Source organism: Patagioenas fasciata, chromosome 22 (genome assembly GCF_037038585.1).
Source record: "Patagioenas fasciata isolate bPatFas1 chromosome 22, bPatFas1.hap1, whole genome shotgun sequence".
NCBI lineage: Eukaryota > Metazoa > Chordata > Aves > Columbiformes > Columbidae > Patagioenas > Patagioenas fasciata.
In genome coordinates this window covers 5,608,135-5,678,605 of record NC_092541.1, presented here as the reverse complement: position 1 = coordinate 5,678,605, position 70,471 = coordinate 5,608,135, and the positions used below count along the sequence as shown (strand labels likewise).

Below are 70,471 nucleotides of genomic sequence, written 5' to 3'. Positions count from 1 at the left end.
GGTGCTCCCCTCCCTTAATCATCTTTGTGGCTCTGCGCTGGACTCTCTCCAGCAGTTCCCTGTCTTTCTTGAACTGAGGGGCCCAGGAATGGAGACAATATTCCAGATGTGGTGTCACCAGGGCAGAGTAGAGGGGAAGGAGAACCTCTCTCAACCTACTAACCATCCCCTTCTAATCCACCCCAGGATGCCATTGGCCTTCTTGACCAAAAGGGCACAGTTCTGCCTCATGGTCATCCTGCTGTCCATCAGGACCCCCAGGTCCCTTTCCCCTACACTGCTCTCTAATAGCTCATTCCCCAACTTATACTGGAACCTGGGGTTGTTCCTACCCAGATGCAAGACTCTACACTTTCCCTTGTTAGATTTCATTAAACTTTTCCCCGCCCAACTCTCCAACCTGTCCAGGTCTCTGGATGGCAGCACAGCCTTCTGGCATGTCAGCCACTCCTCCCAGCCTGGTGTCATTAGCAGACTTGCTGATAGTACACTCTATTCCCTCATCCAAATCATTGATGAATATATTGAATAATACCGACCCCAGTACTGACCCTTGAGGCACTCCACTAGATACTGTCCTCCAACTGGACTCTACCCCTCAGCCTTCCTCCTTGCCCATAAAGCAAACCCCTCCTGTTGAACTCTCTAGTGCTGGGGAGAACAGCTGTTTCCTGTCCTGGAGATGCAGGGAAGGGAGACTGCCAGCCATGCTGAGACAAATCCAATGTTGTTACACGGAGTGAAACCAAGGATTCAAACTGGACTGAAATCATTCTTGTTATGAGCTGGAAACAACAGCAGGGAAGCGAGAGGTTTGGACAGGCAGGAGAAGGAGGGCTCAGGAGACAGGGGCTGCATTTCTCTTCCCTGGGCAGATCTCTGGCAGGCTGCTGCAAACATCACTCAGCTGCACTGGGGCTCCTTCGGGCCCTGGGAACCTCCTGCTCTGTGGTGCTCATGGACAGAGCAGTAGAGAGTGTCTCTGCAGTGAACCGCACATTTTGTTGTGATGACTGACAGACAAGGACATCCATACTTAGACTCATGCACACCAGTGCGCAATTATACAAAAAGTAGTGCTCTCATGTCTATCTGCACAAACTTGGTTGCTTCCAAGCTCACACAGGAAAAGAACACACATAGCAGCACCATGAACCATCATGTTAAGATAATTTCATGGACTCTGCTGATGATTCCTGAGGACTGGGCAGTGTTAGGCAGGATGGTGTCAAATTCAAGCAACACAACACTCACAAAAACCATCAGGGTGAGCTGAGAAGTTAAGGAAAGATGAGGACTTGTGACATCCTCATGCGTGGGAGCCCATGGGCATGCAGTCGATTATGGTTGCAGCTTCTTCCTGAGACTGGTACATCAAAGAACAGAGTGTGACCCAGAATGACATCATTTGCCTTCTCTTAGACCCATGCAGCACCTGAACTGAGTCTTCTGTCTGCACTGCTGCATTCCTGCCTGAGAAATCCTGGGACCTTTAATCCCAGAGATCAAACAAAGCCTTCATTGGAGGATGAGCATGGCACAAACCTGGAAATGAAAAGGCAGCAGTGTTGGAAGCTAAAGCACAGCCCACATGTTTGCATTCAAGATGAGCTTGTCTGAAAATTGTTACCTCTGCCAAGGGTGCCTCTGGTCCTGTGGCAACGAAGGGCAGGTATAAAAGGCAGCCCAAGTCCCTGCTCTCTCATCCACTTCTCTTGCCTTCTTCCTCCTGGGAACCAGGTAAGTCTGAAGTTCCTTCCGATTCTCTTCCAACTTGACATCTGTTACTGATGGACATCTCTGCTCATATTGACTATGTGCTTTCCTCAGCTTTACATCTCCTTATCGTAGGAGGTGGAAGGGGTGAGAAGTTCTGCTTAGAGAGAGGCTAGGAGGTGGCAGAGGGGCGTTTTGGTTTTTCACTAATAGAGAGACACCCTGTGCTGTGAGGATCCTTGTAGGATAGTGAAGTTTGTGCACCGCCTGGCATGTCTTCCAGCTCCCCACTCAGTAGTGGCCTTGGCTGCTTTTTGAGAGGGTAACCAGGCTACTTCTTCTCTGCTTTTATGCCCTGCTTTCTCCCTGCTCTCTCTTCCAGGTGAACCTCCGGTCTCAAGACATGTCCTGCTATGACCAGTGCCTGCCCTGCCAGCCCTGTGGCCCGACCCCGCTGGCCAACAGCTGCAATGAGCCCTGTGTCAGGCAGTGCCAGGACTCCAGAGTTGTCATCGAGCCCTCGCCTGTGGTGGTGACCCTGCCCGGCCCCATCCTCAGCTCCTTCCCACAGAACACCGTTGTGGGCTCCTCCACCTCTGCTGCTGTTGGCAGAATCCTCAGCTGTGATGGAGTGCCCATCAACTCTGGCTGCTGTGACCTCTCTGGAATTTCTGGCCGCTACTTTGGCAGAAGGTACCTGCGCTGATAAAGACTTTGGGAAAGGCCCAGGGAGACACCTTGAGAAACTCAAAACATGATGTTGAACAAAGGATAAAGATGTTGGAAATGTTTTCAATAGAGCTGAATGGCTTTGCGTTTCTTTCCTTTTTCTTTGTTTGCTTTGTTCCCCTTGGCCACAATGTTCCCTCAGGTCCAGCCTGGTGGGGATCAGCTGTCTTTTCTCCCTCTATGGGGTGGGCAGATGAACATCATGCACAAACTTCTTCATGACCATGGACAGCAGACTTTGGGATTCCTCTGTGGATTCCTGCACTGCTGTCCTCCACTTGCAGTGACTTTGTTTCCCTCTTTTGACTCATTAAAGTTCTACTGCATTCAAACCTGGCCTCCATGTGGTCCTTCCCTCTGTGGAAAATCTCTAATTTACCAAAGCAGAAGGGTGTTACTCTGGGGTTGAAGGGGGTGAGGGCACAAGAGGATCCTTCTCCATTGACAGGGGAATGGGAGGGTTTGACACTGTCCAGTGGCTCCTCTTTTGGGCACCATCCCTTACAGCTGAGGAAGTCATTCCTGGCTGCTCTGCTACCAGTGACCATCAGGCCTTGCCTTGCTGTGTCTCTGCCCACACATGCCCAGAAAGGCAGGAGACCTAAGGGATCAGTAGCCCCCTTATATCTTGAGAAAGTATGTTCCTCTTGCCATGGAAAGAGGTGCACTTGAGTGACAGGGTGTGGATGTGGGGCTCTGGAAGATTATTTGCTTTGCAGAATGGCAAGAACAGTGAAGCTACTGGAAAGGAAAGCAGAGGCTGGAAATTGCAGATGGGGGTGTGGGAGCTGATGGCATCCAGCACAGAAATGTGGACAATGAAATGGTGCATTTCTGAGGGAGATCAAATTGCTCTGACACAGAGTATGCAGGAGAACATGAAGATCAGCAGACACGAAGAGGGCACATGGTGATACAGGGAATTGACAATTAAATAATTAACACTTAAAGAACTAACCCTACCCCACATCACTAAAGAACCAACAGAGAGCTAACCCTTTAACCCACATAGCCTTGCTTAGCTTTGTGTAACTTATTGTACGAGAAACAGGACTTCACTGACGCCTTGCAAAGATAATCCTTGGGTGCATCCTTGGTGGATTCTTGGGTGAACTAGATTACAGAAACTTGGGCACAGGACAGGAGATATGCCAGTTTTAACCGACTCAGCAGTCTGAGTCCCAACCAACTCATCGCACTGGACCAAAGGTCCTGTGTACAGAGAAGAGGATTCGGGTTCACAATCACTGCGCAGCTGCAACCAGGAGGAGCCGGAGGTGCAGACTATGGAAATGGTCTCCCAGAACTCATTGTAATAAGAACCACCTTCTTGGGGACAGGTTATGAATATTTACAGGCGTTCCTAAAAACTTTCATGAATATGTAACACTTTACTGTATTTAATCAGGCTCACAGCTACTGTAAAACACACACATCTTGGGTGAAGCTATTCCCTGTGTGTGTCCAACGTCGTAAATACATACCTTCCTTACAATCTCAAGGGTTGTAAGGTCATTTCCGTGCCTCAATCACAGGAGAGCTGTAGGTAGGCTCAGAGCTCTTGATCATTTCATTAGTCCCTCCAAAAGTTTTGTGCTCAGAATCTGGCTGCCATTCTGGGTGGAGAGGGTACTTTTATATGTAAATCTCAGTCTCTTTGTTTGGTGGAAATGTCTCTTGGCAGCAGACACTACAGTCTCATATATATTTTTTTCTGTTGCACAGGTGGAAAGATGGAAATCTGTACACTCATATCCTTCATGCAAAGGGAATTAAGGCTCATGAAGCATATCTCTGATGCCAAAAGCTTCACAAGGGCATTTCACTTGCATGTCTGAAATCTTTCCTTCCTGGTTGTGCTTCAATAACTGTCATTAAAAGCAGAATAGTTGCACTTCCTAACCGTACTGCACTAAACATTGCAACAACTGCAAGGTACTTCAGGTCCTTCACAACGATGATACCATCTGAAATTGTCCTTGATGAAGAGGGAGGAATAACATTAATCCTGACAGACGAGTAAGCCCTTCTGACAAAGCACTGCTAGAGTGCTGCCACTGGCTCTTAGCATGACCCCTGGTTTGGCCATGCAACTGAGAAGATGTTTTATTGGTGGGAAAGGAATACAGGATCCATGCAGGTTTTCCACTTCAAGTTGTGGTCCTTGTTGCCTGAGGTTGTTTTATTTAATGGTGGTTTAAATTACCCTGTGGCTCTGCTTTGCAGAATGCAGGCACTGAGCTGTCTCACCCTGTGCTTCTCATTTCATTGCTGTGGCCTGTTTCTATGGCCCATATTTGTTCACCTACGTGGGAGCTGCCTCGAACCAGGCAGAGCAGTGGCCATTCTTTACAGCGTTCTTAATCCCCTGCCCAACCCCTTGATGTAGACCCCAAGAAAAAAGGATGTGAAAGCTGCTCTGAGCAGGTCCAAGAGCTGGTATTTGTCCTCATGATCTAAACTACTGGGAGGGTGTTGTCACCTTCAGCCAGAGATCCCCGTACATCAAGGAGTTAATGATCCATATGACAGATTACTGAGGAGGCTTTGTCCTCTGTTGTGCTCTGCTATATACAGAGTTTGCCCTTCAGGGCAATGTTGCACTGCACAGATCCCTTGGCCAGAGGCAAAATTGATCCAATCCATTGTAACTGATGAGCCTGGAGGCAGCTCCTGCTCCGTGCCTGTGGTTACATTCTCTGGGTGTCCTTGCCCGTGTCTAAAATGCAGTAAGAAGTTCTCATGCGGACACTTTTCCCGTTTCATAGCAGAAATGATTAATAGAGATGTTTTCTTTTATAAAAATCTTCTAAAGGCTTGATGGACCAAAAGTCACACTTCCATTAGCAGGATCCATGTGTTGTGGTGTGCCCTGATTGGAGCTACCTGTTTGACAGCACATATTATAGCTTGGGACTCCTGGCATCTGAAGGATATAGAATAATCTCTACTATCTTCTCTTTCTTCATAGGTGTGCTGGTTTGTCTGAAAATAAGTTAATTTTCTCCATGCAGTTTCTTTCTTTTTCATAGTTAGTACAGTCATAATTTGGACTTAGTTTGAGAACAAGACATTACTCCCCAGCACAGAGTTAATGTTTTTAATTTCTCTGGTCTGAGAGCCAAGGACATTCTGTGTGCTCTGCCCACAGGTGTGAGGCATCGAGGAAGGCGGGCATAGATGGGGCAGAATTTGACTGACATCCAAACTGATCAATAAGAGTATTCCATCCCATTAACATCATGCTTCATATTTAAGGAGAGTCAGGTTCTTTCTGTCTCTGAGATGCTCTTGGTCTCTCTTGGGTATTTGCTTTCTTGCGTTCTTCTTTGCTCTTTTATGAGCACTAGGGGACTTCAGTCTGGGAAATTTAGTTTGACCTTCTGCCATTTTGCAGAGCCCTTGGGCTTTTCTGCAGTCTCTTTTCTCTCTTCAGAATCTGCTGTTTGGGATCAGGTGCTGCTTCCTGGGACTGGCTGCTCGGTGTGGACAGAGTTTGTGAGGAATTGTATAGAATATCTTTTATTTCTATTTTATATGTATATTTACTAGTAGTGTGTTAATATATTTTTATTTATATTTTTATTAAACTGTGTTTATCTCAGTCCAAGTTTCTCCCTTCCCTTTTTATTTTCTCCCCTGTTTGCGGTGGGGTTGAGGAACGGTGTGAGTGAGCGGCTATCGTGATTGTATTGCTAGCTCAGGTTAAACCACGACAATAGTCTTAGTTGAAGAAATGGCCTTTTAAACAATACTTTACAGAGTCTGTGTGCCTTTATTATGGGAATCTAAACAAAGCAGCACCTCCTGGTGCAAAACACTTGGTGTAGTCAGCAGGTCCCAGTGGGAAATGCCTTTGTAGAAAAAGGATAGTGAAGAAGAGAGAGACCAAATGCCTGGCTGGTCCCACACACAGGCATGGAGGGCTGTCATAGGACACTTGGCCAGGGGGTTTTCCTGGTGAATTGGGAAAGTGAGAAGGAATTAGCTGAATGTCCCAGCCCACCTGAAGAATGAACTGATTTCAGAAAACACAGAGTAGAACAAAGAAAAAGTAAGGAAAATTAATGCTGTGTTAATGCTGTTACAATTGTGTTTATAGTGAACATGAGAATGTTTGGACCTAAAGCAGCGGCCCTGTGTGAGATGCAGACTCAGCATCTCAAAGGGGTCTGGGCACAAAATGGTGAGGAGGAGCCATGGGGCAGGGGGTGCACAGAGTGGGATCCTCCCTTCCCTGCAAACAAGCCCAGGGAAGGGTTGTCCCCTCTTCAGCGTGGGGAGAGGGACAGGTACAGGCACAGGTGGAAATAAACATGATCCTTATGTTCTGCTTGTAACCCTGTGGGCCCAGCACTATAAACAACAAGTTATGGCTCTGCTGGGTACCAGGGCAGAAGTAACCCTAATTCATGGAAATCTGCCCCATTACCCCAAGAATAAAATGTTGAGTATCTACAAAGTCAGGGTGAGGGAAAGGTGAAAAAATTGTCTCAGAAAGTCTTTCTAACCTTGCAGCCAGGAAGGTACCAGCTGCTTACAGCTTGGGATGGGCTCCAAGAACACCCTGATATGTCACAGGCCATGATCCATTGGCAGGAAAGACTTAATATCCAGTTGGGGAAAATATTCCTTTCATATCTGCTCAGCTTGCAGTAGGGAGAATTGTGCCCCCCATATTGTGCAGGCCCCTCCCTCCCTCTAGGACGGTACTCTCTGAGCAGGACTTGCTGACACTTCTCTGACTAGTGAAGGGTTGTTAGAAGCTGGGCTTGTCCAGCAGACACATTTGCCTTTCAAGAAATCTGCTTGGCCTATAAAGAAAGTAGCTGGGTCCTGGCATCGGACCATAAAGTTACTGGATTTGGCGGTTGCCTGTCCCTGTGGGGTTGTGGTTGCACCCCACAGTGTCACCATGCCAGAGTAGTCAGAGGCCACTATTATGTATTTGCTGCACTGCCTCAGGGGTGTGGGCTCAGCCTCTGCCTTCCCAGGGCAGTATGACCCAGCACTAGGAAGAGTGCAGCCTGACCCGAAGGTGTGACCTGTTCTGTCACACTGGCAACAACCTGCTGACTGCACCTGCCCAGCAGGATGTTGAGGAGACATAGGGAAAACATTGTGGACACTGCACAAGGGCACAGCTGGAAAACTAGTCTGTGAAAAACACAACAATCCAGCACTGCAGAATGGGAATGCTCTATTTCTGTGCAGGCAAAGCCATGTCCCCAGTCAGTGCAGGAGAAACCAGCCTCAATAGGACTGACAGACAGGACAGACCCTCATCTGGAGCTGTTAAGTATGGCCTGGGCTCAGAAAGCCCCAGAATACAAACATCCCAGCCCTGAGCAGCCACACTGTGCCTAGTTCACAGACCTGGATCAGCCAGATATATAAAGGCAGGGAGGTGTTGGAAGGCTGCAGACTTTCATCCAGTTTAGCAAGATGGGTGAGGAGAGCAGTCAGCTAATGGCTGTATTCAGGGTAGAGGAGACACCTCACTTCAAGTTGTCCAGGAAAATCATTCCTTTGTTTTATCTCATGTGGAACCATTATGTGGAGCCTTACATGACTGCTTCCCTCCACTGCATGCCATGTAGAACCAAGCATGAAGTGCTGGACATTCCTGCCCTCCAGCCACACACATCAAAGCTCCTCCTTGTCTTCTGCAGCACACAAGGAACAGGACAGATCTCTGCACCATCATTCTCTTATAGAGCATGGGACAAGGGGGACAGGACATCTCTGGTGCTTGACGCCATCACACAACCGTTATTCTATGCTTGCTCTCTTTGCTCTGTTTGTGGTGGGTTGACCTCGACTGGCTGCCATGTGCCCACCAAGTTGCTCTCTTACTCTTTCTCCATCAGGAGGATGGGGGGAGAAAATTATGATGAAAAGCTCATGGGTCAATATAAGTACAAGAAGATTACTTAACAATTACTGGTACGGATAATACAGGCTTAATGTGAGGAAATAAATTAGATTTATTGTCAAGAATAAACCAAAACTATAACCACTTCCTTCAGCCTCTCCCTTCTTTCCAGGCTCAACTTCACTCCTAAATCTTCTACTTCCTCCCTTCCAGTAGTGCAGGGGGATGGGGAAGGGGAGCTGCAGTCAGTTCATAATGCTTCATCTCTGTTGCTCCTCCCTCCTCATGCTTTTCCCCTGCTCCAGGGTGAGTGCCACCTGCAGGAGACAGTCCTTTCCACACTCGTCCAATGTAGATCCTTCCAGTGGGCTGCTGTTCTTCACTAGCTGCTCCCCCATGGATTCTTTAAACAGGCTGCAGTCCTTCAGAAACAGATTGCTCCAGCATGGTCCCCCGTGAGGTCACAGGTCCTGCTAGAAAACCTGCTGCTATCTGGGCTCCTCTCCAGGGACCAGAGTTTCTGTCAGGAGCCTCCTCCAGGTCCAGTTCTCCACGAGCTGCAACTTCCTTCCAGGTATCTCCACTGCCTGTGACATGAGGTTCTCCATAGGCTGCAGTTGGATACCAGCTCCATTGTGGTCATCCATGGACTGCAAGGGGTCAGACTGTGTCACCATTGTCTTCTCCATGGCTGCAGGGGAGTCTCTGCTCTAGTGCCTGGACCACCTTCTGTTCCTCCTTCTTCACAAACCTGGGTGTCTGCATTGTTGTTTCACTTTTTCTCACTCTTCTCTCCTGGCTGCTGCACACTGGGTTTTACCCCTTTCTTACATGTGTTATCAAAAGCACTACCAGTGTCACTGATCTGGCCAGAGGAGGAGGTGGCTGTCACTGGTTCTGTCTGACGTTGGGGGCAGTTTCTGGCATCTTCTCACAGAAGACATCCCTGCAGCCCCTTCACTACCAAAGCATTGCCAGGTTAACCAAATACACCTTTATTACTCCTGTATTATTATGTGCAGAAACTGTTTTGCATACAGGAGCCTTGGCTGCAAGATAAACTCAGCCAGCTCAAGGTTAACAGAAGAGGCTGCAGGCAGCTGCCTCGTGCTGCAGGCAGTTGCATGGCATGCACCCACATGCAAAACACAAGAAGAAAAAAGGGCAGCACGTTTATTACAATGTGGGAAAAAAGGAAAAGAATGTGTGTACATTCACAGGACGGCCAAACCGTTTCTTCAGCTGCTCTGTAAATTAATGTGATTCCCACATTTCTCTGCTTTTTGAAGAGAGGGTATTTACCTTGAAGTGAGTCTAGAGACATGTTTGCCACTACCGCCCTTCTGATGTCCCAGTCTCAGTGTCTGTAGCCTCAGGGAAGTCTGGCTTGTCTCAGACACACACCCTTCTGTTGCCGCATGAGGCTGTCACTGTGGCACCACTCCCTGTGCAAGGGCAGGGGCTGGTTCCAGACCCTTGAGGAGATCAACAAGGTCAGGCAGGAACCTCTAATACTGCAGAATTTTATCTTCTTTGTAATATGGAAATTCTTTGTGGGGCTGCAGCAGTGGGAATGTTCTCTAGTTTTTGTATTATCCATCACACACCTACTTGGGACATGAAGAGGCTCAATGTCTGGAGAGGCCGTGATGGCTTTGACTCTGCTCTGGTTTGTCTCTGTCTTACAGTGAGAAAACAGCTGACTGAACCACTGCCAAACCCTGGAGCTCACTAAAATTGATGGGGCTGGCCAGTGACTGATTTGTTGCCTTAACTGTAGGCTCTGAAGTACTTGAACAGATTCATCTAGAGGGGCTGAGAGCTGGTGTTGTAAGTCTTAGTTCTCTGTGGTGTGTGTGCATGATGGTGCTCAGGTATGTGTTGCTCTGCCTGTGCTCATGTGTGCATTCATATGTACATGTATGTGCCTGTGGTAATACACATGCAAACATGGATGTGCATAAATGTTCCGTGTGTGTTTGTGTGTGTGTGTGTATTTGTGTGTGTTCGTGAGGGTATATGTGTTTTAGCACACACACACGTACCTTCATGCAGGAGAACATGACTGTGTGGCATGACTGTGTGTGCCTGGTGTGCATATTGGTAATTGTGTGGACATAGGTGTCTGTAGATGTTTACTTTTGTGTGTGTACATCTGTGTACAGGAGGATGTGTGCAGGAACATATAAATGTGTAAGCAAGTGTGTTTGAATATCTGTGCCTACTTGGTGTGGGAGGTGCCTGTGCATGTATGGATATGGGTTCCTTTGGAAACGCACGTGCATACAACTCTGTATAAGTACAGATGTATGAGTTGCTCTTTGGATATGTCTAAGCCCACGTGTGTGGTTGTGCCCCTGTGTGCAAATTTGTGTGTGCACAGAAAGGGAAATTCCAATTGGAACTGCTCAGAAGTGGTAATTCGTGACCAAGGAATGCCAGAAATCAAAGGATCCCTGCAAGGGAGTGCAGTTTCCCTTGGAGAGAAGATGAGAAACAGCTGCAACATTCTCTTGCAGCAATCCTGGAATGTGAATGTTCAGTGGCCACCTCTGGGTAGCGGAGCTGGTGTTGGGGGATAGACACAATGCCAGGCAGAGCTGCCTCATGCCAGCGCTCACAGGGTTGGTGCTGGTGCCAGTGTACATAAGGAACTGCCTTGTGACGTATCTTTGTAGACAGCCTGTAGAACTGCTTATGGTGGTAGGGCACTGTCCAGTACATTGATAATTTGGTGGGTCACTTCTCATACCTAAGCAAAAGCACGTGTTTCATTTGCCTCAGAGTGTACTATAACAATTGCCCAACAGCACACATCTTTGAGTGTGTGCAGGCTGTGAGTGTGCACACCTCTATGTGCATGTGTGTGCACTCATCAGGGTATGTCCAATGTCTTGCTAAAGTCAAGGTACACCCCAGTCAGTGCCCCTCTCTTTTTCCCACAGTGCCAGTCACCTGCTCACAGAAAGCAATGAGGGCGGTGAGGTATGATTTGCCCTTAGCAAACCCATGTGAGCTGCTCCCAACTTCCTTCTTGCCTTTCACGAGTTTAGAAAAGGTTTCTGGAGGTATTTGCTCCATTTTCCTTCCAAGACTGAGTAGAGACTGTCCAGTCAGCTCCTTGAACACACTTGGGTGCATTCCAAGTGACCCCATTAACGTGTGTATGTCCAAATAGTAGTAAGAGCTCCTGAGTTCTTTCTTCTTCTCCTGTGGGTGCTGCTTCCTTTCCATAGGACCTGTGGGAACTTTCAGGGATGTTGTAGGCCTGACGCGAAGCCAGATGAGTAAAACCTGAGGAGAAATAGGCGTTGAGTCTTTCAGTCTTTTCCTTATAATTTCTCAGGAGGTTTCCATCTATTTAACCTTCCAAGCAACTCCATCCCGTGGCTAAAGCCTATATCCATGTTCAAGGTACTCAAGGACAGATGGACAGAAAGGGAGAAAGCTTTCCTGTGGGTGAATGGGCTCAACCTGGGCATGCTACTCTCGTTAGTGGCATCTCCCACTCACACCAAGTGCAGATCAATCTCCCCTTAACCACATTGATACAGGACTTGCAGAAGATGACTGTCAAGTCCAGCACCTGTGTGCTGGTCCTGGACAGTGTAAACAACCTTTCTTTTGGTGTGAGTCTTCTCAACTAACTCTAGATGACTAGACATCAAGACTTGTGTATGTGTTGTCTAAACCAGCTGTCTATTCTATCTTGAGTGTCAATAGAAGAGAAATTGGTGCTTGTAAGGGATGGATTGCCTGATCTGCATGAGACAGGATGAACTTAGTCTTGACAGTGCCTATTTCTTTCCACTTATGATCAATGGGGCAAAGATTAGTGGCTTGCTTGGAGACACCTGCTCTGGAGACAGAGGAGATCAATGTGCCCCTACTCATGTCTTGTCTGACTTTGCACTTAGATCTTTACTGAGATCTTCACTTCAAGGAAGACTGAAGACTTTGACCTTAACTGCAGTTAGAAGCTTGGAAATGAGGCAGGTGCCTCCCTTACCTTAATCTCTCTGTATTCATGTGTCCATATTTGCCTTCAGTTACGTTCCACCCTGGAGATTTATAAGATCATATTAATAAACAGAACCAATTACTTGACATTACCAGTCTCTTGGGATGTGACTTTTTCAGACACTGCGTGTGTGTCAGCAAGTGGCCACACTTCAGAGAATTGTGTTGCTGTTCTTTAATTGGCCTGTGTGAAGAGAGAACATTATCCACCTTTGAGAAGCCCATGAGATGCCTCAGAGATCAAGCTCCCTAGGACACACAGAGGGAAAACAAAAACCTCCCTCCCCGATGTGGCCAGTTGGAGCTTCAGTATGTTAATGAGGTGGGTGTGGGAATGTTCTTATGCTAATGCTAACAACACTGGTGACTCTGATGTATGCTCTCCCTATATGGAGCTAAACTGCAGAGACTATATCCAGTCTGTGCACTCACAAGGTCCCCCTTTGTGGGAGTACAGTGGTGGTTGTGAGGGGGAAAGAAAATTGGGAGCACAGGCTGTCAATATCTACCAGGTGGATGGAGAGGAAACAACGTCAGGTGGTTTCATACAGCTTGATGTGAGTCAACTGTGAGAGCTGTTCATCCGCACTTCTCCTGACATCACTGCATCCAGAACTCCTCTGATAAATCAACGTCTTTCCAGTATTCTTCCTCAGCCAAGGGGACCATGTCTTCATCTGGAGGATGGGTGCATGAAGGGATGTCATTTGGGTCATTTCCGTTGGCTGAGCTGATGAATGAACCCGCCCAAGACCTCCCACGCCTTGCATGTTTAAGAAGAGCCACATTACAAGGAATTTTTCTGCTCTTTACCCACATGTGATTTCTGGTATAGAAATTTGTAAGGAAGAAGAAAGGAGAGAAAGGGATCCTTCAGATGATGTTTCAGCTCCATCTGTCTTAGAGACCCAGCTGAAGACGAGATCGGTTCTCCCCTAGAAAACTGATCAAAAATCATTCCCTGTCTACAGGGATGGCATAGATGAAACCCCTTTGTTCACCTGGTTTCTCAAAGAGCGGTCTTGAGGGGAGGTGTGCAACTTATCCATCCAAGCTGCTTGCGAGACTCCTGCCTTAGTCCTCAGAGACAACCTGGCACATGGAGCAAGATAAGCCATGCATCTCTCTCTTTCAGCTTTGTCAGCAGAAATCCTTCCCCTGACTCTGAGATGGCAAAATTACAGAGAGATGAGTCTTACCCCTAGTAGCTGTGCTGAGAAGCAGGTGTCAGTGGAGGTAATGCGGGTATTTGTAAAAGCTTCCTCTGCCGAGGTTTGGAAGAAAGCAAATATACAAGCTCATGAGTCCTTGAATAATGACGGTCATACTAACCTGCTGCCCTGTGCCAGTGACATCTCAGTTGAAAACTGTGGGAAAATAACAGAAGATTGGTGAAGAGGGTTGTAAGCACACACAAGTGACTTGCATCTGGGGTGCAGAGAAACACAGATATCATACTAATGGTTGTTTAACGTTGTGTGTTGGACATGTAGAAGCTCTGCGTTTTGATAACATTGTCCTGTAATAGACTTAGAGACACCATATTGAACATGCTTGAGATTCCTACCCTGCTGTGGGCAAAATCAAAGCACAGTCGTAAACCACACCTGTGTGAATCCCTGATAAACAGGCAAAACCAGCAGGTTCATGGATCCTCCAGCAAAGACTGAGCTCCGAGGTGCCTGTCTCCCTGGTTGTTTGCCTCTCCCTGGCTGTTGCTTTGGGAAAACAGTGGCTGGTGAGGTAATGAAAATGAAATTTCTCTCTGCCTTTCATATGTGGTTTTGTTGGTTGTTCCTGCATCCTGCCTGTGCTGACTCACACAGAAACCCTTGTGATCAGCTGAAGAGTTGAGAAAATTTCTTTCAGTTTCACACTGTCTTGACAGCTTTCAGTTCCCTCAGTGTCATGTGCTGAGATGGCATCTCAGTATTTCCTGCTTTGAAGAGTGCAGGTATGTTATTCCCTTCCTCTGCAACAGACTTTCATGTAACTGGAGACCCCTAGCTTGCCCGCCACAGCTTCCTAAGTGGGATTTTCATCTCATGGAAGTAACTGCATTAACCACATTTTAAAGCAGATGCTTATGCTTGATCTCATATATAATTTTATATACCTATTTGATGGTGTAGGTCTAACTTTCAGGGAAAGATCTAATTGTCCAAATCTGTTTCTAAAGCAAGTGATTTCCCTGACAAGTTAACTTAGGGCAGATGCTGTTTCCCCATACTATGCACCAAACACTTTATCAGGGATGATAGTTTTGTTTCACTACTAGTAGATTCTGAAGGACCAGCACAGGAGCGCAAATGCTCACAGAAATGTTCCTGCCTTTGTGGATGAATGTCAACACTTGTGGACACACTGCAAATGGGACAAGTGCGGAAGAATTCATCATTCTTGGCTTCTCAGGCACTTGGCATTTCTGGGTGTCCCTAGTAGTGGTATTTGCACTGATGTACTCCCTGGCAGTAACAGGCAATGCATCCATCATAGACCTCGTGTGGATGAACAGCAACCTCCATACCCCAATGTACTTTTTCCTCTGTAATTTCTGGAGATCTGGTACACTACAGTTGTTGTTCCCAAAGCCATAGAAGTCATGCTTGGGGACTAGCCAGACCTATTCTTTCAGTACCTGCATCCTTGAGTTGTTCTTTCTTCTCTCCCCATTTTTTTCTGTTTACCCGGTTTGTGACAGCTACTTAGCCATATGCTACACCCTGAGATACAGCTCCCTCATGAACAGCGTCCTCTCTGCTCAACTGGGGCTCAGCTCCTGGCTGGGAGGTTTTCCGGCAATGTCTCTGCTGGCCTTTCTGACACCCAGGCTGACACTGTGTGGGTCAGATGTCACCAAACATTTCCTCTGTGATATAGATTTCTGTATCCAGTTTATGAATGTACTTTTTCTATTTTTAATTTAAAATATGCAAATCACTATGCTTCACCAGGCTGGCTGGTAGCAAGTCTCTCTTTATGGTCACTGGCAGGACATTAGCACTTCCAAAGGGCACTTTGATTTTCATTTCAGAACAGTTGAATTGTGTTCTCAAAGATCTTCTTTCTGCATACTGACAGTGAAGGGAGTCCATGTCACCACTTCATAAGGAGGAGGCATCAAGATGAGAGATACACTTTTATCAGCAGTGTGGGACTGATATCACGTGAGTGTAGAGCTCTACAAGTGAGAAGACTGAGTCTGGACTGAATGTCTACTCCTCCCTTCTGGAAGCAGTGGTGCTTCTGGAGGTGATTCTCCTGTGTCTACCAGTCCTGGGCACTTGGCTGTTAGTCCTGCAGCCAGGCCCAGAAACCAGTGCCAAAGGACAGGCTGATGCCCACCCTTGTCAGCTGTGCTCTGTCTCAGTGGCATTTGGGAAAATTCCTGGGACAGCCCAGTGAAGCTGGAGAAACAGCCTGAACCTGGATCTGTCCTGCTTGTCCTTCCTTGCTTTTGGGACTTGAGACACAGTGGAGTGCAGGACACTGAGGGCTGCCATCAGCTTCCCATCAATGCTGTCTAGGGCCCTCTGAGATAAATATGGGCACATGAAGCCTTCAACAGGGCTGGCAGAGCAGACCCATATCACTTGGGAGAGGTGGGACACACTGGATCAGCAGCAGGACAACAAACAACTACCCTAGTGTTTCTCAGGTGAAGGGGATGGTGCTTCATGAGCAACAGACTCCAATTTACTACATGGGATCCCATTTGAAAGTCAGCACTCTCTGGATGAGCTTCCACGTGCAATGCTAGGATGGTATTGTCTGAGCATAGGTTTCCGGAACCAGTCCTGTTGCCCGTGAGAGGAAACAGGACTACAGAGATGTGGTTACCAACTGTGGGACAGAGAAACTGGCATGGACTCAGGGACAGAGGGGTTCCTTCCAGCCAAGCACTTGTGATTTTCCTTAGAAAGACACATGAAGATGAGTGGAACCACTCTCCAGCAGTGGATGAGTATGAGGAGGGTTTCAGCAGAGAATCTTGTATAGCATCTGGCTGAGGGGTCATCACATGATGTTCCCTTGTACTGTCCCTTTATGGCATTTCAGTTCTTCTTATTTCTTGTTAAACTTCTCTGTTTGTCCTCCAAGGTTTATGACCATCACTACAGAGGTTGGTAGCATTGTATCCAATACATCTAGGACAGAAGTTCTCATATGCAACATTGCCCCACTTCCTTGCATCTTTCCCTCTTTCAGGCTTCGTATCTATTAGCAGCACATTCAGGAATGGTCTGTACCTGAAAATTTAATGTGACTTCTTATGGTTCCTCTTACGTCCATTACTCCTGGCACCTCACAGATTATTTGTCACACTCACCTGCAGCCTCTACTCTCCCTACTGTCCTGGTTTTGTTAAAAAACCAAGTTTCTCTTTTAGTGAATTTGCCTATCAGCTAAAGCCTTCATATTAGCTGCGTTTTCCTGGAGAACCAGATAGATGTTTTGGTAAACATAGCAATGAAATGCAAAGTTATTGATAAGCATGGATGAACATCTTGCAAGAGGGGCAACGAGAAACTGGTGACCAAGAAATTGACCAACTGTGAATACTTCATATAAAAGTGGGAGATCACGAGGATCTCAGCCCTTTTGCTTCTTTTCCTTTCTGCTTATGGCCGACATTAGGAGAGGACCTTGCTGGTCATCCCTGCGAACTGAGGCCAGTGAGAGACTGAATCCAGCTCTGGTTGGCTGCAGAGTCCAATCCAGGACTTTGGGTGCCAGCTCTGCAGTTGCTGAGACTTTCAAGATTGGTTTTGTATATTTTGTATTATTTTCTCTATTCTTATTAGTAGCATTAGTAAAACATTTTTAATTTTTCCAACTCTCTTCCCTCTGTCCTTCTTTCCCTCCTGATCGCCTGTCCTGAGTGGGAAGGGGGAGAGGAAAGGGCAAACGGGGGAAGCGGGGGAGGAGAGGAGGTTAACAATACATCTGCCAGGGTTTGATTGTCACCCCGCAATCAAAACCCTAAACACCTACAGAAACTCCCAGACGCCCCAGGGAGTTGGGACTCACATCTCCTCACTGCCACCATCAGCAACACAAACTCTTGTCTCGTTCTACCCAGACTGAAAGCTGCATCTCACCAAAGTCTGCCAGTTCCACCAGGGCTGCCAGGAAAATCAGGACCATGTCATGTACTTTCTTCATGGGGTGCCCAGGGACCTGCCAGCATGAGGACCAGATACATGCAAATTCAGCTCTTTTGCTTTTGCCAAATCAAAGAGGCCTCCAAACCTCAGACCAGAGGGGAGAACAAAACTGTCCCCCTGCTGCTCCAGGCAGCTTCTTTGGGTCTGTCCCCCTATCTGTACCACAAGAAGACTCCCCAGAGAGATAACAGACTCACGGATGAGGTACCATCTATTAGGGGGACAGGCATCCCTGGTGAACTTCTCCTGACATCAGCCACCTAGGTAGTTGCACAGGCTGCACCCAGCTCTTGCAGGAGATGGAGAAGGCACCCCTGCACCCACTCATGCCCACCCTGTCCCTGGGACTATCTGGATGGAGGGAAGACCAGACACACTGAAATGCCTGGACCCAGGTCTCACACACTCCCTCCATACTCCTCTGACCACAGAGGAAGAAGCTAAAGAGAAACATCTCTGTAAAGAGCATCTGCTGCAGAAACCAGACACACAGAGACAGACACAATCCCACACCCTGGCAGGGGGAGGACAGGAAAACACACTCTCTATTGTACAAGCAGCCCTTCCGTGATCCTTCACCTCCCCACCTTACTCACAACCTTCAGCTCCTGGTCCTGCCCTGGGTCCCTGAACCCCAATACTCAGACTAGAAAAAGGGCTACTTGATTTTAATGTGCTTCTATGTCTGGTGCCTGGAGTAGGGCTACTCTGCCACTTCTCACCCAGGGCTCTTTACTCACACAGTTGGCAGGGACTGCAGAAAACTGGTTGTTAGCACAAAAGCTCCCATTCACAACCCTGCTCCCACAAGGCCTTCAGAGTTCTGTTGTTCAGTCAAGGCTATAGCAGAAGGATGGTAAGCTGCCTTGTGCTCTCCAATGACTTGCAAAGTGCCAGGAGCTCCCCTGTAATACAACTATAGCTGCCACAACAGTCCCCAGCTGAGTCAGGGAACAGGGCTGAACCTTCCCTCTCTGTCTCTGAAGCCGGTGGACATGGACTTTCAGAGCTGTGTCAGTTTCTACATCCACACGGGCTTCCCTGGGGACTGACTGGGCCCAGAATCCCATGCCCAGAAGCCTCTTCCCAGCCCTTCCTCACCTCAGATCTTCACCCCCATAGGGCAACTTAGCAGGTCTTTTTTGTGGCTCACTCCTGAGGTCTCAACTTGGGTCTCAGATCTGTCTTTCAACAAGTGCCCAGCTCAAGCTTCTTTCCTGTCTCCTGGGCTTCACTTCAACATCAAAGGCTCTCAATCTGAGATTGAGGGGACTCCTCTGCAGTAAGCTTTATGTCCCAAACCCCAATGCAGGATACACTTGCAGGTGTCTGTGACAATCAGTATCTCCTTCTCATGTTAGTGCCGAGGTAGAACTGCTAGCTCTACAGCAGGGGTGTCAAACTCATTTTTACCAGGGGCTACATCAGCCTTCTGCTTGTCTTCAAAAGATCTAATGTAATTTTAGGACTATATAAATAAGATGATTTTCCAACATCAAAAGGAGCATCTCGGAAGTGGGCTGTTGAGCTGGAGGATTAAATTTGTAATTGTGTATTTGAGCCTATTTACAAAGCTACCAGCAAGAAAGCAGTTCTGGGTGTGGTGTCAAAGTGAAGGTTTGTTTGAGCATTGAATCAGTTGAGTTCTGGAAGCGATTCTCAGGCCCTGCCCGTTGAGCAGCAGCAATGGGCAGTTGGTGGCGCAGAAGCTAGGGCTGTGCGGCTGCCCCTGGGCAGGAGGATCTCTGTTGCCCACCTCCCTCTGCAGAGCAGAAAGTCGCTGCTCCTCGCCGGGAGCCGGCGGCTGCAATCGCTCGTTCCCTGGCACCGCCGGACACCGGCACCGCTCCGCTCGCGATTCCTCCCCGCTGTCGCAGGGTCTGTGACCCGCTGAGACTGAGAATGGAGCCGATGTCGATGCCGATGCTGGTGCCGCTCCGGCGGGGGAACCTCCCCGGGGCCAGACAGGGCCGGACGAATTCAGGCGAATCCGGAGCGCGGAGCGGCAGCGCCCTCTGGCGGACTCATCAGGGACTGTCCCCCTGTCCCCGCCACATCCTCCCGGCCCCGCCCGCGGCGGTTCGTGCCCGGCCGCAGCCCCGGCTCCTCTCCCCGTGTCTCCCACGGCGCAGTAATACACCGCCGCGTCCCCGCGCCGGGGCCGGGAGAGCCACAGGGCGCTGGACCGGCGGTCTGCCGCCACCGACAGCCAACCCGGCGGGTCCTGCACTGTTTTTGTGCCTCGGACACCAGTTGCAACCAGCTCGGGTCGTTGGTCCCTGATCTGACGATACCAATGCGTAAAGTCTGCATCAGTTCTGGGGTGTGAGCAGTTGATGCTGATGCCGATGCCCTCGGTGGTCTCCGCTGAGGGCTTCTGCTGCACCTGGGCTCCGCCCAAAGTTACTGCCAAGAAGAAAAAGAACAAATCAAGTCCTCAAAACGTGATTTCTGGCCAGCTCCGCCTGCTGTTTCCCAGGACAAATCCAACAGAAGCAGTCAGGAAGAAATAGAGATGGTGAGGAGAAGAGTTTCCAGACGATGTCAGCATGTGCCCTAATGGGAGTGCCCATTCATACTTGGAAAGACAAATACATGAATGATAGGTGGAAGGGTGAAAACATTGAAGAAAAACATGAGGAAAAAAAAAGAAAGAGGGAGAAAGGGAGAAAGAGAGAGAAAGAAAGAGAGAAAGAGAGAGAGAAAGAGAGAGAAAGAGAGAGAGAGAAAGAGAGAGAGAGAAAGAAAGAGGGAAAGAAAGAGGGAAAGAAAGAAAGAAAGAGGGAAATAAAGAGGGAAAGAGGGAAAGAGGGAAAGAGGGAAAGAGGGAAAGAGGGAAAGAGGGAAAGAGGGAAAGAAATAAAGAAGGAAAGAAGGAAAGAAGGAAAGAAGGAAAGAAGGAAAGAAGGAAAGAGAGAAAGAGAGAAAGAGAGAAAGAGAGAAAGAGAGAAAGAGAGAAAGAGAGAAAGAGAGAAAGAGAGAAAGAAAGAAAGAAAGAAAGAAAGAAAGAAAGAAAGAAAGAAAGAAAGAAAGAAAGAAAGAAAGTTATGACTACGTAAGTTATAAGGGAAGACATGGAGAAAAGGAAGGACACATAGATGGTTTTACAAAGAATTTAGTGAAGAGTTTTATGAGAGAACGTGGGATGGAGCAGATGGAGGGATGGTTCGGGACCAGAGATCCATGAAGAAGCCAGAGCGGACAACAGCATCGAAGGGAACTGCGGGGGACACCACAGGCTCAGCCCCGTCCCCCACCCAGCCCCACCAGTCCCGCGCACCCAGGAGCACCGCGGCCAGTCCCACCAGCCCTGCTCCCCGGCACCACCGCATCCCGCCGCTCCGCCGGCTGCGCCTCGCTGCCCCCACCAGCCCCGGTTCTCTACTCCAGCCGTGCCTCCTCTCCTCTCCTCTCCTCTCCCTCTCCTCTCCTCTCCTCTCCTCTCCTCTCCTCTCCTCTCCTCTCCTCTCCTCTCCTCTCCTCTCCTCTCCTCTCCTCTCCTCTCCTCTCCTCTCCTCTCCTCTCCTCTCCTCTCCTCTCCTCTCCTCTCCTCTCCTCTCCTCTCCTCTCCTCTCCTCTCCTCTCCTCTCCTCTCCTCTCCTCTCCTCTCCTCTCCTCTCCTCTCCTCTCCTCTCCTCTCCTCTCTCTCCTCTCTCTCCTCCCCTCCCCTCTCCCCTCTCCCCTCTCTCCCCTCTCCCCTCTCCTCTCTCCCCTCGCTTGCCGCCTCTCGCCTCTCGCCTCTCCGCCGCCAGCTCCGCCCCGGGGCTGAGTCGTGCGCAGGTGCCGCTCGAGGTCTCACCAGCTCTCACAGGGCTGGGGGGCTCTGTAGGGCCACAAGTTTGTCTTCTGGGAAATGGACTCTTCCTCTGCTCCAACAAGGACTCCCGAACAGGAATAAGCCCGCACAGCGCCAGCTGCAGCCTTCGGCAGTTGCAGAGCCCTGACCCAGGAGACGGACCAGCTTCCCAGAGCTGTCTCTAAGCTCAGGGCTTGGAAGCAGTGGCCACTGGCTTCCTGCTGTTGACAGTGAGGAGGTTGAGAGCCTCCGTTCAGCTGCCTCTGTGTAGTCCCAACACAATGCCAGAAAGCTGTGTTGTGGCAGAGGGGATGTGAGTATTATTGTGTCCATGGGTGGGAAAGGGTCATGGAGGATGGGGCGGAGAGAATTACAGCGTCAGAATGTAGGTTAGAAGGGACCTCCAGAGGTCATCTAGATCACCTTTCTGCTCAGAACAGATCACATTAGGTCATGTTGCTCAAAGTCACATTCAGTCTGTTGTTGAATACCTCTCAGGATGGAAAATGCACAACCTTCTGGGCATTTTTGCCCTGTCTCCTGGGAACTTCCATTTTCTTCTATTGCACTGGAAGAGTATTCATAGAAGCCAAAAATGTGTCCTGTGACACTTCCAAGGTGAACAGACCTAGTACTCTCAGTGTCTCTTTGCATGACATGCTCATCAGCCCCCTAATTTACATGGTGGCCTTTCTTGAACTCAGTCCAATGTGTCCACACCCTCTTTGACCAGGGAGCCCCAGCCTGGATGCAGTACTCCAGATGTGATGTCAAATGTGCCAGAGGGGCAGAATCATTTTCCTGGACCTGCTCAACAATTTGAGTAACACAGCTCAGGATGCAACTGCTCCTGTTTGCTGCAAGGGCACACTGCTGTTACACTTTCAGCTGGGTCTCTCTTAAAACCCCACATCATGTTCTGTGAATCTGTGTCCCAGGTAGCCAGTCCCAGTCTGTATGACTGCATAGATTCTTTTTCCCTCATATGCAAAACCTTGCCTTTGCTCTTTTTGGCATTCATGAAGTTCCAGTTAGCCAGTGCCTCTAGCCTGTCCTGGTCCTTTGAACAGGTGTCATGTCTGATAGTTACAACCCATTTTCCTTGCTGGGTGTTTTCCACAGACTTGCTGGGAGTTCCTCACTTCTCACAACTCATGGCAGTCATTAAATATTAAACAGCATTGGTCCTACTACTGATCCCTACTATTAGACACCACTAATGTGTTTCAGCCAGTTGGGCTTTGCACCAAGATCACAGCTCTTGGAGCCTCATAGTCCAGCCAAGTTTCCACTCAACTTGTCATCCACTTACTAAACCTATTAATCTCATATTTAGTCATTAAAGAAATATGAGATGGGCCATCAAAAGTCTTGCTAAGTTCTAGGTGCACACATGTCCTGCCCTTCCCTTCTCCACAGTGTTTGGAACCTCATGAAAAAGCAGTAACACTGGCTGCCCGCAGATGCGCTAGAGCCTTAGCTCAGAAGCAGATCCATGGAGAGAGGAATCAGCCCTGGCTGAGCTCTCCCAGCAGAGCTCCGTGGCATTGGTCTCTCTGAGATCACTAAAGGGAATGGAGAAAGCCTTCAGTTGCACTGCCTGCAAGTGAGATCTGTACTCCCACTGACAGACATTCAGGAGAGGAGGCTTAGAAAATGTAGCCACTGAGCAGAAACCTTGTTAGAAAGGGGGACAGTGGCTGGCTTATGAGGATTTGTTCCCAAATCCAATGTGGTGGTTTGTGTTCCATCTCAGACACATTCGAGAGTGCATTGGAAGCAGGTCCACTCAGGCATGGCAAGCACATGGTTGGTTCTCCTTGCCCATAGAGCAAACCCCAAGAAAACCATCCTTGTTGTAGCCTGAAATAGGTAGTAGAAGAGCAAGAACTTTGGAGTGGCAGGAAAAGGAGGGCTCAGGAGACAGGGGCTGCATGTCAGGGCCTCTCCCCTGGACAGATCTCTAACAGGCTGGTACCATCAGCACTCGGCTGCACTCAGCCTCCTTCTGACCCTGGGAACCTGCTGCTCTGTGGTCATTGAGATAGCAGTAAAGAGTGTCTCTGCCATGAGCAGCACATTCCCTCGTGATGTGTAAAACACAAGAACATGCATGCACACACACAGACTCATGCACACCAGTTTGCAATTATAGACGAATTTGTGCTTCCACACACATCTGCACAAACCTGTCTGCTTACAAGTACACACAGGAGAAGAACACCCATAGCAACACCATAAACCATGGTCCGGGAGAAGTTCATGGACTCTGCTGAGGACCCTTGGGGATTGGGCAGTGTTGGGCAGGATGACATCAAAACCAAATGGTACAGCACACACACCTGGGAAGGAAAACTGAGGGAGTGTAAGGGGGAGCTGAGGAGGGCAGGAAAGACAAAAACATGGCACATTGTCATGCTTGGGAGTTCTTGGGCATCCAGTTGAGAGCAATCAGAGCTTCTTCCTGACAATGGCATTTCAAAGACCTCCAAGAGAGTGTCCCAGGCTGACTTCATATGCCTACTCTAGACCCATCCAGCACTTGAGCTGAGTCTTCTGTCTGCACTGCTGCATTCCTGCCCTAGAAATCCTGGGGCCTTTCATCCCAGGGATCAGAAGAAGCTTTCATTGGGAAATGGGCATGGCACAAACCTGGAAATGAAAAGGCAACAGTGTTGGAAAGTAAAGCACAGCCCATATCATTAGCTGTGGTGATTTGCATTGAAGATGAGCTTGTCCAAAAATTGTTACCTCTGCTAAGGGTGCCTCTGTTCTTGCGGCAGGGAAGGGCAGGTATAAAAGGCAGCTCAAGTCCATTCTCTCTTATCCACTTCTCTTGCCTCCTTCTGCTTGGGAACCAGGTGAGTCTTCTCCTTTTCCAACTTGACATGTCTTGTTGATGGACATCTCTGCTCATATGGCTATGTTCTGTCCTGGGGTTTAAATCTTCTTCTCATGACAGAAGGGAATGTGGGGAACATCTGCTTAGAGACAGGCTGGGACATGACAGAGGGGATTTTTGGTTTACGCACTAGCAGAGGGACTACCTGTGCCAAGTTGGTCTTTGTGGGGTGATGAAGATGGTATGGCTCCTGGGACATGTTCCAGCTCCTGACTCCCTTGTGGCCTTGGCTCCTTTGTGACAGGGTAACCAGGCTGCTCCTCACCTACCTTCATGCTCTGCTTCCCCCCTGATTCTCTTCCAGGTTCTCCTCCACTCTCAAGACATGTCCTGCTATGACCAGTGCCTGCCCTGCCGACCCTGCGGTCCAACCCCGCTGGCCAACAGCTGCAATGAGCCCTGTGTCAGGCAATGCCAGGACTCCAGAGTTGTCATTGAACCCCCTGCTGTGATAGTGACCCTGCCTGGCCCCATCCTCAGCTCCTTCCCACAGAACACCGTTGTGGGCTCCTCCACCTCTGCTGCTGTTGGCAGAATCCTCAGCTGTGATGGAGTGCCCATCAACTCTGGCTGCTGTGACCTCTCTGGCATTTCCAGCCGCTACTTTGGCAGAAGGTACCTGCGCTGATAAAGACACTGGGAAAGGCTCAGGGAGACACCTCGAGGAACTCAAAACATGGTGCTAGGTAAAGGATCAAGATGCTGGATGTGTTTTCAAGTATAGCTGAATGGCTTTGCCTATCTTTCCTTTTTCTTTGTTTGCTTCGGTTCCCCTTGGCAATGAGGTTCCCCCAGGGCCATTCTGGTGGGGATTATCTGTTTCTGTTGGACAGACAGATGAACATTATGCATGAACTTCTTCACAACAATGGATGGCAGACTTTTGGATTCCTCTGGGGATTCCTGCACTGCTGTCCTCCACTTGCAGTGACTTTGTTTCCCTCTTTTGACTCATTAAAGTTCTGCTGCATTCAAGCTTGGCCTCATGTGGTCCTTCCCTCTGTGGATACTCCCCAATTTACCAAAGGAGAAGGGTGTTACTCTAGGGTTGAAGGGGCTGAGGGCACAAGAGGATCCTTCTCCATTGACAGAGGAATGGGAGGTTGGGACACTCAACAGTGACTCCTCTTTTGGGCACTGTGCTTTGACAATAGCTCTGAGGGTGGACTGAGTGAGCTTGTGTGGTGTAACAGGAAGGTAGAGCATTTATCAGTATGATGTTTGGGTAGTCCGCTAAGAAGAATAGAGTGAATGGTCTTGCAGTGGAGGAGATGATGATGTATAATCACTCTTGGGTAATGGTGAAGGTGTTTAGGGTGCAGATTTCGCTACGCTTTGGATGGGCAGATGTTTTCTTTAATAAATAGTTTTACTCTGTCTGCTACTGGTTATAGTAGCCCAAAGGGTCCTGCAATGTGTGGACCTTTTGGGATTTGCCCATAGATTAGGATCTTCCATTTCACTACTGTTAAGAAGGCTACAGAGATTAGGATTGGTATAGTGTATGATTGGGATATGGTAAGCTAAATTAGGGCAAGAGGTTGAGTCATAGACAAGTGGGGAAAGCGAAGGAGAGGACTTGAACCTCTGAGTAAAGGGCTTAAACATGCTTGTAGTATTGGCCTTGCATTTCCAGTCCTTTCGTGAACTCTTAATAACGGCTGCACTATTATGATGTCCTGATCCAAAACTGATCTTGCAAACCCCCTCATCAATATGGGCTCTTGAAGAGGATTGCATTGTTCTCCCTAGGGAAGCTTAGTCCATTGATCAATTATCTTTGGTCTAGTTGCTATTAGAACACTGAGGGGTTGCTCTTGGTTAAGAGGTGTGGTCTTACGTTTGGAGGGTCTGTTTTTCTTCCAAGTCACTCCAACCAAAAAATGCAGGCCAGTGTATTGATGGGCAGTGAGCCTGGTAGGTTTAATTTCACTGTGCGGTGGCCACTGATTTTTAAGTTCCACAGTGTCTTCTCATCTTCTGTGTTTATTCCTGCTTTTGCACAGGAAGACCAATTTCACCGATTATCTCTGAGACAGTTAAGAGCAATTCATGCAAGTCTTGATTTATAGGACAATTGATTGCATAACCCTCACACGGTTAGGATACCATGGCCATTAAACATGATGTCACTGGGCAGGCATCACTTTTAATACTTGGTTTAGCTGAAGCCTATGTTTTTAGTAAACAGTTGCGCCTTGGGCTTGTCTAGTTTCTTTCACAGATTTTAATCTTTCTAGCACGTACTCCCGAGCTGGGATAAGAGGGCAGGTTTAGTATCTAATCTTGTTAGAACTGAGAATTGACTGGAGTCCACGGTCTTCTCCCAGAGGCCTTCTGACAACTCTCACTCAAATCAGATCTCCAGCCCCTTAGGGCAACTTGGTCAATCTCTTTTCGACTCACTCTCCAAGGAGTAATCTGGCATCCCTTGGGGCTGTGGTCAGCGTGACCAGTCCAAATTTTACCCTGTCTCCTTGACCTCAACTCCAAAGCTTACAACTCCTGTCAAACAAGCTCATGGTCTCAGCACTGAGCCACTGTGGGGAGCGCTTGTAGGTGCCTGTGATCTCAACATTCCCTTCTGCTGTCGGTGTGGAGCTTGAACTCCTGAACTCCATGTGTGAGACAGATCCCAGTAAGAATGAGACACTGGCTCCACAGTGTTGATTAAAATGATATTAATTGAAGATAAGGTAAAAGGGAATGACACAGGTGATGTTATGCACATTCTGATGCTGGAAACCCTGAGTTATGGAGCATGAGGTCAATCTTGAGCTGGGATTTAGGGCACAGTGCAAATCCTGCCCATGCTGAGACTTGCTGGCATTGCTGTATTTTCTGTTTTTATGAGATATTCTTGGAAATAAAACACTCCTAATTTCTACTCTTGAGCAGAAGGACATTTATATGCATTTATATGCAGACACAGTGCTCACTTCCAGATCAACACAGGACCAGGCAAGTGATCGTTCCCTTGTACTCCATACTAGTGAGGTCCCATCTTGAATACTGTGTTCAGTTTTGGGCCTCCCACTATAGGAAATACATTGAGGTGCTGGAGAGAGTGTGCAGGAGGGTAACAAGGCTGGTGAGGGGTCTGGAGCACAAGTCTTATAAGGAGCAGCTGAGCAAACTGGGGCTGTTTAGCCTGGAGAAAAGAAGGCTGAGAGGAGACCTTACTGCTGTCTACAACTACCTGAAAGGAGGTTGTAGTATGGAGGTTGATGGTCTCTTCTCCTGAGTAACAAGTGATAGGACAAGAGGAAGTGGCCTCAAGTTGCACCAGGGTAGGTTCAGATTGGATGTTAGGGGACATTTCTTCATGGAGAGAGCTTCACAGCAGTGGAACAGGCTGCTCAGGGTTGTGGTGGAGTCGCCATACCTGGAGGTGTTTAAAAGACATTTAGACAAGCTTCTTACGGACATGGTTTAGTGCTAGAGTTAAGTTATGGTTGGACTCAATGATTTTAAGGGTCACTTCCAACAAAAATTACTCTGTAAGTAATCTTTTGTCCCCTATGGAAACCACAACCAGTCTTATCAGGTCCATACAAAGAGATATTTTTGAATTACAGGAAAACATCGGTAAATGTCACCTCGCATTTGTGGCTTTACATTGTTTTTTTCAATATGCTCTTGTTGCTCAAAAGGAGAGAGGAGAGAGATCTCAGACCTCTTCTGCTATTCTCTTCAATCCATCTCTCTCTTCTGATCCGCCTTCTGTCTTCACAGGAGATCTCAGCTGTCTCTGCACTTGCACATTTCTCCGTTTCCAACACAAATTAACACAAATTAGTCAAAGCTGCCCCAGGGACTATAAAGCTCTCGTCCAATTGAGATTAACAGGGAATTCTATTCTACTTTCTGGCTGACACATCAACGACAGCTTCCAGTTTTCTTCTAATTGTTGTCACAGCCAGGGTTCCCTTATTTCAAGCTCAACATTGTACACACTCAGGGAGCTAGGAGCCATCTGAGATGAGAAGTATGGGAAAGCAGGATAAATCTTTTTCCATAGCTCCATGTGTGGTTCAGCCTGATCAAGGGGTGCTGGTCCCCAGACACGAAGGTCAGGCATGACAGGATGTTCCCTGGTCCTCTGGGACAGTAGCAGCAGGAGCAGGGACACAGCACAGCCCTCCTCAGAATGCACACTGAGCTAAGAGCTCCAACCTCCTGCCCAGAACTACTCTCCATCTTACTGTCCTCAAGCATCAGGATACTCCTACAGGGCAATGGACATGGATCCTTATTTGCCTGGGTTTGCATCCATTCCTGGTTTGCTTTCCAGAACCCTTCTCTGCAGAGCTGCTGACCTTCACTTTTTCCAGACATCATGGGACAGGTCACTGTCACCCAGGAAGAAGGACAAGTCACAATGAAGAAGAGAGACATCTTCCAAGTAACATGCACATACCAGACTTCGTACTTTCAAGGCTTGCTCTGGTACTAGCACAGGAAAGGCCAAACTCCCCAGCTGGTCTCATATCATGCAGAATCTGGCCTCAAGCATGACAGTCATCTCAGCACATCACTGAACACCACAGGGAAATACAGCGTTCTGCAGGTGGAGGAAGTTGAGGTGTCTGACAGTGCCTTGTACCTCTGTGCTGTGCAAGGCACCCTCGTGCAGGGAGCTTCCTTGACTGTGCAAGAACCCCAGGGAGGGAGGGGATGTGTCTGTGCAAGGCTGAGCTTGTGGGAAGAAGCCCTGAGCTGTGCCTTGGCAGTGCTGCTTCCCCTGTGCCTCCAGTGATCTGCAGGACAGGATCCTCTTTCTGGAAGGGACCAGTGTTAGTGGCTCTGGAGGTGGCTGACCCTGACTGTAGGGCAGAGCCTGCTGGGAACCAGGATGCCAGGGGCTTGGTCTCAGACCCTCAAACTCAGTATTAGTAAATTCCTGCAAGCTCATGACTGATTTGATACATCAAGCACCAACCAGGCCCACCCAGACCCCTCAAGGGCATTTTGACAGAGATCTTTGGACTTGTTTGCTCTCTTTAATAAGAATTCAGGTGGATTAGAGTCAATTCATCAGATTATCTCCAGATGTTCAGCCACTCCAAGTGCAAAGCCTGTGCCTGAGGGGAAGAGCAAACCACACAGAGCCACCCCAATTGCCAAAGGCTCAAGAGCTCTCCGTGTTCATAACCATTAAGCAAAGAGAACAACATACAAATGAAGCCTTACAGCCCCCTGGGCTCCTTAAAATCTCCTCAGAGGAGTTAGAGGGATCTATGATCATCCACAGCTGCTACACAGGGAGTGGTGTCATAGTGATGAGCTCCCACAGCAGCAGGGGACTCTATGTCTGGGAGAAGCCAGACTCGCAGCAGGCAAGCAGTAGGGGAATATTTACATTACCCCTTGAGGCAAATCAATCACATTTGTGCTTAAAGAATAAAAATAGAAAAAAAAACCAAAAAAAACCCCAAAAAGAACAATGTATTGGGCAGAGTCCTACCACCAAAAGTGATTCTACAAGGGGTATGCAAAGATGCATCACAACAGGCTCCTTATATACATTTCCATTATCACCAGTCCTATGAGCTGTTGCATGGGGCACTTAGCCCAGCCATGTGCCCATCCCTCAATCCATCTCTCCTGCTCAGATGTGTGTCCTCAGCACTCCCGTTCTAGGATGGTTACAAGACTATGCTTTGGGTGTTTCTTATCTCCTCAAGCAGGGAAGCCGTACTTCTGTACAGGAGTCCTTCTGCCTCTGACATCCCTGCTTCCAGCCAGTTTAACCCTTTCTGAAGCTGGGCCTTCTTGCCCTCCACGATAGAATATTCCTTGATCACAAATCACCACTTCTGAGCAGTTACAATTTGAATTTCTATTTAACTACAAATGCTGAAGCTGGGCATGAGAAACATCCGGACATTGATTTATGCAAACAGGGTCATAAATGTTCCAACAACACATGACATTAAGGTGCAGTCTTATTGTCAGTGATAAAAACATGCACAAAATGTTCTGCTGTCTGGTAAATAGCAAGCTGCACATACATGAGCCATTACATTTACATATTGCTGATTTTTTCATCTTGACCTCTAGTAATAATCACAGACACATCCGTCCTCCCTGACAGCAACAGGATTTCTCTTGTCTCAAGGCAGAGACGCAGTAAAACTGGTTCCACTATGTTATTTCCCTCTTGAATTTCAGTCATGGCAGAGGGTGTACTTTTTCCTTCTTCTATCTATTGGCATGACAATAAACCAAAACAAACACCGACAAAGAAAAGCTCCACCCAGGCAGCATGGAATATCCATGGGCCCTCTGTTCTCCCTGGGGACACAGCCCCAGCCTCAGCCTTGTTATCAGCAAGTGGCTCATCTACCCAATGGTAGCAACAAAGAATGCATGACAATCACCTCCCTGGTGCTCTTTGTGATCTTCTTCATGGAGACATGGGGGTCTGGAACGAGCACCCCCAGTTCCTATGTGAGAAACAATTCCATAGCAGAGGATTGTGTGTCTGCTACCAGCACAGCTTCCTGCAGGTTGCGAATGCTGAGATCTGCACACAGACATGAGGTTGAACTAATGAAGTTGCTCCCAAGTTTATTTGCAGGTAAATGCATTCCCTTCAAAAACCAAACACAAACCCTAAGTAGCAGCTGTCAGGAAAAGGAGATTTTGAATTAGTGTATCAGAACTTCAGTTCACATGTCTCTCTTGAAAAAGTTACCTCCCCTCTCAACAGCTTTCCCTCCCTTCCCTCCTGGGTTTTGCTTGTGAGGAGTTTGAAGATGTGTAGGGTCAGAGAGTGAGTCTGGTGTCTGCTGTCAAGCTAACACTTGAGCAAGGCCTTGGGCTGAGTTGTTTCAGCAAGCCAAACACTTTCTTGCAATTGAGTAGTTCCGTATCCACAGGGGAGTGACTCGTTCCAACTCCTCTGTGGGCAAAACCAGTAATTTGGAAAGATTCTGGCCACCCTCAGGTCATTTAAGCAGCAGCCTCAGCCTCTCTTCCTGCTGTGCCTCTCTCCTGCTTCTCTCTACCCTCTGCACAGGAATTTGTGCTGACCTTCAAGGTGATCTTCTGCCCAGCTACCTCCCAGCAGAGCTCCATGCAGACTAGGAGGAAGATCTGTCCTCAGGAGGAAGGCACAGGCCTCCCACTGCCTGCGACAGTCCCCAGGCTGCTTACTCAAGGACACCACTGCTCAGGCTCCCCAACCACAGGACATGCTCCAGAGAGCATTTCTAGGGAGAGTCAAAGCAAGGCCAGTCACTTGGTCTGGAGCAGCCTTCCTCACTTGCCAGGAACAGTGGCTTGAAAGGGCCCACAGCACTGTGTCCCACACTCCATGTATTCTGTGAACAGTCAAGAATCCCCTTTTGGCTCTACTTTGATCACCCTAGACCAATACCTTGCTCACTGAGCACTTTAGTGTTGACAGAGGGAAGGATAACAGAGAGAAAGAGGCTGGTATGGCACGCTAACACCTGCATGTTGATACATATGGAAGCTCATGTACAAACACAGACATCTCCATGTGCATCTGCACACATGTGCCCACACATGTACATAAGCACTGACACTGCACACACTTACTCACCTGCAAAAAAGTGCACTAATTTAGGTGAGTCCTTGAAAGCCCAGTGCTAAGAAGGTGAATCAGGCACCAGCCATTCCTGGTGGATTTAGTGACAGCAGAGGGCTTTAGGACTTTTGTGACTTGGACAGAAGTTTGATTGTGTTCTTATTACAGGAAAGAGAGAAAGTGTATTGGGGTACAAGCTGCAGTTTTTTTTTTTTTGGGCATTTAGCCTGTTCACATGCCAAGTGTGTGCATGAGAGACAAAGTCAAAGCTCGAGAACATCCATATTGCTGCAGATCCAGGGGTTCTGCACCTAATAAGGCAAAGTAATATGAAATTCTAACAAGATCCAGCCCATCCCTGGTGATCATCATAGGGTGTTCATGGAGGTCTGGGACCAGTTCCAACTTCAAAGCAGGGAGGGGTTCTGTCCTGACATGCTTACACGGCAGCAAAAAGTCTGGGTTGAGCCAGGTGCCCTGAAGCTGCAAATGCTGAGGCTGGGACAGCAAAGAAGAAGCTGGCCAGAGGAAGATGCCTTAAGATAAATACCATGTCATCAAAAGACGACTAAATATTAAATAGTGGGTGGCATCAAGAGGGGATTTCCACTGCCTGAGCCAAGCGCTTATGTCTCTCAGTTAACATGACTCATCAGAGCTCATGGAGCTCCACTGCTGGAGATGTCCATCTCCTCAATTGCTTTTAGCACTGAGGCAGTCTCCACAACCACAGGAGTGGTGGGAAGAGGGTGTTCCCAGCACTGCACAGACAGCAGGAGGACGAACTTTGTGGCCTGAGAGTCCCCCAGCAGGGCTGGCATGTGCCCAGGGCCTGAAAGCCTCTGATTCAGATCTCCTCCTACTGTGAGCTGCCTCCCTTGGAAGGCATCCAGCTCCTTGCTGTGCTTTGCAAGTGCAACATCAGGAAGCAAGGCGCCAGCCAGATGGGTATGTTAGAATTCTCAGAAGGAGCATGCAGCATTCCTAAATCAGCTGCTGGCATTGTTAGCCAGCAGTCATAAGAAGTGTGTACCCTGTGTGTAAAAAGCAAGCCGGTGTCAGGATTTTCTGTCTTCAGCTGCCCCTCTCTACAGTCAGAGAACAATGAGTAAAAGTTCTGCTGAGGCAAAGGCATTGTGAGGACAAATATGCCCATGGGTACGCAGGGGTCAAGGAGAGTAGGGGTAAAGTGGGAATTGCATAGTCAGAATGTAAGTGGAAAGGGACCTCCAGAGGCCATATGGATTAACCCCTTGCTTGGAGCACATCCCATTAGACCAGGTTGCACAAGATCACATTCAGTCCAGCCTTGAACAGCTCTCAGGATAAATAATTGCACAAGCTCCCTGGGAAACCTGCTCCAGTTGTTATTTCTTTTAGTCTATTGCTTAGTCAGATTTATCCGTGTCTTAGTTGCTGGAGTCTACTCCTCTTGCTGAGCACTTCCAGAATCTTGGCCCATCTTCTCTCCCTCCTCTGATTAAGTAGTTGTAGAGAATAAGAAGGTCTTTCTGAGACATCTCAAAGATAAGCAGGCCCAGTTCTCTCAGCTTCTCCTCACTTGTCAGGTTTGACAATGTACCCCTTGATGGCCCTTGTTGGACTCTCCAGTATGTTGGTATAATTCTTTGACCAAGGAGCCCCAGCCTGGCAGCTGTACTCCAGATGTGATCTCAAATAGACAGAGGGGCAGGCACATTTTCCTGTACCTGCTGGCGATCACAGCACAGATCTGGTTGGCCTTTGCTGCAAGGTCACTCTACTGTCTTGTGTTCAGCTAAGTGTCTCCTAAAAACACAAATCACCTTCTGTGAACTGGCTTCCTAGCAGCAACTCCCCAACCTGTGTCACTGCATGGTCTGTTTTCTACCCCAGATACAAAACCTTGCCATTGCTCTTTTTGGTCATCATGAGGTACCAGTCAGCCTGTTTCTTCAAGTTAACAACTCTTTGAGCCTGGTAGTCCAGCCAATTTTCCACTCACCTTATCAGCCTCCTAATTAAGCCATTCATCATCAACCAGTACAGAGGAGGGTGTCAAAGGTTCTTTCAAACTGTAGGTACACACCTCCCCTGCTCTTCCCTTCTCCACAGCGTCTCTTACCTTATGAGAAAGCAATAAGGTTGGCTCTTGGTTACACTAGATCTTCAGCTCAGAAGCAGTTCCACAGAGAGGGGAATCAGCCATGGCTCCCAGCAGAGCTCCCTTGGCACTGGTTTCACTGTGGTCATTAAAGGGAAGGAGGGAAGCTCTCAACTATGCTGTCTCCAAGTTGGACCTCAGCTCAGGCAGGCAAATATTCAGAAGGGGAGATGGGCTCAGAAGCTTTATTCACTATTTAGAACCTTTCTTGGAAAGAGGGTCTCTTCTTGACATCCTTGTAGGACAACATCAGGCTTTGGAGGATGCGACCTCAAAACCAATGTCCCTTCCAGAAGCAGTTGCTGGGCACTCAGACAGAGATTCCAGTGTGGGACATGATGGTGCTGGCCATCAGTTCTTTGGCTACCCCTGTGGAAGTCACAGGGTCTTTCCTTCCACTGACAGCATAGCAACGTCAGACTCCATGTTCTTTTCATTCAGTACCTGTTTATTCCTGTCTCAGCCCCTGCCTGACACTGTACTTGATTCATGGGCTGCAAAAGTACATTTGACATTCATTTGTGCACAGGAGATGCCTGTGTCCCATCCCAGACACCATGTACACTGCATTGGATGCAGATCGACTCAAGGATGGCCTGCATGAGGTCCGCAGGATTCCTCAGACTTTCTCCTTGCAAACACCATCCCTTTGAACTCTCTAGCAGCTGTGTCATGGCCTGGAGAGGCAGGCAGATGGAGACTGCATGCCATGCTAAGGCACTTCCAATACTATTACATTTAATTGAACAAAGGATCTGAACTTGAGTGAAACCATCCTTGTGACCTGAAATCAGCAGCAGAGGACTAAGACCTTTAGAGGAGCAGGAAAAGGAGGGTTCAGGAGGCAGAGGCAGAACTTCTGAAAGGATCTCTAGCAGGCTCATACACACAAGGCAAGAACACATGTAGGAGCATGACTGACCATGGGCTCTGCAGAGGACACTTCAGGACAACCACAGCAGGTGATTATTCTGGGGAAGGGCAAGGCCCCAGGCAAGTCCATGGCACTATATGTGTACTGACAGACTGCACAGAGAGGAGACAAATCAAAATAGGTCAATTGTTTTTCCTGAGGGTAGTGTTACGCAAGATGTGGTCAAAACCAGCAGCACAATGCATACACCTGGGGAGGCAACAACAACTGACAATTGGGGTGAGCTGAGGAGGGAAGGAAAGAGAAGGACATGACACGTCCCCACGCACAGGACTCTTTGGGAATCCAGCTGAGGATGTCCTGGAGCTTCTTCCTGAAGGCGACATTTCAGCCCCAACTGAGTGTCCCAGGCTGACACCACTTGCCAGTTCTGGGCCCATTCAGCACTAGAGCTGAGTCGTCTGCCTGCACTGTTTCATTCCTGCCCTAGAAATCCTGGGACCTTTAATCCCAGGGATCAGAAGAATTTTTTATTGAGGAGCAGACATGGTACAAACCTGGAAATGAAAAGGCAGCAGTGTTGGAAACAAAACCACAGCCCATATAATTAGCTGTGATGGTTTGCATCCAAGATGAGCTTGTCAGAAAATTGTTACCTCTGCTAAGGTGCCTCTGGTCCTGCGGCAAGGAAGGGCAGATATAAAAGCCAGCCGAATTCTTTGCTTTTTCCTCCTGAAGCCCCTTCTCCTCCTCCTCTTCCAAAGTGAGTCCTCTCCTCAGTGCATCTTTCAGATGATGTCACCTCTGTCCTCTGCTTTTGCTTGCCATGGAAGAGGGATGAGGAATGAGGGCTCTGAAAGCCCAGCTATGCAAGCATAAGTGTCACAAAATGTCTTTCCTCTGTACATCCCTGAACCAAACTACCAATTTTCAGCCAACTGTCCACAGTTTGCAGGTGGTGTTCCTATAGAAAGTTGGGCTCTCTAGGGTCCTGCAGCCTGCAGAGCTCAAAATTCTGGCTCAGGCACACAGGGCCTAACAAACCAGGCAAAGTTCCATGCACATTCCTCCTACTTGAGACCTGGGGCAGAGCCATTGACCCTCTTTATCTATTTGGCCACAGGACACAGTCTCACCATGCCCAGAGATCAGGGTCTCACCTCCTCCCACACAAGACTTGCACCACTACCACTGGGGTGAAGTGCCAGTACCTGGGCAATCCAGCTCCTCACCCTGCCTGGGACTCCCAGAGTCCTCCACTCTCTCCCTGCCCCACAGGCACCCCAGGGCACAGCACCAATCCTGCCCTGGGGATACAGTGGAACCTGCAGACACCAGCCCAACCACAGAGTACACGCTGGGACATCTCCCACCAGCACCCAGCTGCCCAGCGCCTCCAGCACCCCTGAGCCAGGCCAGGCTACAGCTCTGCTTGTGGAACACTTGTCCCAGCAGAGGTGTGGTGGGTTGACAGAAACCACTTGACTACAGAAATGGTAGTCCTCATGCCATAAAAAGTCTCCAGCATTTTGGGGACAAGGGTGGTGTTGCAGATCTCTGGGAAGGAAAGTCTGCCAAGGAAGAACTACATCAGCATCATCAGGGGCTGCTCCCCACAGTGACAAGCATGAGGCCATTCCCACCATGGTTAGGAGACCCATGGAGAAGACAAAGACAAGCAGAGCCATGTGCTACTTGGCGAGGTCGCCCTGTTTAAATGTGTTTGTGCTTCATTCAGGGCAACGTACTGCTTTGTTTGGAACAGCTTTGTCATGTCTGGAAGGAATCAACTACCCAGGCTAGAGAGAGGAACCAGAGGTGTGCTGGGGTAAATCCGTTGTGTCCGTTGGTGCCAGAGGAATAAAAGTAACCATGGCTGCAAGGCAAGGTAACCACTTGAGCGCAGATGAAAGTCTGGCCTTGCCAGGGCTGTGGAGTAGGTGGTAGACCACAGTAAAGAGAACATGGCGGAGCTCTGACAATAATTTCTGGTTTGTTGGAATGGACCTTTGCCATGTAAGGGCTGACTCCCATTGCAACTCTGGTAACTCCTGAGGGCATTGGTTTCATAATTGCATAATTCATAATTGTATAATTGGAATGACCACAGAACCTTTTAGTGTCAATGTTGTGTTGAGATCTTTGTGTGTGTCCTTGGGAGGGGAAAAAACACTGGGTGCTGATGTGCTTTCACAAGGGAGATAAGCTCTGATGAGACACCCACTAGACTGAGCAACCCTCTGGAGCATTTGGGATCAATTTGCTTGTGACACCATGAACTCCCTGTGCCTTGTCCTCATGTGAAGGGCCTACACTGTCACTTTGTCTTCCTAAAAGGCAGAAAGAGCTCAGCATCCTTGGTGAGAGGAGAATGGAGGCAACAGGAGGACCAGGCTGCCACGGGCTGGATGGGCTGTGATGCATTTCTGAGACAATGCTGCAGATCTTTACAGACAGGCCAGAGAACACCACATTTCCCAGAACGTTCTGAGACATTTCTGGGGAGGCAAGAGACCCTCTCTGTCTTGCACAGACCATCTCAGTCTCCACATGTAGTGCTGTCCAAGTGCAGCTCTTTGCTGCTTTCAGGAGCACAGAGCCACAGGAGCCGTCGATGAGAAGAGGTGCTGAGCCCAGACAGCGACTGTAAGGAGGACCCGGAGATGCCGGTGCCGGTGTTGATACTGAGGCAGTTGCCGCTGCCGCTCGGGCGGGGCCGGGGTGGCGAGGAGGCTGTCTAAGCAGTAGCGCCCCCTGGCGGGCACACCAGGACTGTCTCCCCGCCCGCGGCGGTTCGTGCCCGGCCGCAGCCCCGGCTCCTCTCCCCGTGTCTCCCACGGCGCAGTAATACACCGCCGCGTCCCCGCGCCGGGGCCGGGTGAGCCACAGGGCGCTGGACCGGCGGTCTGCCGCCACCGACAGCCAACCTGTCGGGTCCGACACGGGTTTATTACCAGTGAAGCCTGTTAAAATGTGATGTGAAGCCTGGTCTGAAAGCTGACGGTTCCACTGAATATTCACAGTCCCCTGAACGTCTCGGTGTAAGCAGTTAATGCTGATGCCGATGCCCTCGGTGATCTCTGCTGACAGCTCCTGCCACACCTGGGCTCTGCCTGCAGTCACTACCGAGGAGAAAAAGAACAAAAATTACCTCAGTCCTGGTTTCTGCCCAGGCCTGCCTGCTGTTTTCCAGAACAAATCCTGCAGAAGGAGAGAGGAAATCTTGAACAAGTAATGGTGGGGAGGGAGGAAAGCAAAGAAGAAAGTAAGAAAGGAAGAAAGAAAGGGGAAAAAGAAAAGAGAGAAAGAGAAGAAAGAGAAAGAAAGAGAGAAAGAAACAAACGAAGAAGACAGAAAGAGGAAAGAGAGAGAGAAAGAAAAAAGAAAGGGAGAAAGGAAGGAAGAAAGAAAGAAACAAAGAAAGAAGACAGAAAGAAGAAAGAGAGAAAGAAAGAAAAAAGAAAGAAAGGAAGAAAGAAAGGAAGAAAGAAAAGAAGAAAGAAAGGAAGAAAGAAGACAAACAGAGGATGGAATGGCTCCATGAATTATATGGAAAGACACAGGCAAAAAGAAAGGAAGAATTTGATGAATAACAGAGATAAGAGTTTTCTGATGGAATACGGAATGGGAAAAGAAGGATGGGAGGACACTTGGAGGACAGAGATCCATGAGGAAGCCAGAGGGGAAGACAGCATAGAGGGATCTGTGAGGACACCCCAGGCTCAGCCCCGTCCCCCACGCACCCAGAAGCATTGCAGCCAGTCCTGCCAGCCCTGCACCCTGGCACTGCCGCATCCCGCTGCTCTGTTGCCCATGCCTCACTACCCCCTCCCAGGCCCGGCTTTCTGCTCTGACTGCTCCTCTCCTCTCTCCTCTGTCCTCCCCTCCTTTCCCCTCTCCTCTCACCACCAGCTCCACCCCGGGGCTGAGTCCTGCGCCGGCACCACTTGGGGTCTCACCAGGATCACAGGACTCTGGGACTCTGCAGGGCCACAACTTTGGATTCTGGGAAATGGACTCTGTCTGTCCTCCAGCAAGATGAAGCTCACACAGCACCAACTGCAAGGCCCTGACCCAGGAGATGGACCAGCTTCCCAGAGCTGTCTCTGAGCTCAGGGGCTGGAAACAGCAGCCACTGATTTCCTGTGCTTTGCAGTGAGGAGCCTGAGAGCCTCCCTTCAGTTGCCTCTGCGTAGCCCCAGCACAATAACTGAACGTTGTGTTGTGGCAGAGGGGATGTGAGTATTATTGTGTCCATGGATGTGAAGGGGTCAGGGTGGGAAGGGAAGGGGGTAAATCACCAGGTCAGAATGCAGGTGAGAAAGGACCTCCAAAGGTCATCTGGATCACCCCCTCTTCTCAGAACACACCCTATTAGATCATGTTGCTCACAGTCACATTCGATCCATTCTTTAGCACTTCTCATGATGGAATTGTACAAACTCTTGGGCACTTTCATTGATTAGGTCCATCTTCTTCTGTTTGCCTGAAAAAGTAGTCGCAGAAAGAAGGAATTTCTCCTCTGACACCTCTCTCATTCAAGATGGGCAGGACCAGTTCTCTTAGTCTCTCCCTGCATGTCATGCTCATCAGCCTCCTAATTAACCAGTGGTCTGTGTTGAACTCAGTTCAGTTTGGTGATATCATTCTTGGACCAGGGACCACTCCCTGGATGCAGTACTCCAGATGTGATCGTACATCTGCCAATGGGGCAGGATCATTTTCCTGGACCTGCTCTCAAGAATTTGAGTAACACATTTCAGGATGAAGTTGGTCCTGTTTGCTGCTAGGGCACACTGCTGTTTCATCTTCATCTGAGTCTCTCTTAAAACCCCACATCATGTTCCATGGATCTGCTTCTCAGGTAGCCAGTCCCAGCCTGTATGAAAAAACTGTTTTTTTCCTCATATGCAAAGCCTTGTCCTTGCTCTTTTTGGCATTCATGTTGCTCCAGTAAGCCAGTTTCTCCAGCCTGTCCAGTTCTTTTTAGACAGCAGGTGTATTTGACAGTTACAGTCTGTTCCCCACTTCCCATGACTCATGGCATTCATGAAAACATCAAACAGTATTGCTCCTATGACTGACCCCAACAACTTGACCCCACTAATACGTTTGGGGCGGCCAGGCCACTGCGATCACAACTGTCTGAGCCTGGTAGTCCAGGCAATTTTTTACCCGACTTATCATCCTTCCACTGAACCCATTCATCTCATATTTGGTCATGAAGAAACTACAGGAGAGGATGCTAAAGGTCTTGCTAGGCTTAAGTACACAAATCCCCCACCCTTTCCATTGTCCACAGTGCCTGTTACTTTGTGAGAAAGCAATGGGTTTGTCCCTCAGATGCACTCAAGCCTCAGCTCAAAGCAGCATCATGGAGAGGGGAATCAGCCCTGGCTGAGCTCTTTTAGGAGAGCTCGCTGGCATTGATCTCAATGAGGTCACTAAATGGAAGGAGGAAAGCCCTCACCTGCACTGCCTGCAAGTTGGATTTGAGCTCCAAATGAGAGTCATTCAGGAGGGGAGGCTTAAAAAAGCTACCCATCAAGCACAAACCTTTTCAGAAAGGACAGCAGCTGGCTTTTGGGGATTCATTCCCTAATCCAGTGTCATGGGCCGTGTTCCATTCCAGACACACTCAAGAGTGCACTGGAAGCAGATCCACTCAGGGATGGTCAGCACAAGGTAGACAGGAATCTGGCCTTAGTCCTTGCCCACAGAGTTAACTCCATCCTTTTGATCTCCAGCACTGGGGAGAGCAGCTGCTTCCTGTCCTGGAAGATGCAGGGAGGGGAGACTGCCAGCCATGCTGAGATACTCCCAATGATGTTACACTGAATTAAACCAAGGATACAAACTACAGTGAAATCATCCCTGTTTAGCCTGATATCAGCAGCAGCAGATCGAGACCTTTGAAAAGGCAGGAAAATGATGGCTCAGGAGAGAGGGGCTGCATTTCAGAGCCTCTTCCCTGGACAGATCTCCAGCAGGCTGGTGCCATCACCACTCAGCTGCACTCGACCTCTTTCTGACCCTGGGAACCTGCTGCTCTGCGCTGCTCATGGACAGAGCAGTGGAGTGTCCTGTCCATGAGCAGCACATTCCCTCATGGTGTATAACACACAAGGACACACATGCAGGCTCATGCACACTAGCAAGGAGTTATACACAAATTTATGCTCCCACATGCATCAGCACAAACCTGTCTGCTTACAAGTATACACAGGAAAAGAGCATCCATAGCAACACCATAAACCATGTTCCTGGAGAAGTTCATGGAGTCTGCTGAGGACCCATATGGACTGAGCAGTGTTGGGTAGGATGGGGTCAGATACCAAGCAGCACAACACTCACACCTGGGAAGGAAAAAAAAACAGGACCACAAGGGCGAGCTGAGGAGGGCAGGAAAGACAAGAACTTGACACCTCCTCATATGCAGGAGCCCTGGGCATCCAAATGAGGATGGTTAGAACTTCTTCTTGACAATGGCATTTCAAAGAGTCCCAAGAGGGTGTCCCAGGCTGACTTCTTGTGCCTGTTGTAGACACATTCAGTACTTGAGTGAAGTCTTCTGCTGTACTGCTGACTTCCTGCCCTAGAAATCCTGGGGCCTTTCATCCCACGGATCAGAAGAAGCTTTCATTGGAGAATGGGCACGGCACAAACCTGGAAATGAAAAGGCAGCAGTGTTGGAAAGTAAAGCACAGCCCATATCATTAGCTGTGATGGTTTGCATTCAAGATGAGCTTGTCCAAAAATTGTTACCTCTGCCAAGGATGCCTCTGGTCCTATGGTGGAGAAGGGCAGATATAAAAGGCAGCTAAAGTCCATTCTGTCTCATCCACTTCTCTTGCCTCTTTCTGCTTGGGAACCAGGTGAGTCTGAACCCCCTTCTCCTCCTTATTAAACTTGTCGTCTCTTATCAATGGACATCTATGCTCATATTTGATACGTCCTGTCCTGGGGTTTGCATCTTCTTGTCATGGGAGAGGGAGGCAGGGAGAAGGTCTGCTGCTTAGAGGAGTGCTGGGACATGGCAGAGGGGGATTTCGGTTTACACATTAGGAGACAGTCTCCCAGTTCCAGGCCACTCCTTGTAGGGTGATGAAGACCACATTGCTCCTGGTACAGCTTCTGGCTCCCCACTCAGTAATGGTCTTGGTTCCTTTTTGCAGGTTAACCAGGCTGCTCCTCACCCTCTCTTGTGCTCTGCTTCTCTCCAAGTTTCACCTCCACTCTCAAAACATGTCCTGCTACAAACAGTGCCTGCCCTGCCGGCCCTGTGGCCCAATCCCACTGGCCAACAGCTGCAATGAGCCCTGTGTCAGGCAGTGCCAGGACTCCAGAGTTGTCATCGAACCCCCTGCTGTGGTGGTGACCCTGCCTGGCCCCATCCTCAGCTCCTTCCCACAGAACACCGTTGTGGGCTCCTCCACCTCTGCTGCTATTGGCAGAATCCTCAGCTGTGATGGAGTGCCCATCAACTCTGGCTGCTGTGACCTCTCTGGCATTTCCAGCCGCTACTTTGGCAGAAGGTACCTGCGCTGATGAAGATGCTGCGAAAGGCCCAGGGAGACATCTTGAGGAACTCAAAACATGGTGCTGAGCAAAGGATCAAGATTTTGGATTTGTTTTCAAGTATAACTGAATGGCTTTGCCTGTCTTTCCTTTTTCTTTGATTGCTTCAGTTCCCCTTGGCAATGAGGTTCCCTCAGGGCCAGTCTGGTGGGGAGCATCTATTTCCTCTCCCTCTATGGGGCAGGCAGATGAACATTATGTATGAACTTCTTCACAACCATGGATTGCAGACTTTTGGATTCCTCTGGGGATTCCTGCACTGCTGTCCTCCACTTGCAGTGACTTTGTTTCCCTCTTTTGACTCATTAAAGTTCTGCTGCATTCAAGCTTGGGCTTGTGTGGTCCTTCCCTCTCTGAAGAGGGAGAAGGGTTTTGCTCTGAGGTGGAAGGGGGTGAGGGCAGAATCATAGAATCATAGTGTCATAAAATAGTTTGGGTTGGAAGGGACGTTCAAAGTTCTTCTTGTCCAACCCCTCTGGAATGAGCAGGCACATCTTCAGCTGCATCAGGTTGCTCAGAGCCTTGTCCAGCCTGGCCTTGAATGTTTCCAGGGATGAGGCATGGACTATCTCTCTGGGCAACCTGTTATAGCATTTTACCACCCACATTGTAAAAAATTTCTTCCTCGTGTCTAGTTTGAATCTCCCCTCTTTTAGTTTAAAATCATTCTGTTGTATCAGGCCCTTCTAAAAAGTCTGTGTCCACCTTTCTTTTTGGTCTCTTTTAGGTACTGAAAGGCTGTAATAAGGTCTTCCCAGGGCCTTCTCTTCTGCAGGCTGAGCAACCCCAACTCCCTCAGCCTGTCCTCACAGGAGAGGTGTTCCATCCCTCGTGATCATCTTAGTGGCCCTCTCTGGACCCTCTCCCACAGGTCCATGTCTTTCCTGTACTGAGGGCTCTGGAGCTGGACGCAGTGCTGCAGGGGGTATCTCATGAGAGTACAGTAGAGGGACAGAATCATCTCCCTCAACCTGCTGGCCACACTTGTTTTGATGCAGCCTAAGATACAATTTGCCTTCCAGGTTGCAAGCACACATTACTGGCTTGTGTCCTGTCTTTCTTCTACTAGTATCAAGTCCTTCTTGGCAGGGCTGATCTCATTCCCTTCATCCTCTAGCCTGTATTGATACCAGGTGTTTCCCCAACCCAGGGGGAGGACCTTGCACTTGACCTTGTTGAACAAGAGTATTTCCCACATCTCCTGTGTGCCTGCAAATGGCTCCACAAGACAGCACTGAGTTTCTCACAGTGTTCACATACCACAGCTGCAGGCAGGAGACAAACACACAACCTGACAACCACTTTTGAGGATTACATTGCTGTTCTTTAATTGACCTCTGTGAAGAGAGAGCTTTATTTGTCTGCAGCTGTTCTATGAGATTCCTCAGAGATCAAACTCCCTGTGGTATGCAGAGGGAAAACAGAAAAACTCCCCAGTGTGGCTAGCTGGAACTTCAGTGTGGTAATGAGGTGAGAGTGATGATGTTCTTGTCCTAATGATGCTGGTGACTCTCTGATGTGTGCTTTCCCCATAATCAGATAAACTGCAGAGACTTTACACTGTGTCACAGTGTTACACATAAGGGCCCACTTTATGAAAGCACAGTGATAGCTGTGAGGGGAAAGAAAATGGGGAGCACAGGCTGTCAATACCTGCTAGGTGGATGGAGATGAAACGACGTCAGGCAGTTGTGTACAGCTTGAAGTGAGTCAGCAAGGTGAGAGCTGTTCACCCACGGTTCTCCTGACATCACTGCATCCACAGCTCCTCCAACAAATCAATCTCCTTCCAATGTTCTCCCTTGGCCAAGGAGACTAAGTCTTCATCTGGAGGATGGTGCATGAAGACACGTTTGGATCATTTGCATTGGCTGAGCTGGTGAGTGAAGCCTGCCCAAGATACATAGCACAGACCTCCAATGCTTCGCATGTTTAAGTAGAGACACATTAAGAAAGATTTCTCTGCTCTTTAGTGACATGCAATTTGTGGTATGTAAATTCCTAAGGAGTAAGAAAGGAGAGAAAGAGATCCTTCAGGTGATGGTTCAGCTCCATCTGAGACACCCACCTGAGGATGAAATCTGTTCTCCCTGGAGAACAGATCAAGAATTCTCCTTTGTCTTCAAGGAGAGCACAGATTATACCTTGCATTTCAGCTGGCTCAGCAGAGCTACGCTGAATGGGATTCAACTCACAGGATTTTGCCTTCAGTTACTAATTCAGTTACTGCCCAAGTTGAGATGTCTGACCTATTCATCTGAGCCTCTCACTAGACTCCTGCCTTAGTCCTCAGAGACAACCTGGCACTTCTTTATATTGGCTTTTAGCAATGTATATAAAGTAAGATGAGTCATCTCTCCTTCCTGCCTATTGTCTGTCCACTGACAAAGAAGGAGGGTAAGCTGAGAAGCTGAGATAGGAATATTTCATTGAAGGTCTTTCCACTTGGTCATCAGAAGTCCTTCCCCTGACACTGAGATGGCAAAATTACGGAGAGGTGAGTCTTCTCCCCAGTAGCTGTGCTGAGAAGCAAGTGTCAGTGGAGGTAATGGAGGTATTTGCAAAAGCTTCCTCTGCTGAGGCTTGGAAGAAAGCAAATATACAAGCTCATGAGTCCTTGAGACATACTGACATGCTGTCAGTCTGTGTCAGTGCCATCTCAGTCAAAAGCCATTGTGATAAACTGACTAGAAGAGGTGAGAGAATATCTTCCAGAGCCACATTATCACAGCGTTTTTCTGTTCCCTCAGTCCCATTTGCTGAAATCACAACTCAGCGCTGCCTGCCATGAAGAGTGCAGTTATGTAATTCCCTTTCCTCACTGCAACAGCCTTTCACATAGCTGGAAAACCTCAGTCTGCTGTCCACAGTTTTCTAAATGAGATTTTTGTCTCACAGAAGTGAATGCAATCCCCATGTTCTAAAGGAGTGCCTGTACTTTATCTGATAAATAATTCTCTGTGTTCACTTGATGGTTGAGGCCTGACTTTCAGGGTCAGATCTAACCGTCCAAACCTGTTCCTGCAGCACATGATTTCTCTGATGATTTAACTTAGGGTAGCTGCTGTTTTCCCATGCTATGCACCAATGACTTTGTCAGGGATTATTGTTTAGTTTCACTACTAGTAACATTTGAAGGACCAGCACAGGCATTCAAATGCTCACAGAAACTTTCCTGTCTTTGCAGAAGGACATTAATACTTGGGAGGACACGGCAAATGGGACAAGTGTGGAAGAATTCATCCTTCTTGGCTTCCCAGGCACTTGGCATTTCCGGGTGTCACTAGCGGTGGTATTTGCACTGATGTACTCCCTGGCAGTAATAGGCAATGCATCCATCATAGCCCTCGTGTGGATGAGCAGGAACCTCCATACCCCAATGTATTTTTTCCTCTGTAATCTCTCCTTTCTGGAGATCTGGTACACTACTGGTGCTGTTCCCAAAGCCGTAGGAGTCATGATGGGGACTAGCCAAACCATCTCCTTCAGTGCTTGCATCCTCCAGTTGTTCTTTCTTCTCTCCCTAGGCTCCACTGAGTGTTTTCTTCTGTCTGTCATGGCCTATGATCGGTATATAGCCATATGCTGCCCCCTGAGATACAGCTCCCTCATGAACAGTGTCCTCTCTGCTCAGCTGGTGCTCAGCTCCTGGCTGGGAGGTTTTCTGGCCATCTCTCTGCTGGCCTTTCTGACATCAAGGCTGATGTTCTGTGGGCCAGATATCATCAATCATTTCCTCTGTGATATAGATTCCTGCCTTGCCCTCTCCTGCAGTGACACGCGGTCTGTAGAGCTAGCAACCTTCCTTGTCTCCATTATTGTTGTGCTGGCCTCCTGTGTGGTAACCCTGGTCTCCTACATGTACATCATCTCTTCCATCCTGAGAATCCAGTCAGTCCATGGCCGAAAAAAGGCCTTTTCTACTTGTTCTGCCCATCTCAGTGTCGTCACGATCTGGTATGGCTCTACCATCTTCCTGTATGTCAAGCCATCAGCCCAGAACTCCCTGGATCTGAACAAACTCGTAAATACCTTTAATACAATTGTAACTCCTTTGTTGAACCCTTTCATTTACACACTCAGGAACAAGGAAGTGAAGAAAGCTCTGGAGTGGGCTTTCCAGAAAAAGTGAAGTGGCTTTTCAAAGGGTCTCAGTGGGAGCAAACAGATTCACCCCCTCTCTTCTATGACTTCTATCCTGCAGAAGTTCCTCACCAAAGTGTAAGTACCCCTGGACATCACAAGCAGTGAGAAGCCACCATTTCCCCAGTGAGCTCATCTCACCTTACAGCCACCTTAGGCTGGGCTGAGCCTAGATCCTAACGCTTCTACCTCCCTCTGTTCGCTCCTGGGTAAACCCAGAATACCTCACTGTGCCCTGGACGAGCACTTGGAAGGGGTCGCAAACCCCAACTGGTAACAATTCTCCAATGGAACACTGCAGGGGTGGTCCTCCAACAGGTTTTTATTCCAGTTTTTTGGGTGCTTCATTTTATCAGGGACTCATATGAGTCCCTAAAAAGTCCCACTACCTGGCTTGCTGCTTTAGGAAATCGACATGTTTAATCTGACATTTTCTGGATGCATCTGAGCCCCATTCTTGTGGCTGTTTCACAGAATCATGCTCTGCTTCAAGAGAAAATTTGGCAATGTCTGGTATGCCTACCTACAGCCATCATTCGTTGCAGAAGACGGTCCTTCCCCCTGTCCAGTATCTGGATGTATTTTTTAAGTTTTAATTAAAAATATGTAAATCACTATGCTTCATGCTAGATGTGTCAGGGCATTTCCACATCTAAAACCCCACATCAGTTTTCAACAGTTCATCATTTCACCCGTTTTGGGCTTTGTTGTGAAAACACTTTCATGTGATTGGCAAAGTCCCCAAACTGCAGAGCTGTGGAAGGCTGGCTGGCAGCAAGTCTCTCTTTACACTCACTGGCAGGACATTAGCACTTCCAAAGGGCACTTGCTTTTTCCCTCCTGATTTTCATTTCAGAACAGATGAATCGTGTTCTCAAAGCTCTTCTTTCTACATACTGACAGTGAAGGGAGTCCATGTCACCACTTCATAAGGAGGCATCAATACAGCAGATACATCTTTATGAGCAGTGTGGGACTGATTTCACCTCAGTGTAGAGCTCTCCAAGTGAGATGATTGAGTCTGGACTGAATATCTACTCCTCTCTTCTGGAAGCAGTGGTGCCTCTGGGGGCAATTCTCCTGTGTCCACCAGTCCTAGGGACTTGGCTCTTAGTTCTGCAGCCAGGCCCAGGAACCAGTGCCCAAGGACAGGCTGATGCCCACCCTTGTCAGCTGTGCTCTCTTTCTCAGTGGCATTTGGGAAAATTCCTGGGACAGCCCAGTGAGGCTGAAGAAAGAGCCTGAGCCTGGATCTGTCCTCAGGTAGCTATCACTGCTGTTCAGTGTTGCTTAGGGATGATGTTGATTTTGATGGAGAACTGTGTCTGTGGAGTGCTGAATCCCTCTGCAGCCCTGGAGAACAATCAAAATCAGGGCCTGATGTCCAAGGGACCCTAGACACAGCAGACTGCAGGAAACTGGGGACTGCTGTCAATTCCCCATTGACCCCGTCTATAGGGCTCTGAGATAAATAGGAGCGTGCAAAGCCTCCAGTAGGGCCTTAGAGCAAACCCACATCAACTGGGAAAGGCAGGCCACCCTGGAACAGCAGTAGGATAACAACCAAGTACCTTCAGCTTTCTCAGGTGAAGTGCATGATTCACCGGGTGGTATTCAGCTGGAAAGTCAGCACCCTCCAGCTGAGCTTTGACATGCAGTGCTGGGGTGGGATTGCTGGAGGACAGCATCACAGAATCTTAGAATCATTAAATGTTTTACATTGGAAAAGACCTTTAAGATTATCAAGTCCAACCATTATCTTTGCACTGCCAAGTCCATCACTAAACAATGTCCCTATGCAGCATATCTATATGTGACTCAGCCACTTCCTGGGCAGCCTGTTCTAATGCTTCATAACCCTTTCTGTGAATAAATTTTTGCTAATATCCAATCTAAACCTCCCCTGGCACATCTTGAGGACATTTCTGCTGTTGTTTATTACTTGGGAGAAGAGACCAACACCCATCTTGCTATAACCTCCTTTCAGGTGTTTGTGGAGAATGAAAAGATCTCCTTTGAGCTTCCTTTTCTCCAGGCTAAACAGCCCCAAGTCCCTCAGCTGCTCCCCATCACACTTGTGCTCCAGCCCCTTCACCAGCTTTGTTGCCCTTCTCTGAACTCGCTCCATCACCTCAAGTTCTTTCTTGTCATGAGGGGCCCAAAACTAGCCCCAGAATTTGAGATGTGGCCTCAGCAGTACCCAGTCCAGGGGATGGTCACTGCCCTTGTCCTGCTTGCCACACTATTCCTGATACAAGCCAGGATGCTGTTGGCCTTCTTGGCCACCTGGGCACACCCACTGGCTCATATTCAGCTGCTGCTGATCAACACCTCCAGGTCCTTTTCCACCAGGCAGCTTCCCAGCCGCTTTTCCCTGAGACTGTAGTGTTCATGGGACTGTTGTGACCCAAGTGAAGGATGCAGCACTTGGCTTTGTTAAACCTCATACAACTGGTCTCAGCCCAATGATCCAGCCAGTCCAAATCCCTCTGTATGGCCATCCCACCCTTCAACACTCACTCCCAATTTGGTGTAATCTGCAAACTAAGGGTGCACTCAATCCTCTCATCCACATCATTGATAAAGAGATTAAACAGAAATGGCCCCAATACTGAGCCCTGGGGAATATCACTTGTCACTGGTCACCAACTGGATTTGACTCTGTTCTCGAGAACTCTTTGGGCCTGGCTATCCAACCAGTTATTTACCCAGCAAAGAGTAGAATCATAGAATCATAGAATGTCCTGAGTTGGAAGGGACCCACAAGGATCATCAAGTCCAACTCCTGTCCCTGCATATGACAACTCTACAGTTCACATCATGTGTCTGAGAGTCACCAGTCTCTCTTCTTGAATACTGTCAGGCTTGGGGCCATGACACCTTCCTGGGGAGCTTGTTCCAGTGCTCCACCACCCTTTGGTCTAGGCATGAGCAGCCTGTTTCTGCAGGAGAATGCTTTGGGAAACAGTGTTAAAGGTTTTACTGAAGTCCAGGTAGACAGCATGCACAGTCTTTCCCTCATCCACTAGGTGGATTACCTTGTCATAGAAGGAGATCAGGTTGGTCAAGCAGGACCTGCCTTTCATAAACCCATGCTGACTGAGCCTGATCACTTGTTTTTCTTGTACATGCTATATGATGGCACTAGGAAGATCTGATCCATAATCTTCGCTGGCACTGAAGCTGGACTTAGAGACCTGTAATTTCCCCAAACCTTCTTCCAACCCCTCTTGTAGATGGGCTTTACATTTGCCAACTGGGATCTCCCTGGTTAGCCAAGACTGCTGATAAATGACGGAAAGTGGCTTGGTGGAACTTCCGCCAGTTCCTTCAGTACCTTGGGTGGATCCCATCTGGCCCCATAGACTTGTACATGTCTAAGTGGTGTAACAGATTGCTAACCATTTCCCCTTGGATTACCGGGGCTTCATTCTGCTCCCTGTCTTCCATCTGGGTCCCCAGAACCACCCCTGTTGCCTATGGGAGGAAACAAGTTGTGGTTACCAGCTGTTGGACAGAAAATTATCATGGACTCAGGGACACTGAGGTTCCTCACAGCCAAGCACTGGTGATTTCTCTGAGAAGGAGGAGAGATGTGAAAAAGAGCGGTACTACTTTTCAGCACTGTATGAATGCAGGGAAGGGTTTGAAGAGAGAATCTCATCCAACATCTGGCTGATGGGTCTTTTTTACTTGCTGATGCCCAGATGCAGGGCAAGGAAGGGCTATTCAGTCCTTGGGATACTATGGACACATGACAAAAGCATAAGACCAGTTGTACCTCCTTCCATAAGCTTCATTCTCCAGCCATGACCATCAGTGGAGGCACAAGGAGAGGGAATAAGAAGACAAACTGATAAGTCACTTTCCTATACTCCAGTGAGTCGTTTCAAGCAAAGGGCATTTACAAACCAGGTTTGGCTCGTTTATGGTGTAGCCTTCAATGGGTCTGTCACAAGTCAAGTTTCTTGGACTCTTTTCATCATCAAAGATCCTGGGTCTAGACACAGCTGTCAAGTCATGCTGGTGTGTGCTTCACAGCAGCAGAGGCTGGGAAGGCAGAGACTCAGCCTCGCCACAGCCCCCAGGTGCCAGCTCTAGGCAGGCTGAGCTCAGAGCTACAAGCAAGCAGTGGCAGGGAGGGAATCACTGTCAGAACATCCACCATATTTCTGTGCTGTGCTATAAATTGTGAGCACCAGTGTGGGCCCAGTGCACAGAAATAGGCAGTGCTGTCCTGGAGCTTGGCATCCCGCACATGCAGAATCACCTGGGAGGTCTGCACAGACATTGCAGAGGAGAATTTCCCTGAATCTTTGTGAGCTCTGTACTTGCTCACCCACAGTAGCATCTGAGGGGACTGGATCTGGCGCTGCTGGTACCAGTAGATGTAGGGATTGGAATCGCCAGTGGAGAAATTGCAGTGCAGAGCTGTGCTGTGTCCCACCTGGATGGTCATTTCTACTGGGAACTGGAGCATAGAGTCTTTTTGGGCATGACCTGTAAAGCCAGAAAGGGATCTCAGCTTTGCTTGGCTGTGTAACCATCAGTCTATTGCTTGCTCACTGTCCTCACATTCCATCTCACTTTCCCTAAACTCTGAAATGCTGAGCCTCTTTGTCCCTGTACATTTCTTTCTTCAATTTCTTGCCACATCTTACACCCCCAGGTCATCCTGCTTTTCAGCCATAGTGACTGATCTTCTAGTCCACTGATTCTCTCCATATCTGCCTCTGAGCTATGTTAGCTGATGGTTCTCTTTCAGCAGCAGAAGACATGAGCTTTTCCTCTCTCACCTCTGACCATATCTTCTTGCTATAACCATGTCTTCATATAACACAACACAGCCTCTGCCCATGCCCTGCCGTGTATGGCATTTCAGCTTTTCTTCAACTGAGTTTGCCTTCTCTGTTTTTCCCCCAAGGTTTATGACCATCCCTGCAGAGACTGGCAGCATTTTGTTCAATACATTAGGATAGAAGCTTCTATAAGCTGCATCAATCCATTCTCTAGTGTGGGAATATAAAGGAAGATTGGCAAGAAGAATTGTAAATACACTCAAGCAACTGCGGCTGTGATGTAGAAAACCACATACAATAAATCACAGTAGATGTTATTTAGCCTTGTGTGCTTGACAAGTAAAACCTCTGTGTTTACATAACATAGGCCTGTGAAAGACCTAGAAGTAACTCGTCCAACATGCTTGAGATAACTCTTGAGAGGATCACAATACAGCAAAAAACTATGCCAGCCTGAAGCCTTGAAATACAGGTGGAAACAGAACATTCGTTGATCTTCCAGCAGAGACTGAGCTCTGCAGTGCCTGCGCTCCCACTTGTGTACCTCTACTCAGGTACATTTTTGGGGATCCCCTGGTTAGTGAGGTAAGGAAAATAAATTCACTCTTTGCATTTCATCCATAGTTTGTGGTTGTTCCTGCAACCTGACCATGTCAGCTCACACACAATAGCATCTTTCCCTCTTTCAGACTTCATATATTTTAATAGCACAGCCATGAATGCTCAGTACTTGAAAATTTATAGTGAGTTGTTGTTCCTCCTTTGATGCTTATTACACCACAACATCTCCCAGATTATTTGCCACACCCATCTGCAGCCCCTGCTCTCCCTACAGAAACACTCCCACATCCCCTGGGGAATCAGGACTCATGTCCTTCTCCCTTTCAGCACCAGCAGCACAAACTCTTAATTCATTCTACCCAGCCTGAAAGTCACGTCTCACCAAAATCTACCAGTTCTACCAGGGCTGCCAGGAAAATCAGGACCATGTCATGCGCTTCCTTCATGGGATGCCCAGGGACCTACCAGCATTGGGACCAGATTCTTGCAACTTGAGCTCTTCTGCCTCTGACAGATCAAAGAGGCCTCCAAACCACAGCCCAGAGGGTGGAGCAAAATTCTCTCCCTGCTGCTTCAGTCAGCCTCTTTGGGTCTGTCCCCCTACCTCTACCACAAGAAGACTCCCCAGAGAGATAACAGACTCATGGATGAGGTACCATCTATCAGAGGGACAGGCATCCCTGGTGAACTTCTCCTGACATCAACCACCTAGGTAGTTGCACAGGTCTGTACCCAGCTCTGCAGGAGATGGAGAAGGCACCCCTGCACCCACTCATGCCCACCCTGTCCCAGGGTCTATATGGATGGAGGGAGAACCAGACACACACTGAAATGCCTGGACACAGGTCTCACACACTCCCTCCATACTCCTCTGGTCATATGAAGAGAAACCTTATCCTGGCAGGGGGAGGACATGGCAACACACTCTCTGTTGTACAGGCAATGCTTCTGTGTCCCTTCACCTCCCCACATTACTCACAACCTTCAGGCACTTGTCCCACTCTGACCCCCAAAACCCGAATACCCAGGCAAGCAAAAGGGCTACTTGATTTTAATATATTCTGATGTCTGATGCCTGGAGTAGGGCTCCATTGCCTCTTCTCACCCAGGGCCCTTTGCTCACTCAGTTGGCAGGGACCGCAGAAAACTGGTTATTAGCACAGCAGCTCCCATTCCCAACTCTGCTCACGCAAGGCCTTCAGGATCCTGTTGTTCAGTCGAGGCCATGGTAGACAGAGCAGCAGCGCCCCCAGGTGGTCTTGGCTGGAACTGTCCCCTGACCCCACTCCGCTCTGCCACACACCCAGCGCTGTCTGCAACAGTGCGTGCTCCCCTCCCTCTGTGTCCTGGGGTGCAGTAAAATACCATCACTTCCCCATGTCAGGGCCAGTTCCGCCACTGACAGCCATTCCAGTGAGTCCAGCAGCACTTTGGAACCTTTTAGATCGCTCACGAGAAACATATGATGTCAGGCAGGGAGCAGAGGGTACCAGTGGGTGAACTTAGTATATTGTGATTGGGTTGTGAGCAGTTGATGCTGATGCCCGAGCCCTCCATGGTCTCTGCCAATAGCTCCTGCTGCACCTGGGCTCTGCTAGCAGCTACTGCCAAGAAAGGAGAAGGAAAGATCAAAAAATCACCAAAGATCACCCAGGTCTGATGAATGAGAAATGGTCAGGAAAAGTAGCAGTGAGACAGAGCTGGACTGAAATGGATGGGGGTGTGCCCATAGATGTGGGACACTATGGCAGGTCTGCAGATCCCCTGACTGAGGGTATGGTGACAGAAGCAAAATTAACCAATGATATGTTATTATTGCAGTCCGTAACCAATAGCAAAAAGACACATGTGCTGATAAAGAGTATGTAAGAAAAAGTCTGCTGTAATAAAGTTAGATTGCTGTTTGCATTTAAAAAGAACTTTGTCTGTGTGGTTTGTCTGTCTCAACAGCGACACATAGGGACGGGGACAGAGATTGATTCAGGTGTGGTTTTGAGGAGTGAGAGGCAATGACTGGGAAGGAATTTGAAATAGATGCATGGAGAGCTGGCATGAATGTCAGATGGATGGACAGCTGGATGGATGAAGAGATGAAGAGTAGACAGGAGAGTTATGAGTATTATAGTGTAGGAGAGAAGGCTTAATTCGGAATAAGAATGAATGCTGAATGTAGAAGGGGATGCATGGATGAATGGAATCATTGTAAGGTGCAGGAAAGCAAACTTGTGCTTATAGATATGAAGAAGGTAGAGGGAAAGATCAGAGAGGGCTCTCAGAGAGTAGAAAAAGACGGTAGATGCGTGGAGAGATTAGTCAAAAGACAGAGGGATGATTAGATGAATGGATGGATGATGAAGAGAGAGAGGAAAACTGGCAGGGAGAGTGAGTGTCATAGTGAAGTACAGTTGGCTACATTCAGGGCAATAAGTGCTGAATGAACAAGTGAAAGAGTTGGTATACTTGAAAGACATCCATGCATGCAAGCAAACTCATACCAATAGACTTGATGGAGACAAGAATACTGAGCAGGACTCAGAGCTGAGAAAGATTGAAGTGAGGTGGAAGAGAGGCAGGAGAAATGCCTTGCAGAATGAGCACAGCCATGGCCACCCAACAGCTCATGCCCACCCTGAACACCCAGTAGCACTGAAGCCAGCCTCAGCAGCCCTGCTCATCCCACCCTCTGTTGACCACATCTCACTGCCCATTGCCAGCCAGGGCTGTCTGCTCTGGCACCAGCATGTCCTCTCTTCTGCCATTGCCTATTGCCACCAGCACTACCCTGGGGCTGTGCCACATGCTAGCATAGCTATTCTCTGTCTCCTCTGAACAAGTAGTTGTAGAAAGCAAGATATCTCCTGAGACATCTCCAAGATGAGCAGTCCCAGTTCTCTCAGCCTCTCCTTGTGTGTCATGTTTGCCAGCACCCTAATCAACTTGGTGGGCTTTGTTGGACTCACTTCAGTATGCCAATGTCCCTCCTGGACTGGGGGCCTCCAACCTGGAAGCAGCACTTGGAAGCAAGTGGTCTGAAATGGGACAGAGGGGCAGGGAGGCTTTCCTGAACCTGCTGGTACCACAGTGACTAACTCATCTCAGGATACATTTGGACTTTTCTGCAAGGACACACTGTAGTCTCATGTTCAGCTGTGTGTCTTCTAAAACCCCACATTATTTTGTGCAGATCTACTTCCTACACAGCAAGCATCCAGCCTGCAGGACTGCATGGACTAGTTCCTTCCCCAGACTCAAAACCTTGCCTTGTTGTTTTTGACCTTCATGGCATTTCTGACAGCCCATTCCTTCATGGTCATAACTCTTCATGCCTGGTAGTCCAGCCAATTTTCCACCCACCTTATCATCCTCTAGCTGCATTCATTCATCTCCAGTTTGGTCATAAAGCAAGTATGGAAGAAGGTGTCAAGGGTGTTGCTAAACTCTAGGTACGCATATGCCCTGCATTCCCTTGTCCACAATGTCTGCTACTTCCTTAGAAAGCAATGAGGTTGGTCCTTGCCTGCACTGAAGCCTCAGCTCAGAAACAGCAGCTCCATGTAGAGGGGAATCTCCCCTGGCTGAGCTCTTCCAGAGGAGCTCCCTGGCAGTGTTCACATCAAGGTCGCTGAAGGGAAGGGAGAGACCATTGTGCTCACTCCAAGCGGGACCTGAACCAAGGCAGACAAACATTCAGACAGGAAGATGGACTCAGTGCACTGACTTTGACAGGAAGAGGATCTGTTCTGGACATTCCTGTGCGATAGCAGCAGGGATTGCATGGTGTGGCCTCAAATCCAATGTCCTTTCCTTCCCAGGGGCAGTTGCTGCCATCCCACCTGACCTGAAACACTTCCAGGGAGGGGATATCTGCAACTTCTCTGGGCAACCTGTTCATGTCTCATGACTCTCAAAGTAAATGATTTCTTCCTAATATCTAGTCTAAATCTACCCTATTTTGACTTAAAACCATTACTCATCATCCTATCACTACAGTCCCTGATACAGAGTCCCTCCCTGTCTTTCCTGTAGGCTCCCTTAAAGTAGTGAAAGTCCACTGTAAGGTCTTACGGAGCCTTCCCTTCTTCAGGCTAAACAACTCAATTTCTCTCAGCTTGTCCTCATAGGGGAGGTACTCCAACCTCCTAATCCTCTTTGTGGTCCTCCTCTGCACCTCCTTGAGCAGGTCCATGTCTTTCTTATGCTTGGGACTCCAGCAGAGAGAAGGGGAGAGAAGAGTAGAGGGGGAGAATCACCTCTCTTTGTCTGCTGGGCACACTTCTTTTGATGCTGCCCAGGATATGATTTGCCTTCCGGGCTGCAAGTGCACATAATCACGACATATTCAGTTTTTCATCCACCAGGATGCCCAAGTCCTTTTCCACAGGGCTCCTCTCAATCACTTATCACACAGACTGTATCCATGTTTGGGATTGCATCAGCTCAGATGCGGGACCTTGCATTTAGTCTTGTGAACCTCCATAACGTTCACATAAGGCCACCCCTCTAGCCTGTCAAGGTCAAGGTTGTAGGAACACAAACAGCTTTGGACTATGCCATGGACAAACTGTGGCAGGGATAGGACATTCTGGGGAACGACAAGCCGAAGCAAGCCCATGGCATTGGTTGTGTACTCACAGATTGCATAGGGAGGACAAGTCAAAAAAGGCCAATAATTTTTCTTGAAGGCAGTGTTAGGCAGGATGGGGGCAAAACCAGCAGCATGATGCACATACATCAGAGGCAACAAGAAATGACCATTGGGAGGGAAAGAGAAGTATAGGGTACATTCTCATGCACAAGTGTCCTTGGGCATCCAGGCGAATTCTTCCTGACAACGACACTTCAAACAGCCTCACTGGAATGACCCAGGCTGACATAATTTGCCTGCTCTGGACCCATCTAGAACTTGAGATGAGTCTTCTGGCAACATTGATGCATTTCTGCCTGAGAAATCCTGGAGCCTTTCATCCCATGGATCAGAAGAAGCCTTCATTGGAGAATGGGCATGACACAAACCTGGAAATGAAAAGGTAGCAGTGATGGAAACCAAAACAGTAGCCTTATCATTAGCTGTGATGGTTTGCATTCAAGATGAGCTTGTCAGAAAATTATTACCTCTGCCAAGGGTGTCTGTGGTCCTGCATCAATGAAGGGCAGATATAAAAGGCAGCCCAAGTCCCTACTTTCTCATCCACTTCTCTTGTCTCTTTCTGCCTGGAACTGGGTGAGTCTGAAGCCTCTTATCCTTCTCTTCCAAATTGAGATCTCTACTCGATGGACGTCTCATCTGATGTTGGCTCTGTCATATGTTGAGGCTTGGAGTGCCTTTCATGACAAAGAGGAGTGGGAAGAAAGTCTGCTTAGAGAGAGGCTGGGATGTGGCTGTGTGGGTTTTTGGTTTTGGAGATTCCTTGGAACAGGCTGCTCTTTGTAGGGCCCTGGCCAGGCAAGACAGTGGCTCATCTGGCTCACCTTCCAGCTTTCCACTCAGTGGTACCCTTGTTTCCTTTGTGAACCTGGGTTATCAGAGTAACCAGGCTACTTCTAACCCAGACCTGTGCTGTTTCCTTTCTACCCTCTCTCTCAGGTGAACTATCAGGCCCACAACATGTCCTGCTACAACCCGTGCCTGCCCTGCCAGCCCTGCGGACCGACTCCGCTGGCCAACAGCTGCAATGAGCCCTGTGTCAGGCAGTGCCAGAGCTCCACCATTGTCATTGAGCCCTCTCCTGTGGTGGTGACGCTACCCGGCCCCATCCTCAGCTCCTTCCCTCAGAACACAGTTGTGGGCTCCTCCACCTCTGCTGCTGTTGGCAGAATCCTCAGTTGTGATGGAGTGCCCATCAACTCTGGGTGCTGTGACCTCTCTGGCATTACCAGTCGCTATTATGGCAGAAGGTACCTCCGTTGATGAAGATTCTGGGAAAGCCCCAGGGAGACACATTGAGGACTCAGAACATGGTGCTGAGTAGATGATCGATCTTTTGGACATTGTTTTCAGGATAGATGAATGCATTTGTTTTCCCATTTTCTTTGTATGCTTTGATTCCCCTGGGTTGCAATATGTCCCCAAGGCCAGCCTGGTGGGGACTATATGGTTTGTCCCTCACTGTGGGACAGGCAGACAAACATTATACAGGAATGTCTTCACAGCCAAGAAGTGCAGACTCTGTTCTGTCCCCAGTGCTCCCTGGGCACTGCTGACCTCCATTTGCAATGACTTTCTTTCCCTCTTTTAAGTCATTAAAGTTCTGCTGCATTCAAACCTGGCCTCCATGTGGTCCTTCCCTTTATGGACACTCCCCAAGCTGCCAAAGGAGAAGGATGTTAGTCTGGGCTGCCAGCTTTGTCTCTGCTCAGAAATGCCCAGAAAGGCAGAAGACCCTGAAGATTCAGGAGCCCCATGAGCTCTCGAGGAAGGGTGTTCCTCTTGCTATGATTGGAGATGCACTAGGGTGGTGAGGGTGTGTGAGCAGCTCTGGAAGGTGATTTGTTTTGCAGAATTACAGGAGTCATAATGCAGGGAACAGCCCTTGAGATGTCCTATATCTGCTATTCCATCTTCCTCTCCTCTTCATCATGCAATCTAGAGGCCATGGTCAGGAGTAGCAGGGATATGCTACTATAAGGAGTAGCTGTTGAATGCATCGAGGCATCGAGGCAGTCAGTACAGAAATGGGAACAGTGAAATGGTGCATTTCTGAGGGATATCTAATTGCTCTGACACAGAGCATGTAGGAGAATGTGAAGATCAGCAAGCATGAGGGTACTGGGTGCACATCCCAAGAGAGCTGGAGACAGGCTCCTGGTTCATTGATCCCTTTAGAGAATTTGTGCTCAGGAATTGGCTGCCATTCTAGAGGGAAATAATTTTTTTACATGGAAATCTCATCACTCCTGACTTGTGAAAATGCTTTTTGGCACCCACTACAGTCCCATGTCTTATTTCCCGCATGAAGATCCAGCTGTCTTGACAAAAGTGCACAAGTGGAAGAACAGAAATCCCCACACCCATGTCCTATACCAAGAGGGAATTGTGACTCACGAATCATATCTCAGAACCACTGCTGTTCTACATGAACTAATGTTTGTTTAAACTGCCTGTGGTAGGCTGACCTTGATTGGTTGCCAGGTATTCATCAAGCCGTTTTATCACTCCCCTTTCATCAACAAGATACAGGGAGAAAATACGATGAAAAGCTTGTGGGTGAAGGTAAGGACATAGAGATTCATAACACATTCATAATGCTTCTTCTCTGCTGCTTTTTCCTCTTTATGCTCTTCCTCTGCTTTAGCATTGAGTCCCAACCACAGGATGCAATCCTTCACAAACTTCTCCAGTGTGTGTCCTTCCAACTGACTGCATTTGTTCAAGACTGTTGCCATGTACTACAGTCCTTCAGGAACAGATTGCTCCAGCGAAGGTCCCTGAGGGGTCAAAGGTCCCACCAGGAGCCTGCTTCAGTGAGCGCTCTCCATGGATTATGGCTTCCTTCAGGACATGTCTGCCTGCTCCATCATAGGATCCTCCACGTGCTGCAGTGTGGAAGGCTAATCTATCCTGTCTGCAGGGAGACAAATTGCATCATCATGGTCTTCAACACAGGCTGCAAGGAATCTCTGTTCTGGCAACTGGAGGACCTCATTCTCCTCCATCTTAATTGATCCTGAGTATCTGCATAGTTTTTTCTCTCACATTTTCTAACTCCTCTCACAGCTGCTGTACAGCGCTTTTTACCCTTTCTTAAATGCATTTTCCTAGAGATGCCACCAGCTTCGCTGATTGGCTCAGCTTTGACCAGCAATGAGTCAATCTTGGAGTCAGCTGGAAGTGGGTCTGTCTGATGTGGGTGCAGCTTCTGGTGTCTTCTCCCAGAAGCCATTCCTGCAGGCTCCCCATAATGAAAACCGTGACACATAAACACAATACACTGTCTTTATTCTTATGATATGATGTGCAGAAACTGTTTTGTATATAAGAACTTTGACCGCATGTTAAACTCAGCAGGTTAGAGGGAACAGAGAAGGCTGCAGGCAGCTCCCACTTCCTGAAGGCAACTACACCACCTGCACCTGCATGCAAAACACAAGAGAAAAAAGGACTCGCACAATAACCAAAGCCAGAGAAACAACATCAATAAAGAACACAAGAACATGCTCAGGGCAGCCAAATAATTTTTTCAGCTGTTCTGTAAATTAATTTTGCTCCTGCATTTCTCTGCTACTTGAAGAGAAAGTTTTTAACCTAAAGTGGGTCTAGAGACAAGTTCACTACTACAAATCACTTCTGATGTCCCAGACTCAATGTCTGTAGCTCAAGGGAAGTTTGACTTGTCCCAGGCACACAACCCTCTCATGCCACACAGTTGTATCACTGCTGCTCCTTTTGCAAGGGTGAGGGCTGGTCTCAGACCCTTGAGAAGATCAGTAGGACACGTGGGGAACTTCTAAGCATGTAAGATCTTATAATTTTTTTGTTGCTTCTAAAATGGCACTTGCAGGGTGGGGAGGGGGGATGGAGGTGGGGCTACGGCAATAAGGATGTTCTGTACCTTTTACATAATCTTTCACACACAAACTTGGGACTCGGATAGATTCTATGTCTGCAAAGGCCATGACAGCTTGGACTCTTGCTGTAATTTCTCTCTATCAGTGGGTAAACATTTGACCAAAACACTGTCAGGTCCTTGAGGTCACTAAGCTGATGGGGCTTGCCAGTAACTGATTTCTTACCTCAACTATATGGTCTGAAAGTCTTGCTAGAGTCATCCCAAAGGCTAAGAGCTGGTGTCTGATGCCCTGGTTCTCAGTGTTCTGTATGTTCATGATTACACGAATGTTTGTTTGGCTGTACTAATGTGTGCATTCACATTCACATGTGTGTGCCTGGGGTAATGCACATGCAAGCATGACTGTGTACAAATAGTGTGTGTGTGTGTTCGGGTGCACCTGTATGTACCTTCATACAGGTGAGTATGGACATGTGTGACATTGATCTGCACACATGTAAGTGTCTGGGCATAGGTGTGTGAATGTGTGTTTTTAGGTATTATCATTTGTGTACAGAAGTGTACATATATATGTGTAAGCATGTGTGTTTGAGCATCTATGCATACACATTGGCATGATGGGTGGCTATGCATGTGTCTGCACATGGACTCCTTTTGAAGCATGTATACATACATCTGTGTGTTCACACATATAAGTTGATCTTTGGGTGCATGCAAACTCTTGTGTTTGTGCCCATGTGTGTGTGCATGCCTGTGACTGTGCATACCTCTGTGTGCGTACAGGTGTGCGTGTGTGTGTGCCCACGAGGGGGTGCACATATGCATCTTTTTGCATGAGTCTATGTGGGTGGGTGTGCACTTCAATCACTTCAGATATCATGAATGATCTCATTATGACATCGAGGGGCAAACTGGGAATTTATTGAAACAGTGATCTGTCACAGGCATCCTACCAGCTTTCCTGGACTGTTTTGTCCTTCAGGGCTGCCTACGAAGGCTCTGCCAAACAGCCTCCTAAACAGACCAAAGTCTGTCTTTTGGAAGTCCAAGGTAGCAGTTCTGCTGACTGCTCTCCTTACTTCTCCAAGAATATAAAACTTGATCATTTAATGATTTGTATCCCCAAGATGACCTCTGATCATCTGATTACCCATGAGTCCTCCTCTGTTTGCAAACAACAGGTCCGGCAGGCGCCTTCCCTAGTTGGCTCACCGATGAACTCTGTCAGGAAGTTATCTTCCACACACTCCAGGAGCCTCCTAGACTGTTTCTTCTCTGCTGTGTTGTATTTCCAGCAGATGTCTGGTAAGTCGAAACCCCCACAAGAAGAAGGACTAGCAATCATGAGAGTTCTCCCAGATGCCTACAGGATGTTTCATCTGCCTCTTCATCCTGGTGTGAAACAATCCTTGTTGGGCCCTGGAATCAACAGCAGCAGCAGAGCATGAGCTTTGTAGGAACAGGTAAGGGAGAACTGAAGATACAGAAATGGTATTTCAACGCCTATGCTGAGGACAATTCTCTGCTAAGTTGGTTCTGTTGTTGTTCAGCTGCAAACAAGCTTCTGATTCTGGCTGCTCTGTGTACCTCATTGACAGAACAGTGGACAGTGCTGCTGCCATGAGCAGAAAAATCCCTCATGAAGAGGGCCACACACACACGTTCTTGTGCACATCAGTGCATAATCATGGACAAATGTTTGCACGCACATGCATCCACACAGACTCAGCTGCACACAAGTGCACACAAGACAAAAACACATGTAGGAACACAACTGACTATGGACTCTGCTGAGGACATCTGGGGACAACCACAACAGGGACAGAGCATTCTGGGGAAGGACAAGGCCCCAGATATGAGGCCCACACGCCTCTCCTTAGTGAAGAAAAGGAGGAGGTAAAACAGGGCAGTAGAATATTCCTGCGATCATTTCTGGACAGGATAACTTTAAACTCAGGAGCCAATAAACTTCTAGCCAACAGAGCCACAAAGATCCTCAGACCAACATAATTTGCCTTTATTGAACACCTCCAGCATGGGAGCCGAGTTGTCTGCCCACATTTATGTGTTTTGTTCTGGAAATGCTAGGGTCTCTCATCCTGTAATGCAAAAGATGCCTTCACTGGGGAATGTGCTTGACATTAAGCAGGAAATGAAAAGACGGCAGTTGAGGAAGCCAAAACACAGCCCATAGCATTAGCTGGGATGTTTTGCATTCAAGATGAGTTTGTCACTAAATTGTCACCTCTACAAGGGATGCCTCTGTCAGCCTGGGGCAGTAAAGGTTCATGATAAAAGCCAGCCCAGCTCCTCACTCTCCCATCCACTTCTCTTGTCTCCTTCTCCTTGGGAGTCAGGTGAGTCTGAAGCCTCTTCTCTTTTTCTGCTTTCTCTAAAAGGAGGTCTCACCTCAATGGACTTCTCAGCTGATACCAGCTTTCTTTTATGCTGGATCTTGGAGCTGCTTGTCACAAGAGAGAGAAGTGGGGAGAAGGTTGAGCATAGATTGAGTCTGTAAATGTACTGAGGTGGCTTCTGGGCTATAAGTGAGGCAGTAGCTCTTTTGGGTGGCTTTTTTGAGACTAAGGCAGTATGAGGCCAAAAAGCTCTCGTACATCTCTGCACAGACTCCACCTTCTGGCCCTGTATGTTCTTTGACTCCCTCATAGTGTGGTCACAGGCTGCTTCTCACGCATTGCCATGTTTTGCTTCTTCCCTGTCCTCTCTCTCAGGTGAACTATCAGGCCCACGACATGTCCTGCTACAACCCGTGCCTGCCCTGCCAGCCCTGTGGCCCAACCCCACTGGCCAACAGCTGCAATGAGCCCTGTGTCAGGCAGTGCCAGAGCTCTAATGTTGTCATTGAGCCCTCTTCTGTGGTGGTGATTCTTCCTGGACCCATCCTCAGCTCCTTCCCACAGAACACCGTTGTGGGCTCCTCCACCTCTGCTGCTGTTGGCAGCATCCTCAGCTGTGATGGGGTCCCCATCAACTCCGGGGGCTTTGACCTCTCCTGCATTACCAGCCGCTACTGTGGCAGCAGATGCCAACCCTGCTAATGGTGCTGGCAACAGCCTCAGACAAGGACCCCAAGAACTCAGAGCGTGGTGCTGGACAGAGAATCAAACTTTCTGCTGTTGTTTTAAGACCAGCTGACCATCTCTGTTTTGCCCTTCAAGGGTGGGCTGAAAGATGTCAGCCTGGGCTTTTTGAAGACACAGCCAATGTATACCTCTCTTCCTCTCACTCTTCTTCTCTGTTGTCTTATGCTTCCCTGAAAGCCTGCTGTGGGGACCCCAGAAATCTGCCTGGAGTGACCTGCTAGCCTGTCTCCTTTTGTGGAGCAGGTTAACACATGTCCTGTGGGAACTCTTCCAGAGGAAATGGAGAATAGATTTTTGGCAGTTCCTGTGCCTTCCATCATCATGGGCCTCCACTTGTAGTGACCTTATTTCCCTCTTTAGAATCATTAAAAAATTCATGCAACCCTGCCTGTGCCCTTTTGTTTTCTTCCCATCTGCATATTGCCTGCCAAGGGAGAAAGACGTTGCTCTGGAGGGAAAATAGATCGGGGCACAGGATAACCCTTCATCACCCCTGGAATCATTGGATTACTCAGATATAAACCCCTTGGCCCTGGAGCATGTCATCTGAACAGGAATGCTGATAACTGCTGTTTTCCAGAGAGGAATTGTGGATATGTGGTGGCCCCAAGGGGGTCAACCACCCCACAAGTTCTTGGGAAAGAGCACTCTTCTTGTTTTGGGTGGAGCTGTGCTGGGGAAGGTGGGTCAGTAGAAGAAATTGCCAAAGAATCCCTGGAATTGGGAATGGGTAAGTAGTCCTGGGGATGGCACACAGTCTCAAGTCTGCCTGCCCTCCTGTCCATCAATCAGTCAGGGGCTGTGGTCAGAACAGCTGGACATGGGTAACAGGGAAAACCTCCCCATGCAGTCGTATGACCCTTTAGCACAGTATCTGGCATGGCCCATCTGTTGACTACACATGAAGGGCTGAGGTGTTCACAAGTCAGTATTGATATCAGTTACCAATAGGTTATGTGTAGATGAGGTTCTTAGGGACAAAGTTTAGAGGTGGACTTGTCAGTGTTAGGTCGATGGGTGGACTTGATAGTCTTAACGGTCTTTTACAACCAAAATTATTCTATGATTCTATAATTCTACAGCAGGCCATATATTAGAGTGCCCTGGCCCTGTGAACCCAACAACCCTTGGGTGAAGGCAGCCTCAGGTCAGTGACTGACCCCCAAATATACAACATTGCTCTGTGCTGCCCTGTCTTCTCCAAGTACAAAGTAGCTTTTCTCAGGCCCAGGAGCTCTACAGTTCCACAAGTGTGAGAGACCAGGTACCCCTATGTGGAGACATGACAGTGACAATGAAATCTGATTCTGTGCTCAGCAGGATCTATGATCTGGCCCTGAAAGGCACAGGGCACGCACCAGCCCGAACACAGGGCACACATTGGAGTGTCCTCCCCCAGGCACCAAGCTCCTCCATCATTCCCAGATCCTTGAGGCTGAAGTGACCCTTGTGCTCCATGAGGCATCACTGCTCCACCTACACAGGCCAAGGCCTTCCCACTTATTTAGAACCCTGGGCCCTGTGGTGCAGTGGATTTGCCCTCACACAGACACCACACATCACCAGAACCACAGGACCAGGATGGAGGATAGGGTCATTTCTCTGTGCTGGGAACTGGTCACCTGGAAAGCTTTGTAGAAAATTATCTGTGTCATCCTGGTAGACAACAAATTTATCATGAGGCAGAAATGTGCCCTTTGTTCAAAGAAGGCTAACAGTGACCCAGGCTACATTAAAAGGAGTTTTACTAGCAGGTAGAAGCAGGTCATTCTTTCCCTCAGCATTAGTGAGGTGACACTTGGAGTACTGGTTTCAGTTCTGGGCTCCTTGGTACAAGGGAGATATGAAAGCAGTGTGAAGAGTCCAATGAAGGGTCACAAAAAAAATTAAGGGGCTGGACCTTCTCACTTATGAGGCATAGCTGAGAGAACTGGAACTGGTTACCCTAGAGAGGAGAGGTTTACTGTGGAGTCCAGCCCAGGACTTCCAGGTACCTACCCTGCAGCTGCCGGAGCAACATCCACTCTGCTGTGGGCAACGCTACACTGCTCTGCGAAATTCAAGATTGGTTTTGTATATTTTGTATTGTTTTCTGTATTTGTTAGTAGCATTAGTAAGACATTTTTTCCAACTTGCAAGTCTCTCTCCTTTTTCCTCCTATTACAATTCCTTAGTGGGGAGGGTGCGGGGTTAACAGAGAGCATCTGCTACGGTTTATTGTCACCCTGCAGTAAAGGGTGACACACCTATAAACCCTCCACCTGCAAAACAGTTCCCTGCACAGCCCAGCAGCTGCATAGATTTTCAGGGCTACGGCAACTCACAGATTGATGTAGAAATCAGCTTGGTCAGACTCCTGTAAGTCTTCTGGGAGTCTATTACCACAGAGCTGACTGTGGCTTTTCTTTCTATGCACCCAAGCTGGACAGGAAGGGGACATAACACTCTCTTCCTAGGCTATATAACAGAGGAAAAACTAATGCAGAAAGAGTAAGACTTCTGCCTCACTAAAGTGAGGAGTAAAGAAAAAGGATAGACCAACCTCTGTGACACATGCTCCTGTGCAACATCTTTGGAATCTCTATTTCCTTGATGCCTGTGTCTCCTCTCTCATCAGCCTCAAGCCCTTGACTGATTGGCCTCTCTTGGCTCCTGCATGGTGTCTAGCCCCAGGCTCCTGTCAGCACACCCTAAGGCTGCAACTCTCACAAACATCATGGTCAACACCACCAAATCCTGCTGATACCAACTGTCCCACTCAGCTTCTCTGGTACTGTGGACTTTTCTCATTGTGTCCAAAAGGAGATATCTCAGAAGTCAATAAATGAAGTTTCCTGCCACACCATGCCATTCAATTTTATAAATCAGTTTCTTAAAAGCTCACTGAAAAAAAAAAAAAAAAACAAAAAACGAAAAACAAACAATAAACCAAACCAAAACCAGACCAGCCTTTCCACTTTGTAATAACCCTTCCATTCTCAGCTTATTCAAAACAAATTTGATCTGCATTTATCTTCTCCTTACTTCTATCCTTTAAGAAAAAAATAAACCAAAGTACTTTTACTTTTTCTGTAGAATAATTTGGGTTGGACAGGACCTCTGGAGAACACCTATTCCAAGTCCCTACTCAGAGCAGGTCTCATTAGATCAGGCTGGTCAGGGCTGTGCCCAAGACCTGAAAATTTCCAAGACGAGAGCATCTCTAGAAAACCTTTTCTAGTATTTGAGAATTTTCAAGGTCAAACAAACAAACAAAATGCAAAAAACCAACAAGAATGACAAAATAAGTTTCTAATATCTAAATAGAGTTTCTCAGGTTCCAAATTGTGTCCATTGCTTCTTGTTATTCCACTGTGCTCTTTGAGAAGAGTCTGGATCCATCTTTTCCACATCCTCAGGGTACAGTCACAGACACCCTGGTGTCCCTTGAGCCTTCTTTTCCTAAGGTACAGTTCCTTCAGGCTCCTTTAGTGCCTCATGTCCTCAAGGGCCCTGACATGTCAATATCTTTTCTACATACCAAGGAGCCCACACTGACCACAGGACCCTAGGCATGGTCTTGTGAGTGACAAACAGAGAAGGATCACTTCCTTGGGTCTGCTGGCTACACTTAAGCTAAGACATCTCAAAGTGCAGTATGTCTGCTGTACCATAAGGGCACACTGGTTACTCACCTTCAGCCACTGGCCACCAGCCATCTCCTGCCTTCCCAGGTTCCTACAGCACAGTTCAAGTTATGTGAAGAAGTTGAAAGCTGTCTATGTCCAGAGGAAATGTTTGCTCATGACTCAGGCTTTTGGAGGGAGATCCCACGGTGAGCAGTCTCCCCCTTTCTTTGAGGACTGGGACAAAGGTGACAAGCAGCCAGCAATTTTCTCTCCTGACCCGAGGTAAGGTCTCAGCAAGGTAAGCAATTCATGGCATAAAGCTGTGCTAGAAGTCATACTGATGAGCACGTGAAGGACTCTTCCCTGCAGCCACAGAGTGCATCCAGTTCTCCAACCCCAACTGTGGTCAAAGAAACAAAGAAATGGTGATCATATTAAGTAAACAGGTTATTTCATGCCGTCTGCCTGCACTTCTCCATGACTGCTCAAAGTCCAGAGCAGTGATATTGAATATAGTAGAGGATAAGGAAGAAGAAATAAGGTATTGGACTAATGGTTATAAATTATAAAAAAATCTAGAGACAAGAATGGGTGATGGGACAGCCTGACCCATGCAGTGATGAATCCTGGGTTCTCAAAAGTCATGAGTAGGGTGTCCATAGCCCTACTATAATATTCTTTAAGAGAATCTACCATATCTTTAAGAGAAAGTGTGGTCCAAATGGCAATGAAGTCTGACAACCATGTAAACCTAATTTTATTGAGGCAATAAGAAAGATAAGCAACAACATGTCTATATGGTGACTCACTGATCACAAATAGCAAACACATAAGCAATGCAATGGCTCTGGCAGACTGTCAGAGACACTGAATGTACTGGTCATCTGACAGCAACAGCAAATCACACAAATATCTTTTGAATGTAAGAGTCCCACAACCCCTTCCCTCCATCAATGGTAGTGTGACTTGAGTCATACCTTACATGGATAAAGTGGGCAGCATCCTGTCTACCCTGCCAATGCTGGTGAAGTACAGGGTGTCAGAAGGCACACTGTCAGAAAAATAGAATGGAATAGAAATTTTCATTTGGAAGGGACCTATAATGATCATCTAGTCCCACTGCCTGACCACTTCAGGGCTCAAGAAAAGTTAAAGCATGTTATTAATGGTGTCGTCCAAATGACTCTTAAACACTGATAGGTATGAGGCATCAAACACCTCTCTAGGAAGCCTGTTTCAGTGTTTGACACCCTTTCGGAAAGAAATGCTTCATAATGTCGAGACTGAACCTACCCTGATACACCTTTGAACCGTTCCTATGTGTCCTACCCAGAGTGAAGAGATCAGCACCTCCTCCTCTACTTCTCCTCCTCAGGAAGTTGTAGAGACCAATTAAGTCACCCCTCAGCCTCCTTTTCTTCAAACTAGACAAATCAAAGTTCTCAGCTGCTCCTCATAGGACATTCCTTCCAGCCCTTTCATCAGCTTTGTTGTCATCGTCTGGACACATTCAAATGTCTTAAAATCCTTCTTAAATTACAAGGCCCAGAACTGCACACAGTATTCAAGGTGAGGCTACACAAAAAGTGGAATAATTACCTCTCTTGACTGGCTTGTTGTACTGTGTTGATACAGCCCAGGTGGAGTTTGCCATCTTGGACACCAGGGCTTACTGCTGCCTCCTACTGAGCTGCTGCCAACCAGCAATGCCAGATTCCTTTCTGAAGGGCTGCTCTTTAGCCACTCCTCTCACAATCTATATTGTGTCCGGTATTAATCTGTCAGAGGTGCAGAATGCAGCATTTGGTCTCTTCAAATTCCATGTCATTAATGATTGCCAAATGATCCAATGTTATCTTGGAGCATGGCATCCTGCATACAGAGAAGCATCAGGGAGTCCTCTGCAGACAGTGCAGAGAAGAATCTCCCTGAATCCACCTGCAGTAGCACTATTAGGCAGGGGAGTCAAACTCATTTTCACTGGAGCTCGCATCAGCCTCATGGTTGCCTTCAAAGGTCCAAATGTAATTTTAGAATTCGGTGCGCAGGCCTTGTGATTGCCCCTTGGTTATGTGCATTGTACTCCTTTATCACCAACACTGTCTCATAACACAAAAGACATACTGTTTTTTCTCCTTGGAACACAAACATGTATTTGCCTTCCTATCTATTATTACATCGCCTTCCTTCTGCATCAATGATGTTTCTCTTACTGGACGTTTTGGGATTCAAATTGTTCCACCAGAGATGATACGGTGTGCCACCTAAGTAAAAGACCAAGATGTTCTTTAGGAGCAGGTTAAAAAATAGTCAGGCCCTCTCACACAGGCTCACCTTTCCTTCAAACCCCCATCCCCATAAACAGCAGTCACGCTTTCTCTATAGTTTCTCCCCCTCTGTCTATCCCAATAACATTCTGCTTATTCCCCCATTGGCAATTCCTTGGACAGCAACATTATCCTTAATGCCATTCCCCTGCATGAACATTTTCCTCATTCTTCCGTGGTGGAATAAGGACAGTGTTCCTTTGGGGGTGGACATGCATACTGATATTCTACTTTTATCACCTCCCCCATGAGGAGCATTCGCCTTATTTCACACCCTCCCAGTAGAGACATTTACTTTATTTCACCATTACAAATCCTAGCAGGCACTTTCCTTGTTACCCCATTCGCTCAAGGCATCCCTCCTTAAAGGGGTATTCCCGCCTCGGCAGTCACATTTCATTTGATAAATTAGCCAGATGCATGAACTTTAGCAAGTGGTCATGACTGTGGGACTATGCCTAACTACTACTTGTGCCCCAGAGCTGTCCTGTTATTAAATGACATTTTATTAAATGACATCAGCATGTCATTGTGCAAGTGCGGCCGTGACTGCTGGACCACAGGGATGGTCTTATCCATGGAAAACAATGTAGAATTAAGGAGTGGGACCCTGGCTCCTAGTTACAAAATATCTTTTTACAGGTACTTCTAAAAATAACATGTAGTTGATATAGCTCATGTATCTGGCTAATTTATTAAAAAATTAAATGAGAGTTGAGAGTATGCCTTTAAGCACCTCCACCCTCCCCATAATTCTTGTCTGTCTTGTTTTTCAATGCCCCAAGGCAGTTACTAGTATCCCACATCAGTCTCACCTGTTACTCTGCTTACACAGGCTCACCACTCTCCTGTAGTTACAACCGCAGCTCCTGCCCTTCTCCTGCTCCTGCAGCGCAACACGTGTCACACACGCTGCACGTGGGATGCTGGCAGGAGCCTGGGGATAAGGAGCTTGGCACTGCCACTGAGTAGAAACAAAGTGTCAGGCTGGATAAAACAAGGTGGAGGGCCGAATTTGGCCAGGGAGTCATGTGTTTCACATCTGTGTCATATGGGCTTTGCT

At 48.1% G+C, this 70,471-nt stretch overlaps 5 protein-coding genes across 6 annotated transcripts; all 5 read left to right on the top strand.

The window, feature by feature from the left end:
* The first annotated feature begins 14,649 nt into the window (after window positions 1-14,649).
* Window positions 14,650-18,560, top strand: LOC136111726 (olfactory receptor 6F1-like). Its single transcript, XM_065856076.1, is given in 4 exon segments — window positions 14,650-14,887; window positions 14,890-14,945; window positions 14,947-15,243; window positions 18,495-18,560. Coding segments are annotated over 4 exon segments (657 nt in total).
* A 5,569-nt stretch (window positions 18,561-24,129) lies between these two features.
* Window positions 24,130-24,834, top strand: LOC136111699 (feather keratin Cos2-3-like). The gene is made up of 2 exons (XM_071818058.1): window positions 24,130-24,165; window positions 24,511-24,834. The coding sequence occupies exon 2, from the start codon at window positions 24,532-24,534 to the stop codon at window positions 24,832-24,834; it is 303 nt and encodes a 100-aa protein (XP_071674159.1). The 5' UTR covers window positions 24,130-24,165; window positions 24,511-24,531.
* Window positions 24,835-44,193: 19,359 nt separating this feature from the next.
* LOC136111679 (olfactory receptor 6F1-like) lies at window positions 44,194-46,491 on the top strand. The gene is made up of 2 exons (XM_065856003.2): window positions 44,194-44,238; window positions 45,547-46,491. Exons 1-2 carry the CDS (start codon window positions 44,194-44,196, stop codon window positions 46,489-46,491), a joined length of 990 nt encoding a protein of 329 aa, XP_065712075.2.
* Window positions 46,492-57,467: 10,976 nt separating this feature from the next.
* On the top strand, window positions 57,468-57,770 carry LOC136111680 (feather keratin Cos2-3-like). Its single transcript, XM_065856004.1, has one exon. The coding sequence runs from the start codon at window positions 57,468-57,470 to the stop codon at window positions 57,768-57,770; it is 303 nt and encodes a 100-aa protein (XP_065712076.1).
* Window positions 57,771-62,653: 4,883 nt separating this feature from the next.
* Window positions 62,654-63,428, top strand: LOC136111864 (feather keratin Cos2-3). 2 transcript variants are annotated; one of them, XM_071818056.1, is made up of 2 exons: window positions 62,654-62,724; window positions 63,119-63,428. In XM_071818056.1, exon 2 carries the CDS (start codon window positions 63,123-63,125, stop codon window positions 63,426-63,428), a length of 306 nt encoding a protein of 101 aa, XP_071674157.1. In that variant the 5' UTR covers window positions 62,654-62,724; window positions 63,119-63,122. The 2 variants fall into 2 exon arrangements, with proteins under 2 accessions (XP_071674157.1, XP_065712354.2); XM_065856282.2 differs by having other exon boundaries at window positions 62,658-62,726; window positions 63,102-63,428.
* Window positions 63,429-70,471: the final 7,043 nt, after the last annotated feature.

Excerpts from the sequence above, each read along its gene's own strand:
- LOC136111699 (XM_071818058.1), top strand. The coding sequence starts at position 24,532 with ATGTCCTGCTATGACCAGTGCCTGCCCTGCCGACCCTGCGGTCCAACC.
- LOC136111680 (XM_065856004.1), top strand. The coding sequence starts at position 57,468 with ATGTCCTGCTACAACCCGTGCCTGCCCTGCCAGCCCTGCGGACCGACT.
- LOC136111864 (XM_065856282.2), top strand. The coding sequence starts at position 62,658 with ATGATAAAAGCCAGCCCAGCTCCTCACTCTCCCATCCACTTCTCTTGT. Across the intron at positions 62,727-63,101 it reads TCCTTCTCCTTGGGAGTCAG|GTGAACTATCAGGCCCACGA; the intron begins GTGAGTCTGAAG and ends CCTCTCTCTCAG.
- LOC136111679 (XM_065856003.2), top strand. The coding sequence starts at position 44,194 with ATGGTGCATGAAGACACGTTTGGATCATTTGCATTGGCTGAGCTG. Across the intron at positions 44,239-45,546 it reads CATTTGCATTGGCTGAGCTG|AAGGACATTAATACTTGGGA; the intron begins GTGAGTGAAGCC and ends CTGTCTTTGCAG.